The sequence below is a fragment of the Vicia villosa genome, unplaced genomic scaffold, assembly GCF_029867415.1.
Source record: "Vicia villosa cultivar HV-30 ecotype Madison, WI unplaced genomic scaffold, Vvil1.0 ctg.000585F_1_1, whole genome shotgun sequence".
Taxonomy (NCBI): domain Eukaryota; kingdom Viridiplantae; phylum Streptophyta; class Magnoliopsida; order Fabales; family Fabaceae; genus Vicia; species Vicia villosa.
Window position 1 is genome coordinate 67,948 of NW_026705267.1, and position 72,089 is coordinate 140,036.

General features: G+C 36.5%; 3 protein-coding genes and 1 non-coding gene across 5 annotated transcripts in view; 1 reads left to right on the plus strand and 3 right to left on the minus strand.

Annotated features, from left to right (window-relative positions):
- Positions 1-1,500, plus strand: part of LOC131629610 (pentatricopeptide repeat-containing protein At1g09190) — a 2,019-nt gene extending 519 nt beyond the window's left edge. Inside the window, exon 1 of the mRNA XM_058900398.1 lies at positions 1-1,500. This exon is cut by the window's left edge and continues 519 nt beyond it. Coding sequence (XP_058756381.1) covers positions 1-1,118 — 1,118 coding nt within the window. The 3' untranslated portion in view covers positions 1,119-1,500.
- Positions 1,436-2,414, minus strand: LOC131629611 (uncharacterized). Its single transcript, XM_058900399.1, has 4 exons — positions 2,289-2,414; positions 2,129-2,199; positions 1,822-2,047; positions 1,436-1,737 (listed from the first exon to the last, which is right to left on the minus strand). The coding sequence occupies exons 1-4, from the start codon at positions 2,365-2,367 to the stop codon at positions 1,622-1,624; spliced, it is 492 nt and encodes a 163-aa protein (XP_058756382.1). The 5' UTR covers positions 2,368-2,414; the 3' UTR covers positions 1,436-1,621.
- Positions 2,415-2,667: 253 nt separating this feature from the next.
- TRNAA-AGC (transfer RNA alanine (anticodon AGC)) lies at positions 2,668-2,740 on the minus strand. Its single transcript has one exon. It is a non-coding gene; the product is annotated as a tRNA-Ala (tRNA).
- Positions 2,741-36,504: 33,764 nt separating this feature from the next.
- Positions 36,505-50,168, minus strand: LOC131629588 (SART-1 family protein DOT2-like). 2 transcript variants are annotated; one of them, XM_058900368.1, is made up of 16 exons: positions 50,034-50,168; positions 49,608-49,952; positions 48,619-49,378; positions 47,403-47,496; positions 46,621-46,727; positions 44,883-45,006; positions 44,722-44,773; positions 43,227-43,340; positions 43,036-43,132; positions 42,861-42,927; positions 42,704-42,763; positions 41,425-42,040; positions 40,628-41,004; positions 39,473-39,693; positions 38,084-38,168; positions 36,505-37,059 (listed from the first exon to the last, which is right to left on the minus strand). In XM_058900368.1, the coding sequence occupies exons 3-16, from the start codon at positions 49,368-49,370 to the stop codon at positions 36,985-36,987; spliced, it is 2,841 nt and encodes a 946-aa protein (XP_058756351.1). In that variant the 5' UTR covers positions 49,371-49,378; positions 49,608-49,952; positions 50,034-50,168; the 3' UTR covers positions 36,505-36,984. The 2 variants fall into 2 exon arrangements, with proteins under 2 accessions (XP_058756351.1, XP_058756350.1); XM_058900367.1 differs by lacking the exons at positions 46,621-46,727; positions 47,403-47,496 and having other exon boundaries at positions 36,520-37,059.
- Between the last annotated feature and the right edge of the window lie 21,921 nt (positions 50,169-72,089).

The window sequence follows — 72,089 nt, forward strand, 5'->3', positions numbered from 1 at the left end:
TACTCAAAGCCACTTCCAATCTCCGCCACTTCAAACTTGGTCAGTCCCTTCACGCCCACGTCACTTCACTTGGATTTTATCCTCATAGTCCCGTCCAAATCGGGTTGCTTGAGCTTTACTCCACTTGTGGGAAAATGCAAGATGCTAACAAGGTGTTTGATGAAATGCCTCACAGAGATGTTGTTGTCTGGAACTTGATGATTCATGGGTTTTGCAAGTTGGGTAATTTGGAAATGGGTTTGAAGCTTTTTAAGGAGATGAACCAACGCAGTGTTGTGTCTTGGAACCTTATGATTTCTTGTTTAGCGCAGAGTAAGAAAGACGAGAAAGCTCTTGAACTTTTTAGTCAAATGTTGGAGTTGGGTTTTGAACCTGACGATGCAACGTTGGTCACGGTACTGCCCGTTTGTGCTCGCCTAGGAAATGCTGATGTTGGTGAGTGGATTCATTCATATGCAGATGAAAAGGGACTACTGAGAGAAGTTATTCATGTGGGAAATGCTCTTGTGGATTTCTATTGTAAATGTGGTAACTTAGAAGTTGCATGGAAAATTTTCAATGCGATGATGAATAAAAATGTTGTTTCTTGGAATGCAATGATATCTGGTTTGGGTTATAATGGAAAGGGTGAACTTGGTGTTGACTTGTTTGAAGAGATGGTGAAAGAAGGGGTAACCCCTTCTGATTCTACTTTTGTTGGTGTTTTGGCGTGTTGTGCTCATGCTGGTTTGGTCGATAAAGGAAGAGAACTTTTTGATTCTATGACTGCGGAGTTTAAGCTTACGCCAAAACTGGAGCACTATGGATGTGTTGTTGATTTACTTGGTCGTTATGGGCATGTCAGGGAAGCTTATGACTTGATTCGAATTATGCCCGTGACGCCAAATGCTGCCTTATGGGGTGCTTTGCTTAGCGCTTGTCGCAGTTATGGCGATAGGGAAGTTGCTGAAATTGCAGCTAAAGAGCTTGTTCATCTTGAACCAAAGAATTCTGGAAACTACGTGTTGTTGTCGAATGTTTATGCTGAAGAAGGGAAATGGGATGAAGTTGAGAAAGTCAGAGTGTTGATGCAGGGAGGTGGCATCAAGAAAGTTCCAGGGCAGAGTGCAACAGGATAGTGTCAAGAAATAATTTTCTTTTAGACAATTTAACTGAAAAGGTTGTTTCATGGAGATTGGAGGATGCCACCAATTTCATGATGTATGGGTATTTCAAGACAAATATCAGTCGAGCCAATTCTGACATTTTATGGTTTGGAATTGAAAAGGAGCTAGTGGTTTGATTATGTAAAACTAAAGTTTGGCTCGAGTGCTCACTATACACTGCATCATGCAGCAATACTTATCATGATACGCTAATTTTGTGCTCTTTAGATTAAGAAGAATCCATGTATCAAGTGTGTCCATGTAACATATTTATGTATTTGGTTGAAATATTTCATTAAAAATGGAAGTTTTGCTCAAATTGTGTTGTATGATAACATAATACATACTTTTAGAATACATTATGATAAATAGTCACTCATCATCTAAACTAATAGGAACATGTTGCTCTCGGGTTAAAAACGTAAAGAAATTCAACGAGTATCTATTTCTTACTACTATTACATAATGTCACACACTCACATTAAATAAACCAGCACCGCTGCAACGATGAAGAGATAGCATCTAATCAAAATAGGTACACCTGGAGCTGTGTTTATCTCTCCTCCAATGTAGTCGTCCAAATTGAAGTTCCCTATACACATGTTACATTTTGTTCAAGCAGAAAAAATCATGAAAAAATGGTAAGGGAAGTTAACTAAATTACAAGTATTCTAACCTCGTTGTCTAGAGTAACTGCAGCCGGCATTGAGTGCATATCTCATTTGTTGTAATGTTGCTTTGTTGTTGAATATGAAACTGGAGAGTATGTTGTCAATACAATCAAGCATTAGCTGTGCTTCTGCGAGACATGGTCCACTACAGAAAAAATCAGTAGCCTCTGGAGGCACCTTAATATTCCCAGATGGGATTAATCTATATGCAGAATCACAGCCAGCATAAATCTGTGATGGAAGGATTCAAAAACACAATACGTTAGAAAGAAGGAAATACCAGATTAATGGCATCAATTATCTGCCACTTACAAGCTTATTTTCAAAGCATGACAAAGCCTTTACTAAGTTTTGTCCTCCTTCAAGATCACCCTCTGCAGCCACTGTTCATTTTTAACATTTTGGACATTATATAAAATGAAACTATACATCAGAACTAGAGTGAATTTTATTGAAGACATAGAACAATCACCTATGTTACTGCAAAATATTGCAATGGAAATTAAATTAAGGATGAATAAATTTCCCTTTAGGATGAATGCAAATGCCATTATTGTGAAGACAGAACTGAGTGCATGGGAGGAGAACAAAAGATGAAATTTTAATATGGAGGAGATGTGAAGAGGTTGTTATTGAATATTCAACTATAATATTTGTTTCTTTTATGATGTAAGAATGGAAAGATTAAGAAAAGGAATGAGGTTTGTTAACCAAATAGTAGCAGTTTAGTCACCAACCGAGACGACTGTTATATCAGTCACTTTGAAAAAGAATACATTACATATTATATTCAGAAAGATGAATCTGCCAGTGCAAAAGGAATAACCCCGAAGCTGAAAAACTTGGAAAATTGGAGATGCGGGGTATCGATCCCCGTACCTCTCGCATGCTAAGCGAGCGCTCTACCATCTGAGCTACATCCCCAACTTGTCAACTTTCTCATTTTTAGTTTTCTATTTTATTGGGTATAGTGATATCATTTATTCTCTTAAAAATTATACTTTTAGTATTTTATCAAATGACATCTATATACATATTACTTCTTAAATGAAATGGCCTATTATTTCATTTAAATCACTAGAAGGATACAAGATAAATAATCTGACTCTTATATGTTAAAAAGTTTTACAATCTTAAATGAACAGTTCATCGACATACGATTTATTTGGTTCAAAATTGCATCAAATATATAAGGTAAGAGCTTCTATGATTGTGACTTTCATCAGTGATGGATTTGTGGCAGTGTGCTTGAGAAGTTAACTAAAGATAATAAAAAAAAATGTGTTATGTTGGGAATATGTATGTTAAATGTGGCCTTTAGGAAATGTGTAGATTGTGAAATGGTGTCTTAATGTCTAAAAGAGGCTTTGGAACAATTTCGTGGTGTGCATGGTTGAATATTTTAATTTAACAAAGAAATCTTGATTAGAGAAACGAGATTAACCAATATATCAATTTAAACATAGTCAAAAATATGACAGTTTTTATTATATTTTTTTTGGTAACATTGATCTCGTTGATCTCTCACTTTTAGATAGGTGGTTAACTTGATTTCATTCTAATGATCTCTCTATTAGTATATTAGATAGAATATTGATTTCTGAAGACTGGTTGGTAACTTGACTAGATATAAGGGTTTGGGTCCTTTCATGGGATGTGTCCGGTCATCGTTCATTGATTCTCTGGAATCGAGCTTACGACTTGGGCGCTAAACCATTTTGGTTCAATCATTGGCTTCTCAAGGAGAATTTTGCAAATCCAATAAAGGAAACATGGGCAACTCATGTGTTTTTGGATTAGATGAGATTTGTTTTAAATGAAAGATTTAACAGGCTAAAAGTGGTGATCAAATAGTGGATTACAGAGGTTTATGAAGAAGTAGCGGCAGTCAGGGTCGTCCCTGACAATTTGGAGGCCCCTTGCCAATTTTAAAAAGTGGTCCCAGTAAAAAGGAACGTAGAGAAATAATATCACATTTAAATACCTAAAACATAGGCATCAAGGATCAAATCATTGACCTTTACAAAATCAAGTTTTTATACCACTACACTAACTAGATTACTTTATATATTAAATTGAACAACTAATATTTATATATTTATTTAAAGCTTATAATTTATAAAAAATAATTTTGAGGCCCCTATTTTTTGGAGACCCTGAGTCGTGGGCCTGGTTGCCCAGACACAAGACAGACCTTGATGGTAGTCATTTATTGCATTTTTAGCATATTTTACATTATTTTTAAGAACTTTTACTTTTAGCTGTTTATGTTTTGTAATTTTTTATTCAGAATATGAAGAATTATGGAAAAGATCAATATATGGCGAAATTATCCTAACTAGACAAATTTGTAGTGTTTTTATTGCATAAGTTATGTTGACTAGAATGAAGAAGATTTGGACACAAGAATTTTTTTAAAAAATAAATAAAAATAAATAATAATAATAATAATAATAATAATAATAATAATAATAATAATAATAATAATAATAATAATAATAATAATGAACAAATTGGTAAAAATCCATGAAGGTGAAATTGTGAGGAACTCACTTGAAAAAATGAAATGCACCATATATAGTAGTGTGACGCGTTGTGTGAATATCTCAAAGGGCACATAATAAAACATCCACATTTTCTTGTTTCGATGTCACCACATTTCAACTTTCAAATATTTTTTAATACTCATCACTTCTTTTACATCTCATCGTAACAAATGCATGTCTTTCGATAACAATGCCAAAACCTAATTTGGAAACTTCTGTACGAGTCTATTGAAGTATGTATTCATGAAAAGTATGTTAAACGATAGGCTACGATCTAGAGGGGGTGAATATATCGCAAATAAAATTTTCTTATTAAAAATTATGTTTTGAAAAATGTTTAACTGTGGCGCGCTAAAACAATTTGGGATCGACAATCATTTATCCTGAACCATTATAAAAAAGACCAGATATGTGTTAACCGATAGAACGAATATTTAAGATGAGAAAAACAATCAATATATTTTTAACAACTATGTTTGAATAAAAAATCGCACAATAGTATCGATTTCCAATGAAATAAAAAAACAAAATTGACTTAAGCAATTTTTCGAATACTTGGTGTGCAATCTATTCAAATTAATTTTTTCTTCGATTTTGTTGATATGAGAAACCAATTACAATCACATAGATTGCGATCAACTCAACAAAAATATTTTAAGTATTAGACAAAGAAATTATAGATATGTTTCATATATATATATATATATATATATATATATATATATATATATATATATATATATATATATATATATAGAGAGAGAGAGAGAGAGAAAGAGAAGGATTAATTTTGGAAGTTCCCCAATCGGCCTCGCTACGGGTACGTTTGTCCCCAATTCTAAAGGAATTGAGATAATAAAAATTAACCTTTGCAAATGTAGTTTACAAGAGAAAAAATAACAACCCAATCCTCCAAATTATATGTTTGATGTTGATCCTATCTTCTTCTCTTCCTATGATCTTAAGCTCGATCAAGTAACTTGATACTTCCAATTTAATCCTCTGATTATCGAAACTCCTTTGATGGAACCCTTTTCTTTGAAGATTTCACTCGGTTAAATCCGAATTGTGATCATATCGTGACCAAAGATTACCAAAATGATCCTCCGCATACCATTACTCCTTTAATATAAACGTCTTTTTTCAAAGCTTTCACTCGGCTGAATTCCATTTGCTAAATCTTGTGAAAACCCCCCAAATCAATCCTTTATCTTTAAGGAAACCCTCATATGGATTTATATTGAAACCCCCAAATAATTATCAACCCAATTTGATTCACAACAATCTTAAATTAGACCTTATCAACCTAAATCTAGATGGCACCCAACAAAAATGATTATGTGTAATTGTTGTGTATATGCATATAGAGAGAGAGGTTGAAGATGATGAGCAATGATTTGTATATTTCTGGTTTCAATATTTAGAAAATGATGCATGAATGGTATTTATATGGTGTGTGTTAAGTGAGAAATAAAACAGAAAAAACAAATTAGAGACTTTTACACGTTTTTGAAAAATAACAGTATGTGTCGACCTGAGCAAGTTATGCTTCGACACATAATAGAAATTTTCTGCTATATGTCAACCTAAGTTGTATGTGTCAACACGTACAAAATAGAAACTTCTTATTTTTGAAAACTTACAGCATGTGTCTGCTATGTGTCGATCTGAAAATTGTATGTATCGACACATGCTTAGCAGAAACTTCTGGTTTTGAAAACATTCAACATGTATCGACCTGTGGCTCGAATGTGTCGACCTATAGAATTATTTTTACTTCTATGTGTTGACATGTAACACGTATGTGTCGACACATACTAAACAGTAACTAATTTTCCAAAAATGTTCCAGCATGTGTCAACCTGAACCATGCATGTGTCGAGCTGAAAATTGATTTTTCACATAAAAGCTTAATTTTTTACTTCTAAAACAACTCTAACATGATTTTAATTTCCCTAACGATAAGAGACACATCTAGACATGAGAATGGGAGAGGATCTCTCAACAGAATGAGATCATTCTCCAATAACTCGCGTCGATTTAGCTCTCTCCTGACTCTCTGAAGCATGTTGGGAATTCGACCATGCTTGTATCATTATTCGTCAGTCATTTTTCTATTATTAGACACGAAAAGTCATATATGATAATCAGATAAGCGAAAACAATGTATAAGCAAACACAACTAAGAAATGAAAGGCATATTATACACAGAGATCAGAAACCATACAAAACATCAACCTAATGTAGTTTTACAATAATCTATTAACCTATTATGGGAGTTGCATGCACAAAAAATCATTAAAAAACAAGGATATGAGAAACTAAAAGTGAGAGATGAATGTGTTTAGTTTGATTGGAAATGAACAAAATGTTGATGAATTGCTTGGTTTAAATGGATGGAAGTAGATATTAAGAGCAAAGTTGAAAAATCCTGAATTTAAACTAGCGAGCTCTATTATGTTCTTGAGAAAGGGTGAGATATTGTTTCAAATGTAATGTAATGGAAAGGGAAAGACTGTTTGCGCACAGCTAAATGAGAGTATCCGAATTTCAATCTCCGAGCTTATATTTTACTTGTATTTGTAGTGGTTCTGAGATTGAAATTGTTGTGATTAGGTCGAATCCAAATTTCAACCTCTAAACTTATTTTTTACGTGTATTTCACGTTATTTTAAGATTTATTTTGTTGTGTTTATGACGCGTCTGAATTTCAATTTTCAAATTCTAAGAGTATTTTCAAAAATTCACGGACAAGTAAGAAATGGATTGGGTGCAATGAACAATTCATTTTTCTTTACATGCACATATATTATTTACATTAAAGTATTAACATATTGTGTTTCTTAAAAAAACATGATAATAAGTTTGCTAAAATAAACTCTTATTCTTAGGCATGGCAACGAGACGGGGCAGGAGCAAATTTAAGCATATACAGCACCGTCCCCACCATTCATAACCCGCCCCGCCCCCATCCTCAAACCAGTTGAGAGTAATAGTTGGTCACATACCCCGCCCCAACAAGGAACGGGTTTCCCTACTTACACCTCACCCGCATAAATTATAAAAAAAAATTTAAATGAATATTTTTCCATAACAATAAAATACTAAATAATTGATCATTTTAAGTTCGTAGTACTTAATCATTTTAATTTAATTTGTATTTTAAAAAATAATAATTCTAATAAACTTGACATTTTAAGAGTAAGAAGTGTAAAATGAATAATAAAATTAATAAACATAAAGATAATAAATTAAATTTAATAGGCAGGTGCGGGGAGGAGGTGGGTGTGGAGCAAATACTTGCATCCCCACTTCCTCCTACGCACCCCTAATTAAAAATCGAATTTTTCCCGCACCTGCCCCCACCCCAATTAAAACAGGTTTATCCCGTTAAATTTAGGGCGAAGCAGCTGGGCTCGGGCGGGGCCAGATTTATTTATCATGCCTACTTATTCTTTTTCACTTCAATACAAATCCTCGAAGCCCGGCATTATAGTCAAATCACAACCATTAAAATAAATCAATTTGTTATAATAATTAAGAAAATTATTATTACTATTTAGAAATATCTATCTAAATTTTCAAACCTAAAATAGTAATAAAAAGTTATTAGTGATGTATAATTTATCAAAAATAGAATAGTAATACCAATTATTTCCTCAGTATAATAGTAATATTTTTACTAGTATATATACCCCTCTTTGGCTCACATAAAAACACACAAATTTACTTTGAAAGACAAGTATTACCATTTTACTTTCTTCTTCATTTTCTCTTAGTTTGATATTATAACTAGATTATTAACTAATATTATCATATTAGTTCACAAATACTAACGAAGTTAGATTTAAATATCTAGTTTTTCTCAACACGTTATCAACACGATCGTTTCTATCAGAAGTTTTTACTACACTAGATATATATACTCTATACTTACCTCTTTAATCTTATAATTATTATTATTATTATTATTATTATTATTATTGTTGTTATTATTATTTGTCCCGGTTATAAAAAACTGTCAACCAGTCAAGTGATTTATAACTAGAGTGCTTATTATTGTTATTAATAATTTACTCTTTGTTATAGAAAACTGACAACTTGTCAAGTGCTCTATAATAAGTGGCTATTTTTATTATAAACTTTGTGTGGAGGTTTAAAACCTCATATGCAGTTACTAACTTTTATATTTTAGTGAAGGTTTAAAACCTCATATGTAGTTGCTAACTTTTATATTTAGTGGAGGTTTAAAATCCCATATGTAGTTACTAACTATTATATGTAGTGTAGGTTTAAAACCCCATATGGAGTTACTAACTTTTATATTTAGTGAAGGTATAAAACCTCATACGCATATACTAATTTTTACCATATGTGTTTATTTGTCTTATATGTTATATCTTATAATTATCTCTAACACTTATAACGGCTAGATGATATGTAACACATTTAAAATTTGGCTAGATATTTTTTTGATCTCACTTAAGCTTTTTCTTTTTCCTTTTCCCCAACAGTAATACAACGACCATTTTTCAAAATTACCTTTATAAATACTTCAACTTCTTTCATAATTTTCACATTATTCTCAACATTTTTATCCATCTTCAAATGGCTAAATTCTTTCTTTTATTCATCACTCTACTTGTCATTATTTTGTTCTTTATCGGTATTATCAAGCATGAAGAATTAGGTAAAGATTTTGTAGTATTAATGATATTGGTTATTTTACCATTACTAGTCTTAGCTTGGTTTACTAGTAAAGGTTTGTGGATAAAATATGGTTATGGTTTTTGTAATCGTTGTTATTGAATAAATTGATTTTTTTTTTTTTGGTTTATGCGTTAAATAGTGGTTATGCTCATCTGAATTTTAGAAATAATCATGTCAAATCTTAAGCATCAATTCAAAATTCTAAGCATAATTGGGGAGAACTTCATAATCTGGAACAACAATTTAATAGAGTACCTTACATGTGAGGGACTTAACAAAATCCTTGAAGGAGAACATTTTGGAAAATCGACAGACGACACAGATGAAATGGCAAAGAGAAAGTCAAAAGTGAACAGAATAATCAAGCACCGTCTTAATGATGGATTGCAAACAGAATACTCAAATCCTAAAGATCCCAAGATTTTGTGGGACAAAATTAAAGCAAAATTTGGACATCAGAAGAAAGTCATGTTACCCTCATTAATGGATCAGTGGAACAAGTTAAGGTTCCAAGATTACAAAAGTGTCATTGCATATAACTCTGTTATGCACCAAATTATAACACAGTTAGAATTTTGTGGCACAATTATAACTGAAAAAGTAAAGTTGGAAAAAACTTTTTCAACTTTCCATGCATTTGTTTACGGTGATTTCCGGTAAACAACCGCTAGTCTTCCAAACTATAATAAATATGATTTGGTTACTCGCAGGATCGACTAGATTGATCCTAGGACATAGTCAAGAAGATTGTTATTGATGGTCATTCGAACCATATCTATGATTCATCTTGTCAATAAGAATTACTTCGAACGAAACAAACAAAATTAGCAATCACTTCGTTATACACGTGAGTATAACTTCAGCGAAAGGTAAGTCAAGATAAAATATGAGACGAAACTATAAAAGTACAAAAAATCTTAAAGTGCAGAAATGTTAAATACTTCAAAGATAAATGACATGAAAATAATGAGTACAAAAACGTAAATGGCAAGAAGTAAACGAAATGCAATAATATTGAAAGATACTTGAAAATAAAGGGAAAATACACATGTATTAAAATGGTGGTGTCATACGTACATTTCTCAGCGAACTCTTTCTCTTTAACACTTGATACTTGAGTAATATGTGAGTGATTTGTACAAAATGAACACACGGAATCCTAATATTAAGACCCCTATTTATACTAGTTTCGACCTTAACGGTCCTACGCTAATCTAATGCCACGTTTCTCATAAGAACCTCAGGAACGCCATCTGTCTTTAGACAGTTACGAAACCGTCTTCGAATTTCAAATCCTCCCGCCTAAGTCCTTCTTCGACGCGTGGCAGTGTATTTAACATTAAAACACTACAAAAGCACGCTAAGTGTCAATACTTAACATATTTCACGAAATCTGTCTAAGTCTTCGAAGACATATACTCCTACTAGCTTCAGCATTCACTATCTTCGTTATAACTTAGAAATCTTCATTTTCGAAGCATGGCCATCAGGAGCCATTTTTATCTTCAAAGATGGTCATCAGTAACCATCCTTCCTTCGAGTTTTTATCCTTCGAAGGACCATGTTTGCAAAACGAAATCTTCAGCTAACAAATTGCCCCCAATAAATGCCTGTTTTGAAAAACAAGAGAAATAGGCGTTTCTTGTCGTCATAAGATTTTGTCCCTTACTTATCTTTGAAAGTTCCAAGATTGCTGAATGACGTCATAATCATTGATGACCCTGTTTCCAAAAACGTCTTGTCATTTTCAAAGATGTCTTCTCATAACTTACATTCCCACGTTTTTGACCTTACTTCTTGATCATTATTCCTACATACTAGGAGTAAAGCTAATTTATTCGACTGCCGTTGGATTAAATCAATGCCTGCCGCGTGTCCTTTGGTTTTTACCCAAAAGATTTAAAAGAGTTTCCGTTAAACCTTTAAATACTTGACCTTGCACTTTTATACTCCTTTCACTCCTATTTCTTCATTCTCCTTCAAAAGAACAACTTCAATCCCTTCAAAACCTATTTTCTTAATCAAACTTCTCCATGGCTTCACCTTCAAATGTTCTTCATCCTATTCTAAAGCTCCAAAATCCAACGCAGTTAGGAGAACAAGAACACATACCAAACCCTAATACTGCAGAGGCGCGTGCTATCTACGCTTCTCAGGTAATCATCCCCTTTGAACTTTCTGGAAAACCTCTTGCTTTTATGGGTCCGTTACCAGGCGAAAACAATCCATCTATGAACAAATTCTTTCCTGCTTATTATAAAACTAGACCCTTAGTTAGTAAGATTAAGATAGATGAAGATGGACATTCATCTCTAGGAGAACCTGATAATGCTGAAGAAGCTTCAACTGCAACACCTTTGGTCTTGACGAAAATTAGGTTAAACTATATGACCAACTTTGTGAAAGTGTTTAGGTCAATCCCGTTAGCCAAAGATCCTGAACTATACTATGCCTGGTTAACGAAAGTAGAAGGAAAGAAGGAATCCTTCTGGAAAACATTAGGAATATATGATTTAATTCAATTATCCAAAACGGGCTTAGAGTATAACTAACCCATGTTAGTAGCAGCGGTTCACTTCTGGGATGCTTCCCACAACACCTTCCACCTTCCATGTGGAATGGTTACCCCCACTCTCTTCGATATAGCTGCTATTACAGGACTTTGACCAACTGGGGAAACCTTTGACCCAAATGATATGGATACTGATACTATTAATTTCAATGAGGCAACAGTCACTTACACTGCATTCATTCAGAAGTACCATAACACAACGCAAGCAAAGGTCTCCGATGAGGAGCATATTGCTTTCCTAGCACTATGGCTCTCACGATGTGTTTTCTGCTCAAGGTCCATACAGGTTGCAAGGAGATATCTTTGTATGGCTAATCAGCTACATGCTGGAAAGAAACTCAACCTGAACCAGTTAATCCTAGGATTTCTTTATGAGAACCTTAGCGAAGCCGCGAACCTTACTAAAAACTACAGAAATGGAACTTTGCTTTTTGCTGGTCCTTTCTAGCTATTGCAGTTGTGGCTTAACGCTACTTTTGAAACTCATCTTCCCTTTCGAGGCATCGTCAATGAAGAAGATAATAAGATCAGAAATCGAACTGTAGAAGGAACCAGGTTGGCTTACGTAACTCCGAAAGAAGAGACTGGGAAACTCCGTGAACACTTTCTAGCATATATAATGATGTTCGCCCAGCGTAATCAATTCGATCCTTCCATGGCTCCGTTCGTACACAGAACAGTCGGTCCTGAGTGGTTCACTCGAAGGTTCCCATCGATATCTCAGGATCAACAAACTGAGTCTATGGAAATTTGGGAAGCCTTTCTTACTCCAAGGCTGTTTTATCACCGTCTTCGACCATCCAAAGGCCAATGTGTTCTTGTATGCTACCAACCAAATCTAGTCTCGAGACAGTTTGGGTTGGTTCAAATAAAACCCAAATGTTTGTACGATAAAAGGAACAATATGTGTTTCCATACCTTGCATTTATCTGAAGAAGAGTGTGAATCAAAAATCAACAAATATGTTGGCGTTGCCAATCTCTCTCCTATTTCCTTCGAACCTGCTTTTTATTCTACACCAGATTTTCACCAATGGTGGACGGGTTATTATACCACACAAGTCTTTGATGCCGATAGTCTTACTCAAGAACTAACTACAGCTTTTGCTGATGTGCAGGAGAATTTTCACAAAGGTACTTCGACTCATATTAAAGAAATCCAAGCCTTTCAAAAATTCTTTGAAACTATCTACAGGCCTGATGATCTTAGTCGGACCGTTCGTGAAGCTGCAGTCATTTTACGCGAAAAGTTTTCCGCTAAACTGGATAAGTTGAAATTGCCCCCGTCTGCTCGACCGGAACTACGTTATGAAGTGGCTTTCAAACTTAATCCTCCAAGATTCCCTCCAATGCCAAGTGCTGATTTTGGTGTGGCCCTAAGCCCTCCTTTTCCAGACTGGTTTGTGTGTGGAAACGCTTTCAAAATTCTTCAAGAAAGTACTAAAAAACGCGCCGAACGAGTGGTTCCGACTAAGCATACCCTGGATACTTTCAAAGGGCATCTTCATATAGATCTTGTACATGTTCGTGTCTTGACTCCAATACCTGAAGGTTTGGGCTCAGGCAATCTTTCGACTAACTTTTTCTTTTCTTTGCTGATATACTGATCCCAGTTTCAACTACAGCCGTCGCTCGAAAGAGAAAGATCAAAGAAGCTTCTGCACAGAAGGATTCTGAAGCGTCTAAGAGTAACAAGTCGAATGAGAGTGATTCTGTCACCACTGATAAGAGGCCCACGGTACATACCCACTTTATATTCTAATCTTGTACAATCTATGAGTGGCACTTACTTTGCTCAATTCATATTTTCCAGAGCTCGAAACCCCCGGCAGGTTCGAAGCGGAAAGTCTTTTCAACGGTTGTCTCAGATGATGAAGACAAATCTCCTCCCCGTACTAGGCAAGGACATAGAAAGAGACAAAAAGCTGTTACCCCTTTGGGAAAAGAGAAAGGGTCAGGTTCCTCTAAAGTCGTTTCCTCTTGCGACAAGGCGTCTTCTGAAGAATCACCTTTAAAAACTGCCAGCAATGCTTTTGTTGTCGAAAGCCACAATTCGAGTCAAGACAACATTCCACCCAAGGTATTTGGGTTTCAACCCGAAATCATCTTATAAATTTTAACTAGACAATCACATTAACATCTTACCTTGTTATTGCAGGATGGTACTGGCATTGCTACTTCGGATCTTAAGGCTTCTAACCTTACCATTAATGTCGACAAACTCCAAGGTAATCATAACCTCTTCATTTTCATCAATAAACTCCTCAAAACTTCGTCACTATGATTAATTCTGGTTTGTTTAACGCAGATGTTTCTCAAAACAAATATCATGTTCTCTCACCAGTTCTTGAAGATGCTAGGCCTCTTGCCACCATCTTTCCTAATGCGCCAGTCGAAGAAAGCCATTCCACTGATGAATCCCCACCTACCCACCAAGGTAAAAACGTGGGAGAAGATCATCCATGCTCAGGTAGTGATAATGCGAATCAGCGACCAAATGGTAGTGAAGATACTGTGTCTGAACAAGATGCCATGGAGGAAATTTCTAAACCGGATAAAAACAATCCTCAAGAAACTTCAACCTTTGACACAAAAGTTGCTCCTGGGGCAACTTCGACGCCTATCTCTGCGCAACTTACTCCTTCAGAACTGGAACAACTTAAGCAAACTGACCCCCTCAGTTTCCTGAAGGCCATGATGAATGTGAACACTACTTCGTCTTCTGAACTTGATGTCTCTCCAGTTGTTCCTGTAGAATCTGGTGACAAGGAGGACATCCCTGGTCTCCTTCGTCAGATAAAAGAAAAATTCTTTGAGACCAACCTTGCGGATGTTCTTAGTCAGAATCCTACTAAGAGTCATAGCTTGAATCAACTTTTGAAGAAAATGGACTTGTTTCAAGTCTCAAAAGAAGTTTCAGAGGTAATTGTCTTGCTAGGTTCTCTAGTCGAACAACTCCAGGCCAATATTCTTCGAAAACAAAATGTCGACGATCAGTTAAGCGAAAAAATGGACTCTCGCAACTCCCCATGGAACTCTGCTATGGATGCAACCAAACAAGGTGAGGCCCTCAAGCTTAAACATTCAGAGAATCAGAAAGTATATGACGACTGTGAGAAGAATATCAACTCCTGGAAACAAGAGATAAAAGTACTCGAAGAGAAAATAAAGGAAGCTGAAACTCGTCAGGCAACCATTCAAAAGGTCAACCAACAAGATTTGCTCAAAGTGGCGCAACTGGGGATTAAACATTTCGAAACTGCCCAAAAGTTAGTGCCAAAGATTGAAGGACTGAAGAAACAACGGGCATTACTCGAGCTTCGTATGTCTTCATGGGAAACTCAATATTCGAAGATCAAAAATAGTCTCCCTGAGGACTTTAACTAGTTACCTCAAACTCTGTATTTTGTTATAATGATGCACCTTCGTTTTGTAACCAGACCCTTCATGGAAATATATATGTATGCTTGACTTTTATTTTTCACTTTGTCCATGTTTCCAATATTCGCAAGCACTATTTTTCAGCAAATCTTTCAGATTCTGCCAAAATATTTTTTCAGATTTTCCACAGTGATTTCAATTAATGCAACACATATGATCTGACTATCCTTCGCAACATCCTTACTCTTAGACTTGACGTTTCTACTCCCTTAGCCGTAATCATCATTAAATGGTGACGTCACTTTCTTTAAAACGTTTCTTTGAGACGTGCGTGCATCAGTTCTCATGATTACTTCTCAACTTCCCAAGGCGGGAAACGGCGGAAGCCATAACTTCTCTTTTTGGAATACCAAACGCAGTCCAATCAATCATTAAAATTTAAACCGCCCCTTACTGCCCCAGGTCTATATAAGGGCTTACCATCACATTTATCTCTTCATTCTTGTTTTATCAACTTCTGTCTACAATTTCATTTTTCTTGCATTTCCTTAAACACAAACAACAGAAAAAGTATCCTTTTTTCCTCTAAGCTCTCTTTTCTAAAATGGCTGTACCTCTTTCTTATAACAACATCAGAGCTTGTATCAAAAAGGAGTTCAAAATTTCTGAGGAAGAACTTGAGGACAACTTCATCAGCCTCAATACTCTCTTTGCTAACCAAGAGCTGGATTTCTACTATGGCGAAATCCTGGAGGGTTCTGTTTACCCTAACATGCTAGAAGATTTCTGGATGTTTGCGTCTCTACGCATTGATCCCGAAGGTAGAACCACGATAGTCTCTGAGGTTCGACATGCTCATCTTAGCATCACTCCTACCACCATTGCTAACTTGATGAGATGTAACAATTCTGGGGAGACTTTTGATGATAACTGCTTCAACATGACCACTCATCTTTTGTTGAGGACTCTCATGGACAATGATCCTTTCAGTGCCAAGGTTATAAGGATTTGGCATCAAATGCTTGTGGGTAACTTCCATCCTCGGAAGCATGACGAAAATAGCATCATGGTCGAGGACTTAGAGTTCATTCTTTGTGGCCTTCGAGGGAAGAAAATCAACTTTCCCTTGATGATTTTCAAAGGGCTCGTTGAAGCCGTTTCTATGGCTGCTGCCCGTCAAGGGAATGTGACGTGTCTTCCATATGGGAGACTCCTCTCTTACATATTCCTCAAAAAGGGTATAGTGAGGAGGATGCGCACCTCTGGATCTATAGATATGTTCGAGGCAGAAATCTTGCCTGTGTTGTCCTTAGAAGGACTAGATCAAAGGATCAATTAGCAAGTGTTTGCCCTAGGTTTTCATGTTTTCTTTTTTGTAATCTCAAATGTTCTTGGGTCACGTTCTTAGATCTCTTTTGTAATGCATGCACTTTTGCCTTTTAAATGACAAATATTTCGGTGTTTCTCTGTCTCTTTACTTTACCTATCATATCTTTTGATTATAAAGCCATTTTGGTAATGGTTTGACCATTTTGGCTTTCGTAGTACCTTGAATATCTACGTTTTTGCAATCTTTACTTCGTACATGCTTGGTTTATATCTCTTCAGATATTTCCTGTTTACTCTTAAGATCCTACAATCTTCTGCTGACTCTTCAATTTCGTAAGCATTATTCGAAAATACCTTCAAGATTCGAAAGGGTCCTTCCCAGTGTGGGGACCATTTACCAAGTGCCTGATTCTTTCGATCTATAGGTAAAATAACTTTCCAAACTAGGTCATTATTAATAAACGTTTTACCTTTCACCTTTTTGTTGTATGCTCTGGATACTCTTTCCTTTTGTCTTTTTATCATCTCCAACGCTCGAAGTCTGTCTTCGTCCAGATCTACTTACTCATTCATCATTAACTCCCAGTATACGTTGGGGGGAATATCTTCCTGTCTTTGTATCCTTACTGACTGCAGATATATCTCGATTGGGAGTACTGCGTCATGACCAAACGTCAGTTGGAAAGGCGTTGTATTTGTAGCTTCTTTTGGAGATGTTCGACAAGCCCAAAGTGCTTGGTCCAAAGTTTTATGCCAATTCTTGGGTTTCTTCCCCACATGTTTTTTGATAAGGCCAATTATTATCTTGTTTGCTGCTTCAACTTGTCCATTTGCTTGAGCATAGTAAGGTGTAGAAGTAAATAATTTGAAACCTATTTCTTTGGCGAAGTCTTGCATTTTCCGCCTAGTAAAGACCGATCCTTGATCAGTAGTTATACTTTCTGGGATTCCAAATCTATATATAATATGTTTCTGAATAAACTCAATCACGGCCTCTTGATCCACATTCGCCAGTGGTATTGCTTCGACCCATTTTGTGAAGTAGTCTATTCCTACTAATATGTATCTTTGACCTTTAGACGACTTGGGGTGAATTTCTCCAATCAAATCTAGTGCCCATCCCCTAAAAGGCAAAGGTTTCACTATTGTACTTAATTCGTTTGCTGGGGCGCGTTGGATACCTGCATGTTCTTGACATTCTTGACACCCTTTCGCAAACTCTATGCAGTCTTTTAACATGGAAGGCCAATACATTCCATAACGAAACAGAAGCCATTTCATTTTGTGTCCTGCTTGATGTGCACCACATGCTCCACTGTGTACATTCGAAAGAGCTAAATATGCTTCTGCTTCACCCAAGCATTTCAACAATACACCTTCAGGAGTTTTCTTAAACAATTCGTTTCCCATCAGGAAATATGACAGGGCTCTATACTTTACCTTCCTGTCTGTATCTATCGAATGATGTTTTAGATAGTTTATTATTGGACTCCTCCAATCTGTATCTGCCAATGAGTCTATGTTTAGTATTTCGAACTCTTCTTTGTTGGCGTAACCTAATTGTGAATTCCCCAGATCACTTGGGGAAAGTTTGGTAGACATTGCTCTCCCTCTTACTTCAATCAATTCTTCTAACTTCTCTTTTGATACCTTGTATCCTGAAGCTAGCTGTGCCAAGTCATTTGCTTCTTGGTTGTTGGTCCTTGAGACGTGTTTTAATTCCACATATTCGAATTTCTTGAGCAACCTATTCGCTATGACAAAGTACATGATCAAATTTTCTTTGATGCATTTGTATTCCTTTGTCAGTTGTTTAATGACCAATTCAGAGTCTCCTTTAATTTCGACTCTGGTTGCCCCCAATTCTAACAAAGCTTCAAGTCCAGCGATTAATGCTTCGTATTCAGCTTCGTTGTTGGAGCATAAAGGGCCTTCGATTTTATACTTAAGCTTTGTTGGAATTCCATCAGGAGAAATTATTAGTATTCCAACTCCGGTTCCCTCTCTATGAGTCGAACCATCGAAATATAACTTCCAAGGCTTTAGATCCACATACTGTTGATGACTCTCAACTACTGCATGGTCGATAATGAAATCTGACACAATTTGACCTTTCATCGCCTTGAGAGGCTGAAATATCAGTGAATATTCAGTAAGGGCTAAAGCCCATTTACCAATTCGACTATGCAATATTGGCTTAGATAACATATGTTTAATAACATCATAATGAGACGAAACATAAACATCAACTGGCTTTATATAATACTTAAGTTTGATACAAGAGAAATACAAGCAAAGGCAGAGTTTTTCTATCGCGGTATATCTAGTCTCTGCATCATTGAGTACTCTACTTAAGTAATAAATGGCTCTTTCGATGCCATTTTCATCTTCTTGTGCCAACATGCTGCCTATTGTTTTATCTGAAGCTGAAATGTATAGGCGCATGTGTTTCTTCCCATTTGGGGAAGATAGAATTGGTGGATGAATCAAGTATTGCTTGATTTTATCAAAAGCTTCTTGATGTTCAGCACGCCATTCAAATTTTCCCTGCTTAAGCCGTAGTAGAGGTGAGAAAGCTTGCGTGCGTCCACTCAAATTAGAGATAAATCTTCTTAAGAAGTTTATCTTTCCCAATAAAGATTGCAGTTCTTTCTTCGTGGATGGAGACTTGGTTTCCATTATAGCTTTCGTCTTATTTTGGTTGATTTCTATCCCTTTCTTGTGGACTACGAAACCCAAGAAATCACCTGCCTGCACAAAGAAAGCACATTTGAGGGGATTCATCTTCAGGCCATGTTTCCTCATTCTTTCGAATGATTGGCCCAGATGATCGAGATGACTGATATCTGAGGTAGACTTTACTACAATGTCATCTATATATACTTGCATGAATGTTTCTATAAAGTCATGGAATATAGAATTCATTGCTCTTTGATAGGTTGCCCCGGCATTTTTTAAACCAAAAGGCATTACGACCCATTCGTAAGTACCTATTGCCCCTGGGCAACAAAGTGCCGTTTTGGATACATCATCTTCTGCAATAAAGATCTGATTATATCCAGAATATCCATCCAACATGCTCAAATACTTGAAGCCTGCGGCTGAGTCTACTAGCATTTCTGCCACAGGCATGGGATATTCATCTTTAGGAGTGGCTGCATTGAGATCACGAAAATCTATGCATACTCTTAATGAACCATTCTTTTTAATTACAGGTACTATATTAGCAATCCATTCAACATACCTTGTAGTTTGGATGAACTTGCAACGTAGAAGCCTTTCGACCTCTGCTTTAATCTTTGAATGAATATCTGGCGCGAACCTCCTGGGAGTCTGCTTTATAGGTTTCTTCCCTTATTTTATTGGTAATTTTAGTTCGACCAAGTCTCTTCCTAGCCCAGGCATCTCATCGTAATCCCAAGCAAAACAATCTTTGTTTTCTTTTAACATTTTGATGACCGTCGCTTTTAGTGCTGGTTTTAGTTTCGCGTTGATGTACGTTATCCTCTTTTGACCTTCGTCTCCAAGATTTACTTCTTCGAGTGGATCTTGGGCTAACATCTTTATATTTGATGCCATTGGGTCCTTTTCGAATCCCAGAGGCTCTTCATCGTAAATTGCGTCTAACCTCTGACTCGACTCCTCTCCTATGATCTCTTCGACTTGAACCGGATCTCCAAGGGATTTAGAACTCGTATGTATCTCTGGATCTGTCACTTCTTTTTTGGTTAGAACTGTGTTAATCATTACATTTGATAATTCGGCTTCGAGAGCCGCCTTTCTTTTGTTCTCGGATACGTAAGCCGAAATCTTTTCGAAGAAGGAGGACTCAGACATTATTAATGTCATCGTCCCAGCCTGTTGGCCGTATTGGTGGATAATTCTCCAATGGTGGTGTATCTGTTGGGCCATCCATGATCTCTCTATCCCACTGGAATCCATTTGGGTGTAGAGTTAAATAGTACAACGCATTCTTATTTGGGGTATACATCTCCTCTGCAGCATGACAAGGACCTATGTTTGCCAAGTTTCTATCGAAGTTAGTTTTATTAACTTGGTTAACTTCAGCCATATAGTAACTCTGATCCCCTTCGATACTCTCTACTATACCATCTTCTCTCCAAATGGTTACCCTCTGATGCATTGTTGAAGGCACAGCTGCAACTCCATGGATCCACTCTCTCCCAAGCAAAAGGTTGTAGTTTGCTTTTGCTGGTATAACCATAAACATAGTTGGCCTCGTGACTGATCCCACGGTTAAATTCACCTGAACAACTCCTAGTGTTTGTCCTATCTTGCCTTCGTAGTTAGATAAAACCATGTTGTGTGGCCTTATATCAGTATCGAACATACCAATTCTTTTCAGCATGTATTGGGGCATTAGGTTCACTGCTGCCCCCCATCGACTAGGACTTTATTACTGCCAACATTTTCAATTTTAGCCCTTATATAGAGTGGTTTCAAGTGATTTCGCATACCTTCATCGGGCCTCTCGAAGAAAGCGTTTTGTTCTTCAACTGCACCATTATTCAGCACATAGTAACACACAGGTCTGTGTTTCGCCATTTCTTCGATATCAGCCTCTTCGCAGTCTTCAACTTCAGTTTCCTGATTAAACTCATGAGGGAGCACAGACACAACGTTGCAGTTGAGGTTTATAGATGACACCCCATCAGAATCGAAATCATTTGTCATTCTATCTTCTTCTTTCCAAGAACTGGAATGCATCTTTTCTTCTTCATCCAAGATCTTTTCAGCTTTGAATAGTCTGCGTTCCACCGGAGGTTTGCTTGACTTTGCCCCCTGATGTGGGACTTGGTTGCTACTAGACTCTCCAGCTTCTCTTGGCCTATATTCCCTTTGAGTTTTTTTCATTCTCTAGTGCCTTCTCCACTGGGATCGGGACATAGGATTTTTTCCTTTGTAATTCTCCAATCGATACATCTCTCGATTTGGTTTTTGGAATTGCTTCCTATATGCCATTGCAGTCCTTCCTCCTTGGTCCCAACTTCGCCATTTGTTGGTTCTTGCACCAGCTTGCACCCATCTGTCCCTGGGTACATCCGCATGAACTTTGAATGTTACCCTTCGAGCTCTAGGATGTGGGCTATCGGGTCTTTTCGTTGGGGTCCATATGTCGAAACCGTATAGGTTAGGACGCAATCCCTGAGTTTCTCGACCCATGTAGCAGTACACACGTTCGAATGATCGTGTCAGCATTTCATCATAGACTGCCCCACATCTGGGACAAAGTGCAACTTCAGTGTTTTCCCTGTGACATTTGACCAAAAATACCACTAAGCTTTCCTCCATCTTTGGGTACACTTGTAGCAGAGGGTTTGGTTCTCTCCCAGGGTGTTCCCATCTTTCGCGTCGAGCCCTTTCGAAGTTAGCTTCGACCCTTCGATTCAGCATGATCGAACATCTTGGACACATCCATTGTTTTCCGCCATTCCTTTCATGGCAATTCCAGAGGTAGCCCTCGAGGCTTTCTCCTCTTGGAGGAATTTCAATGCCCCCTTTTTGCCTTGTCAACCATGTCTCCAATTCGCCAAATTCAGACACTGGACGTCTGGCCCTGACCATGTTAACAACTGCTGGAGGAACTTCAGAGATCTGGATTTTCTGGAGCTTCACCCTGAGGTCTTCAGTGGCCTTGCTGTTCTCTCCCCTCGAACCTTCAGTTATCTCTGTCTTGGAAGATTCTTCAACATCAGTATTGAAGATTGCATCATCATTTAGGCTTTCAGTAGCCTGCTCTCCATTGAACACCGTTTTAGTTTCCGTAACTTCGACTTCAGATGCCTCTACCATGTTGATATCCAATGGCTCACAGAGGCTAGCGTCAGCAATGTTCAGAGGATTTGTGTCGACCCTCATGTGGCTCCTGGTCTTGTCAGCAAATTTCAACCTCCCATCTTTGATAGCATTTTGAATTAAATCCCTGAAAAGAAAATATTGTGAGGTTTTATGGCCCAAAAAACCATGATATTTACAAAAACCTCTCTTCTTTCGTTGTTCTAACGGAGGAATTTTGGAATTTGGAGGCAGTATCATTTGGCCATCTTTTACTAGTAAATCAAATATTTCATCACACTTGGTGACGTCGAATGTGTAAGTTTTCTTAGGGAATCTATCGTTCTTATCGCTTTCTACTGGGTTTTTTCCATTCGCAGGGTTGAGTAGTTTCCAGGCATAAGGTGGCGCTTCCTTCAGTTCAGCCAAATCTATTTCGACTTCTTCAGGGTTGTATGAGTCGTTAAAAGACTCATCATCGGCGTCCTCCGCTTCGACGTACGCTACCCTTTCCTTTTTATAGTTTTTATTTTCCTTAGCCTTTTCTGCCTTCAAGCGTTCGACTTGTCGAACCCTATCTGCCAACTAGGCCATATCCCTAAGGTATTGAGTATCTAGTTTCTTCCTAATTGAATAATCTAGACCACCCGCCGCCATTTCGACTAGTTCATGCTCTGGGACTATTGTGAAACACCTTGATTTCAACAGTCGGGACCTATTTAAGTAATCATCAATTGGTTCTGTAAACTTCCTCTTAATACTGGCCAATTCTTTCAGACTTATCTTGGTTTGACCCATGTAGAATTGTTCATGGAACAACCTTTCTAAGTGTGCCCAAGCATCTATTGAATTTGGTGGCAAAGTTGTGAACCAAATGAAAGCATTCTTTGTTAGCGAACTAGGGAAATATTTGATCCTTAAATCCTCGTTCCCTGCTAAGTCTCCTGCCTCTGTCAAGTATCTGGCGATATGTTCCACAGTTGACTCGCTAGTTTCGCCTGAAAACTTTGTGAACTTGGGTACTTTAGTGCCTCTAGGCAACTCTGTTTGCATGATATAATCTGATATGGGGGATGTATAATTTGGACGTCGAAGTCCAGTACTAAGGCCGTTATTGGCCATAACCCTGTCTATCATGGCAGTTAGGTTATTTTCTGTAGCCAGATTTTCTCTTCTGACTCTCTGGACGATTTCATCTGGATGTTTGTTCCTACCCACAATCCTTAATCTGGGTCGATCTTCTTCCGTTTCCTGTCGAACGGGGACAGTTCTTTGATTCGAAGCCTCTAAGTTTATTACTTGAGTCCCTTCGATCGTTTCTGTTCTCTGTGGGGCACCTACATTCTTAATGGCTGTCCTAGACGGGGGAACCTCATCTTGTATACGTTCAAAAATGGGCCTCTCTTCTTGATTCAAAGGCTGCTTGTCTTTTCGTCTAGGTGGTGGAACTCCCATGAAATCTTCCATTCGATTCATTTGAGATGATATCTTTTGGAAAATCTCCACGTTTTCCCGATTCGTACTAGTGATATTTGTTGCTAGTGGATTCAAAATTGAAGCCAATTCTTTGGCCAAGACCCCTAACATATCATGGTTGCTTGCATCCATTTCTTGCCGGAATGCTGCTTGATTATTTGTGGTAAAATTGGGTATTTGGGCAGAAAAGCCAGTATTGTGTGCACTTCGACCCACTGAACCAACATTTGGCGAAAACGTCGCATTGTTAGTTGTAGCATATGTAGGTCCTGCCCCTCGTACGCCTGTTCCAAATGGGTATGGCATTCCGTATGGGTAATTTGGCCTCCATTCGAAAGCAGAGTTCGACCCCTGGTTAAATAAGTTATTTGCAGCATTTGTCGAGGAAAGTGGCATCTCCTCCGCGCTTGTGGATGAAGGTGCGGTGGTCGACACTGAAACTGGAATAGTCCCTGATGGTCCTGTATTATTCTCAGACATAGCCTGGGAATTATCTGCAGGTCTCGATCCATTTGGACCCGGTATATCCCGTGCTCCTTGAGTAGAAGTCGAATTTGCCGCTCCTGATCCTAATCCTTGTGGGGGATCTTGATCTCCCTCTGCACTGGTCGTAACGGCCATTTTCTTGTTGTACCTTCGTTTGGGAATCGGTTATGCACTGTTCGTTAACTTACCGTTCCTAAGGTTCATACAAGGTCTAGACAAAAATAAAACAATTGATTAAAAACAATCTGCTTGACACTGTCCCACTGGGCGTGCCAATTTTTTTACGGTGATTTCTGGTAAACAACCGCTAGTCTTCCAAACTATAATAAATATGATTTGGTTACTCGCAGGATCGACTAGATTGATCCTAGGACATAGTCAAGAAGATTGTTATTGATGGTCATTCGAACCATATCTATGATTCATCTTGTCAATAAGAATTACTTCGAACGAAACAAACAAAATTAGCAATCACTTCGTTATACACGTGAGTATAACTTCAGCGAAAGGTAAGTCAAGATAAAATATGAGACGAAACTGTAAAAGTACAAAAAATCTTAAAGTGCAGAAATGTTAAATACTTCAAAGATAAATGACATGAAAATAATGAGTACAAAAACGTAAATGGTAAGAAGTAAACGAAATGCAATAATATTGAAAGATACTTGAAAATAAAGGGAAAATACACATGTATTAAAATGGTGGTGTCATACGTACATTTCTCAGCGAACTCTTTCTCTTTAACACTTGATACTTGAGTAATATGTGAGTGATTTGTACAAAATGAACACACGGAATCCTAATATTAAGACCCCTATTTATACTAGTTTCGACCTTAACGGTCCTACGCTAATCTAATGTCACGTTTCTCATAAGAACCTCAGGAACGCCATCTGTCTTTAGACAGTTACAAAACCGTCTTCGAATTTCAAATCCTCCCGCCTAAGTCCTTCTTCGACGCGTGGCAGTGTATTTAACATTAAAACACTACAAAAGCACGCTAAGTGTCAATACTTAACATATTTCACGAAATCTGTCTAAGTCTTCGAAGACATATACTCCTACTAGCTTCAGCATTCACTATCTTCGTTATAACTTAGAAATCTTCATTTTCGAAGCATGGCCATCAGGAGCCATTTTTATCTTCAAAGATGGTCATCAGTAACCATCCTTCCTTCGAGTTTTTATCCTTCGAAGGACTATGTTTGCAAAACGAAATCTTCAGCTAACAGCATCCCAGTTATTATTGCAACAACAATATAGAATGAGGAAATTTGTTGAGTATTCTGATTTAGTTGCAGCCCTTCTAGTGTTAGAAAAAATAACAAATTTCTTATAAAAAAACCACCAGTCACGGCCCACGGGAACAATAACATATTCTGTTATTAATGCCACAACCTTTAATCGTGGAGTGGTGGATTTCATCGTCTTAAGAGACGTGGTGCTCATGTTCGTTTTGATGGTAATAATGGTTATGCTCATTTTGATGGTCACAGTCGAGGAGGATATCATGGCTGAAACCTTTTTCATGGTTAAAACCATTTTTCTTGGTAGAGGACGTGGATCAGGTCATATGAATATTTATATATCTCTCATATATGACCAAAGTAATTGGAATCGCCAAGGAAGGGGTAAGTATATCCAAGAAGGTCCCTCGAGGAATTATGAAGATGTATGTTACAGGTGCAAAAATAAAGATCATTGGTCTAAGGTGTGTAGAACACCAGAACATTTGTGTAAAAGACAAATGGAATTTGTAGAGGAAAAAGGAAAATAAGTGAATTTTAATGAGATTGAACCCATAAATGATAATACCTATTTTGAGACTGTTGATTTTGTTGGAGGTGAGACAGATTAAATAACTATTTAAAAATATGTATTTGAATAATGTATGGTGTGATTATATTACTTTTATATTGTCACTTTTGATCTATTTCAAAGTGTGTACGTTATGTAATATTTTATTTATATATAATGATGAACATGTCTTATTGATTTAAACTCTATTTAATCTTATCTCTATTTTGAAGAAGGCCAAACATGGAAAATATCAAAGACATATGCATTCCGGACAGTGGAACTACCCAAACGATCCTCAGAAGTAAAAAAATAATTTATTGAAATAAAACCTACTAATGGTATAATAAATACAATCTCAGGTCCTGTAGATTTGATTAGGGATGGCAGACAGACCCAAATCTGTGGGGCTCACTCACACCCAAACCCGAGTCAACGGATGAAAACCCGAGTTGACTGGGTTTGAATTCGGGTTCGGGTGTCACCCGATATTTTAGGTGCGGGTTTGGGTAGTGTAAAACCTGCACACGAAACCCGAAACCACACCCGCTTAGACCTGAAATTACATAAGTGCATATATATATATATATATATATATATATATATATATATATATATATATAAGTTTTCAACTCACTATGATTTGTTTTTTTCTTTTTAAAAGTCAACACATTTGGCACAGTAGTTGAGCTCTCTTTTTTATAAAATATGTTTCAAAGATGGACTGATTATAGAGCGGAATGAAGAGTACGTTGAAAGTATTCCTCTTAATATACCTTATGATTACATGAAAGAGAAATGCTAGCAACACTCTCTTTTCAACACTCTCTCTAACACGCATTTTCTTATTGGTTCAAACATGTGTGGGTCTTACCACTTTATGTGGGATCCATTTCTAAAGTGAGGGACTCACACATGTTCTAACTAATAAGAAAGAGAGTGTTGGAGAGAGTGTTGAAAAGAGAGTGTTGCTAGCACTCCTCTTACATGAAATGTTTGTTGTGATCATGTCTACAATAAAGCCTGCACTTAATATCACATTCAAAGCCTCAATTCAATATGATGTCAACGTTTTCATATGTTCTTTGAATAATCACTAATCTTATGAACAAATAAATACATTATCATCATTTAACTTTATGTTAATTGGTGTGTGGCTTAAGAAAAATTGAAATTTCATCTACAAGTGTTCAAATAAAATAACTTTTGTCACTACTCACAGTGTTAACTAATTAGAATTATAGTTTCTTGAGTTGCACCTACATACTTTTCTAGTTTTAACTTTGTAATACTAATATTATATATTTCATATTAGAAGTTTATGCTGATCCAACAATTTTTGGAACACACGCACTTTAGGAGACAATGTCATGTTTCTTGTTTCCATCACAAAAGAAGGGGAAATTAATCTTCCATTAGTATGGCAACCAAGAGTCCAATTAAAATATCAGAAGCTGGGTGTTATTTTGCTGCGGGTTTAGGTTTGGATGGAAAAACCCGAATCCAACGGGTGTAGACGTGGGTGTTATTTTGCCACTCGAATAACCTTAGGGTTTGGGTTCGGATTCGGGTGGTGATTTTGGATGCAGGTTTGGATAGTGTGAAACCCGCATCCGACCCTATCCTTTGTCATCCCTAGATTTGATAGAAGGAACAGGTAATGCTATGTTCATATTACCAAATGGAACAGGATTTATCAATAATAATGTGTTATACTCTCCAAAATCAAAGAGAAATTTGTTGAGTTTTATTAACATATATCGTCAAGGATATGATACTTAAACTGTAACTGAAGGTAATATGAAATACATTAATATTACTTCCAATGTTTTGGGAAAGAAGAAAACTTTAGAAAAACTACCAAAATTGTCTTCTGAATTACATTATACATATATACAAGAAATTGAATGCAATTTAGTAGTAAAAAAAAATCCTAAAATTGTGACTTTATGGCATGACAGTTTAGGTCACCCTGGTTCAACAATGATGCGTAAAATAGTTGAAAGTACACATGGTCACCCATTGAAAAGTTTAAAACTTACAAAAGAATATAGACCATGTGAAGCTTGTTCTCTTGGAAAACTAATAATAAAGCATTTGTCAGACAAGATTCAGACAGAATCACCTGCATTTCTTGAAAGAATTCAAGAAGATATATGTGGACCTATCCATCCACCATCAGGACCATTCAGGTATTTTATGGTATTGATTGATGCATCTAGTAGATGGTCATATGTATGTTTACTGTCAAGTCGTGATATGGAATTTGCAATATTTCATGCACAAATAATTAAACTTAGATCTCAATTTACTGCTTATACTATAAAGAAAAATTAAACTTGACAATGCTAGTGAATTTACATCTGAATCATTTAATAATTATTTCATGTCAATTGGAATTACTGTTGAACATCATATTCCTCATGTACATACACAAAATGGTTTAGTTGAGTCATTAATCAAATGTCTTTAATATATTGTTAAACCATTAATAATGAGAAATAAACTACCTGTTATAGTTTGGGGTCATGCAATTTTACATGTTGCAGCACTCATCTGTCTAAGGCCAAGTGTTGATCATAAACATACCCCTTATCAACTTGTAATTGGTAAGGACCAAATATTTCTCATTTAGAGGTATTTGGTTATGCAGTATATGTCCTAATATCACCACCACAAAGAGCAAATATGGGACCTCAAAGGAGGTTGAGAATATATGTTGGGTATGAATCACCATTTATTATTAGATATCTTGAACCTCTAACAGGTGATGTTTTTCAGGAAAAAATTGTTTATTTTCATTTTGACGAAACAAAATTTCCAACGCTAGGGAGAGAATAAAAAAATAGAAAATGAGATAACATGGTATGTACCCTCCATTTATTATATTTGGACTCATATAATAAATCATGGGAAGAAAATGTAAATAAAATAGTGCACTTACAAGATTTAGCTAATCAATTGTCAGATTCGTTTACTGATTTGAAAAGAGTGACAAAGTCACATGTACGAGCTATAAATGTCTCAGCTTGGATTGATATTTCAAATTTAAATGATGTAGCATGTACATCTAAGGCACACTTGAAGCTTGGCCGACCTATGAGATGCAAAGACAAAAATCCCCCAAAAAAGAAAGAGAATAGAAAAGGTGGAGTTGATTTAAAGTGATCTTGAAAAGACACTGGATAATAATAATAAATCCACGATTGAAAAGTGTGCTCTCGAAGAAGCACAAGATGATGACAATGAGATCACTGATAATGAAACTGAAAACAAAAATGATCTTGAGATATCAATTAATTATGTTGATATGGGAACTTTGTGGAATCGAAAAAGTATGAATGCAGATGAAATATTTTCATTCTCCATTGCATGTGAAATTATAAATGAAAATAATAATCTCGAACCAAGAACTATGAATGAATGGCAAAATAGACATGATTGGAAAATTGGAAGGATGCAATAGATAGTGAGTTAAATTCTCTTAAAATTGAAAAGTATTTGGTCCTATTATGGCTATACCGAAAGATATGAAATCGGTCGGGTATAAATGGGTTTTTGTAAGAAAACAAAATGAGAAAAATAAGATTTTCAAATACAAAGCTCGTCTTGTTGCACAAAGTTTTTACCAAAGATCAGGAATTGATTATGAGGTAACATATTATCCTATTATGGATGTCATTACTTTTCATTATTTAATTGGTTTATCAGTTTTTAACAATCTTTATATGTACCTTATGGATGTTGTTACTGTTTATTTATATAGATCACTTGATACTGATATATACATGAAAATCCCAGAAGGATTTAAATTACCCAAGACTTCCAAACCGAGAGAAATGTATGCAATTAAGTTGCAAAGATCATTGTATGGGTTAAAACAATCATGGCGCACGTGGTATAATAGACTAAGTGAATATTTTTTTAAAGAAGACTATGATGATAATCCTATTTATCTTGTGTTTTTATAAGAAAAACAATATCTGGATTTGTAATAATTGTTGTTTATGTTGATGATTTAAATATCATTTGGACTAATAAATAAATCAGATAAGCGATAAATTATTTAAAGAAAAAATTTGAAATGAAAGATTTGGGAAAAACTAGATTCTTCCTTGGTTTACAAATTGAGTATAGGGATGTCAATGGGGCGGGGTGGGGCCGGGGGATACAATCCCATCATAATCCCCGCCATCGAATCTATTCCCCATCTCCACTTCGGGTCCCCGCTACGGGGGGATGTTGTCCCCCATCCCCGTCCCCGCGGATCCCCGCGGGTCCCCACGGATCCCCATGCCAAGATCCATAGACATGATTATTATTTTTTTAAACCAAATTAACAGTAAAAAATTCAAAAAGTAACCACGAGAAATTTATAAATTATTCCTTTATGATAAATATATTGTTTTAACAATATTTCATCTATAATATTGAGTGTCATGACCACCAAAATTTCAAACTTAAAATAAATTTGAAATAATCATTTAGATCTCACTCTTTTACTAACAATGCATATATATTTTAAATTTGTGTATAAGATTAATTATATGAAATGGCAAATAGACTTACATAATAATTTAAAATTATATATATATATATATATATATATATATATATATATATATATATATATATATATATATATATATATATATATATATAATAAATTAAGGACATTTGGCTATTTTATGCGGGGCGGGGACTCCACAGGGCGGGGGATATTTACGCCACCCCCGTCCCCGAAGTCCTTCGGGGAGACTTTGTTCCCCATCCCCGTCTCCGCGGGGGGAAAATTCCCCGTCTTTGGGGCCCCAAACGGGGAATCCCCATGGGGATCCCCGCTAACAGAGGCAAGTTGACATCCCTAATTGAGTATACTAAAAATGGTATATTGGTACATCAATCAAATTATACATAGAGGGAATTGAAAATTTTCAACATGGACAAGGAAAACCCTTTGAGTAGTCCAATAATGGGTAGAACACTTAATATTGAAAAGGATCCTTTTAGGCTTAAGGAAAGTAATGAAGAGGATCTTGGCTCTGAAGTGTCGTACCTTGGTGCCTAGGGGTGGACATCGGTTCGGGTTCGGACCCAAAACACAAATCCGGCCCAACCCTTGGATGATATATATAGGCCCAATTTCGACCCTATTAAAAATCGTTTTTTGGTTCGGGTTGAAACGGTTCGGGTAGCTGAACCGGTTTATTTCAGATTCTAATTACTGTTGGGCCAATACAAAATTCAGCCCAAATAATAAATTCAATAGATTTTTTTTACTTTTTTTTTAAAAAAAATTCTGATTAACAAAGTAGTAACTGGGCCACTCAAATTTCAAATTTCAATTACAAACTGAATTTTATTTTAATTTTAATATGGCAAAAAGAATTAATTTTTTATAAAAAAATTACTGATTGGAGTAAAAAAGGTAGTAATTTTTTGCAAAAATGGTTTAATTTTAGCTATTCATCCTTCTAAGAATCATTTAGTCATTTTTGTTCATAACTAATATTGTTGTCCAGCATCCAACCTAGTGTCATTGTTGGAATATGATACCCAGGGAATTAAATTTATTACAAATTCACAAGTGAAGTAAAATGACAAGCCAATATAAAATAAAATAGCAACATTAATTATAATTGTTGTCCATCAAACTATCAAACTTCCAGCACCTAGTTCAACATAATATTGGATGGCATCCTGATCACCTGGAAATTATAGAGCAAGCATCAAGACCAAGAAAGATAAAAATATTTCAAACATAATGACAAGATTTTATTCAAATTAAGACCTAAAGCATAATTTCAAATAGAATATTGACAAGATTTTATCTCCATGAGAGAGCATTTCCAACATTTTCAGAAAAAGAAGAAATTATCTAGTGACTTTCCAACATAACACAACATTTTCAAGCAAAATGCCTAAAATTCTTACGTAGCAATAGTTGAAGATAAAGAAGCAGGAATAAGAGCAGCACTAATAACTCACCTTCACTAGTAGATTCTTGGAGAAAACAACCACAACAGCATAAATAAGACAGACAATTGGGTGATGTTAAAACAAAAACATATCAGTAACATAATCTTCAAACAATGGAACTATGGTTTTCAATATTTGATTATAAATTAATTCAATAAATCAATGGTCAAAATTATAAATTAACCATGAACTGGGTTGCCCACATTGCCTTGATTAATCTCTTTACTACTTGGCTTCACATTCAACTACAATTTCAGCAATCATAAAACAACTATTAATCCACAAAATTTTCAAAGCAAACATAAAGATCAATGGTAAAGTAAACAAAGTAAAAAGAATCAGAATTAGAAGTGTGCACATCAGACCATTTTCTTTCATTGTCTTCTTCAAAATTGTGCAGCTTCAAAATTATTTCAAAATGGGGCTGGTTGTGATGTGCGTCAAACTCCTTGCATATGCCGTTAGCACACTCTTAAGCACACTCATATGCCGTAAGCACACTCTTAAGTAATGTTGCAGTTTATGTCCAAGAAGGAGAACAAAGTGAGTTGCTAAATAAGATGATTAAATAATTCTATTTTAGAATCTTCATATTCATGTGTACATATTTAAATATTAACACATGAGAAAAGTCATTTTCATGAGCGTCACCAGAGTATCTATACCTTACTCATGCATATTATGCCCAATATCTATTAACTATCATATTAAGGCCAAAAATTGTCCATTCATTATGCACAAGTGGCCAACATAAAAAACATACAAAATAATACATACATAACAGAAGAATACACACAAAACAGAATAATACACCATCTAATAAATCATGACAGAAGAATATATACAAGCCAGAAACAGAAATTCATATCTCAAATACACACAAATCTTTGAGATTAAGCATACACAACTCAAATACACACAAAACAGAGCAAAACTTAAATACACACAAAACAGAAGAAAACTTACAATTACTTTGCACATTTCCAGTTATGATTTCTCCAAATCTTTGCATATCTCCAACTCCGTGTATAACTCGATAAACTTGCAAAAAATAGAAGAGATATAAGAAGAAAACATTCACCAAAATAGAAAAATAACCAAAATCTGAACTTAAGCAAATATAAGAGACAAAATGAAGAGAAACTACCTCTTAAAATTGTGAAGTTAATCTCAGCTGATCATAACTCCTTAGCTACATCACAAACCACATTTTAACATGTAAATCAATGAACAAAATTAGGTGATAAGTAAGTATTTAGGAAGCGGCCGAATCGTGAAGAAGAAAACATACAACTGAGTGGGGGAGAAAGCACGATACTTATCCTAGAAGCGGATTATGGATAACGATGAGAACGATGGTGGTAGCTCGAAGCTTCGAGCGGCGTTGAATGGGATGATGATGAGGAATTGAAGATGGTGGTGGCGGTTGTAACCCTAGACTCGAATGAGAGAAAGTGAAGGGAAGATTGAAAATGGCAAGTTATAGTAACCCTAATATGAGCTAAGAAATTTCTGGGCCAATTGCATTTAAGCCCAGCCCAGTTCTAAAACAAACATATAATACAAATCGGTCGGGTTTGGATTCCGACGGGTGTAATATCTAACACCGAAACCGACCATTCATGTCCATTCACACCCAATTCAATCTTCCACTTATACCCGTAACCCGAACAAAACCGACCCGTAGCACCAAACTCCCTTCGGTTCGGTCGGATAACAACGGATGGTTACCGTTTTTTCACCCCTATTGGTGCCATTGGGGCACTCATGTACCTTGCCAACTATACAAGACCAGATATAGCTTTTGCAATAAATTTACTAGCAAGATTCAGTACATGTCCTACAAAGAGACATTGGAAAGGAATAAAATAGGTATTTTGATATCTCGGAGGTACATTTGATCTTGGTTTGTTTTATTCTAACAATATAAAACCAATTTTGCTTGGTTATGCAGATGCGAGATATTTGTCAGATCCACATAATTCTAAATCACAAACTGGATATATATTTACATATGGTAACACAACAATATCATGGGGATCGCAAAAGCAAACACTTGTAGCAACTTCTTCAAATCATGCTGAAGTAATTGCTCTTCATGAAGCAAGCAAAGAGTGTAGATGGTTACGATCAATAAATCGACATATCTAAGGAGTGTCTGGTTTACCAATTGATAATAATCCAACTACTTTGTATGATTACAATGTTGCATGTGTTACCCAGATGAGAGAATGTTACATAAAAAGTGACAAACCAAGCATACCCCTCCAAAGTTCTTCTCATTCACACAAGAACTCGAAAGAAACAAAGAGGTTGATTTTCAATATATTTGTTCCAATGATAATGCGGTAGATCTCTTCACAAAGGCACTTTCGACATTAACTTTTAAGAAGTGTGTACAAAATATTGGAATGTGTCACCTTCGAGATCTTTAAAGAAGAACTAATTGTGTTCTGTTGAGGGTGAGCATAATGTTGTACTCTTTTTTCCTTATTAAAGTTTTTATCCCAATGAATTTTTCCTAATAAGGTTTTTAATGAGGCAACTTATGTTCTCATAAGATTCTCCTCAAAAAGGCTTCAATAAAGCACCGTGATAGATATTTCAAAGGGGGAGTGTTATAATAATTAAGAAAATTATTATTATTATTATTATTTAGAAATACCTATCTAAATTGTCAAACTTAAAATAGTAATGACAAATCATTTGTAATGTATAATTTATCAAAGATAGAATAGCAATATCAATTATTTCCTTAGTATAATAGTAATATTTATACTAGTATGAATATCTTCCTTTGGTTCATATAAATATACACAAATTTACTTTGAAAGACATAGTAGTGTTTTAAAACACAAGCCGGACAGGTCGGTTGAACTGGTGCGACGGGGAACTAGTGACATTACTGATTTGATCAAGGCAGTAGACCGGATCTGCAAAGAAACTGTTATGTACCCGTATGACCAGTCGATTTTCAGGCAAACTGACTAAGTGGTCCAATCACTATGAACCAAACCGAACTATCTCATCTACCTTATCCACTCGGTCATTATCGTTTTTGTTATAAATCATAGAGCTAAATTATATATATATAAACAGTATTTTATAAATGTATAATATGTATAAAGAAATATTAGTACAACATTTTGTTTTCTTGTAATTATTAATTTAATATGTTTTCTTGTAATTATTAATTTAATATATGTTTATAGTTTAGTTATATTTAGTTTATACATAGTTTAATGTGTTTAAATTTTTTTTTTAATATGTTTAAATTTTGTGTGCACATAATTTTTTTTATTTTTTTTATAGGGGTCGGGTCAACAATAATGCGGATTAACTAGTAACCTTCCGGTCCAACCAGTAATTCATTAACCTAGTACATTTAGGGGTGTACGTGGGTTGGGTTGGACTGGGTTTGGCCTAACCCGTTATCCAACCCGTTCAAACTTTAATGGGTTGGGTTCGTTATCCAACCCGCAATTTCATTATCAAAACTAACCCGAACCGACTCGTGCATTTATGGGTTGGGTTGGGTTCGTGGGTTGTGCTTTAAATAAAATAATAATAACTTTTTTCAATTTTAAAATATTGTAACACAATTCGATACATTTATACTCATTTCTAACACACAAAATGGATGAAGCACATCATATAATATCTAATTCAACATGACATAACACTAGATAATAGTATAAAATTTCATAAGACACATTATTTTTATAAAATACGTAAGTTGATAATGATACAAAAGAAAATAAGAAACAAAATTTAGTCTTAGAATTACGTAAACTCATTTATTTAGTAATATTATTGGTGGGGAATAAAACGTTTTTAAAAAAATTATGGTTAATACTAAGATAATAATTTATATTTTTATTTAAAATAATAATAAAAAATAAGAAATTACTAATGTGACATCAATGGGTTGGGTCAACGGGTTCACGGGTTGCAAAACTCAAACCCGATACCCGAACCAAAACTATATGGGTTGTTGTTGGTTGGGTTGGGTATACCCATAAATGAACGGATTCGGATAATTTATGTGTTGGTTCGGTTTGGGTTAGCGGGTTCGTGGGTCGACCCGCACCCATGAACACTCCTAAGTACATTGACCGGATCAATTATCAATCCGAATTTTAAAACACTGGACATACGTGTTATCATTTTACTTTCTTCTTCATTTCATCTTAGTTTGATATTATAACTAGATTAGTAACACAAATATTAACAAAGTTAGATTCAAGTATCTAATTTTTCTCAACACAATTCAATTTTTCAATATTTAAAAAACACTCTTTTATATTTGAAATTTAACCATCTAAACAAAGCGGATAGAGTGAGATGCTAACAATCAATACTCGTTGATTTGGCAAAAATATATATATATACTCCCTATCCCAAAAATATATAACCACTCTATCCTAAATTACCTGTCCCAGAAAAATATACTCCCATCTATCTTAAATTAAAAAAACATTTTACACATTTATAAATTAAGAAACATAATTATTGTGTTTTCATCCAAAAAAAACGTAATTATTGTTGCATGAGAAAGAGAAATTATGTCTTTCATTTATTATAGATGAGAGAGAAATTTAAAGATGAGAGAGAAATTTAAAGAATTAAAAGAAGAAATAATAATAATAAATGATAGAGGATATATTAGAAAAAATGTCATTAATGTCACTTAAAATTATGAAGTGACTTAGAGTGAAGAGGCTAAAAGATGGAGACTGTGAATGATAAAGGGTGTGTGTTCTTATTGGGTCCTGGACTAATGAAATAACTTGTTAAAAAGTTGAATTCTATTTAGACTAGGTCAATAATCCCTGAAATCCTAAAATCTACTAGAAAGAGTTTTGTACACTTGATTCTTCCATTCCCACATATTTTCAAAATTCTCATACAAGCCTTTTTGTTTACTCTTTCATCTCTCAGTTTTATGGATTCTTCACCCTCATTTCTTCAATGTACAGAATACAAAATAATGTGAGTTCTATGGATTCTTCACCCTCATGTCATTAAAATTTCAAATCAAATTGCAACCATATAAGGATTTTAGCTTGAAATGCTTTTCATTACAAGACCAAGGAATCAAGATTTCGTCTTTTTTGGGGTATCTGAGCTTGATTGTTCAGCTTTCCTCTTGATTCCCAAAAAGTGCTCAACCTGAAACGATAAAAAAAACATGTTCTTAATGGGAATATGAAGAAGAAAAAAACTCAAACCCAAACTCATAAAGCAAAGTATGAGTATATTAAATAGCATAACAGCGAGGTGAACATTTTAATCAACATCTCGTTATGAAAAATTCTTCTTTGCAGTGTGTTAAAATAAAACAATTCCACGTAAATAATGTCAATGTTGACTAAAAATGGGCATGTTAATTATTTTTTCTAAAATAAAAGGCATTTAAGCTACTTAATATCTTGAGATATCAATACATTCAAAAATTGAAAATACTGGAAAGTGGAAACAGATGCAGCCATAATATGAAGTCCAGTTCTCGGGCTTGTGAAGTCTAATAAAGCTCCCAATTCAGGCTTTAAAAATCCTAAACCAGACAATGCAAGGCTGTCCTATTGGTGGCCTACAAACTTATCTAACAGACATTACAGGTTTAACCATAACTGCTGATGCAACTGAACCTCTTACACAAGAGAAATTTGAGAACCAGCAAATGAAACTGAATCCAAAATTACCAATCTCCACTTCCTTTGCCTTTTAAAATTATAACCGTCCTTTTAATCTATACATAATAGAAAGACAACTTAATAGTGTTTTATATTTAGAAAGGGGGATGAGTAAAACATTGAGCACTAATTGTCATGAGATAAAATCACAAGAACAACAAAATCCTACGGATTGATTTTCCTAACTTGAATCAAAAGTGGAGATTAACATTTCAGACATCACAATCCAAGGAATCCCAAAACATTCCATGAAAGAGTGCTCTCCAATCCAATTCAGATGATATGGTTGTTACAAACCATCGGTTTTTAAACAACACTTAATCTTGAAGAAATATCAAGGGTCAGTTTGCTTGTAGTTTTAGATTTTTTTTAATTATGTTTTAATTTTATGATCATTTATGTTAATTAAGTTTCTCAAATAAAAGCTTAAACCATCCAAAAAAAAAAGTAGTTTTAGTACTTTTCTCCATAGTTGAAGAAACTTTGAAAAATAAAGTTACCTTCCGATCACCGAGCATAGGTGTCAAGCCTCCAGGAAGATCCTTCTCAACTGTAGCAAAACCACTTTTTGGGTCACTAGTTTGTCTGCCAATAAAAGAACACATACATCAGCAACATACATCTGCACAACTTAAAGGTTACAGTAATGCAGAAAAGTCATGTTATTGTTCAGTTAGGTAGCAATGAGGGTAGGGAATTTATTCAGCTACGTGGGTGGTTATGTATTTTTAGTTAAGCACAAGACAACTGTGTCACAATTAGGGCATTCCTAATGTATGATTAAAGTTGAAGTAAGTGGGCAGGAAGGATGTATATTTGGAAGTTTAGAATTTAGACAGTTCATGCTCTGTAGGAATCACATAAATCTTGGTCAGCATCTTTGCTTTTTAATTCTAGTGTTCTGTAATAGCATTCTTACTGTAGATTCTTACTTGATATACAACTTTTGTATTTGATCCTAATCAACAAATAATAATCACCAAACTCAATTGGATAGAATATGGCCAGTAAGCCATCATAAAAGTATGCTCAATATTGCAATGGATAAGTGAATAAATGAGACAAGATAGAACGTTTGGACGGTATCGGAGAAAAGTATTGTCCCATCCCATTGTAATTAATTTGTCTATGAACATAGAAGACTCGTAGAAGCACCCATGAGGAGGTAAAAGGAGACATAGAAAAGAAATCATGACAGAAATTCAAAGGTAAAAGGTAAATGATCTATCTTTAAACTCAATACATGATAAAGCATTATGACATTGTATGGTCCATGTAGTTGACCCGACCTAGAGGAAAAAGGCTCGGTGGTGGTGGCTGTTCTCCTTGTTGTAGTATTAAGATTTGAACACAACATACCACTTATAGACATTAATGTTTGGATATGCGAACTGATTTAATGAGTCCTAATACAGAAACAAATTCCAAACTACATTTTTCATAAACCAACCCCTACGTATGGGAAGAAGTGCAGAGCGTAAGTAGGGGAAAATAAGATACGAAAAGATATGAACTAATAACCTCATCATCAACAAAGGTAAAAACAAGGAATTACTCAGCACAACTAAATCATCAAGTTATATCTAGTGTATAGTTGCTTCTTACTGTAGACAATAGATCAAGATATGGATCATTATATGGTGTCATAACTGATAACTCATATGTAATACATATTGAAAATTAAGATCCATTAGTCCAAAATGTTATCATCAAGGATAGGAAAAAAAAGTCTTTGATGTAAAAAGAATGTCCCCCATTATAGCACAAACTTTTATCAGAAAATCACAATCAAGTATTAATCTTAGTATCTCATTCATATCAAATATAAGCATTTATTTTATTTCTATCAAAACTTCAAGAGTAAAAAGTTTGTGAAGTTAAAAACATACCCAGGTTTAACATGACCGCTGAGAACAAGATAGGGTGTCTTCATACGAGCTTGAGCTTCCCTCATTCTCTCCACAGACAACGATGGTGTATCTGAACTCTTCATTTGCTTCAATTTCAATTCTTCATGAAATTGCTTCATACGCTTTTCCTGCTTCATTTTGCCAGGTCCTTTGCCATGGAACTTATGAGAAATTATTCGAAAGGCTTCCTTAGGAGTCAACTGGAAGCAACAAAAGAACAAGGGAATCAAGTTTAAGTAACATTGAACTCTAATGTGAAAACTGCAAATTGGAAATGAAAGATATCTCAACATTGATTAAAAATAAATTTGAGAGGAGAAACAATTTCAAGATACAGTGTACAATGAAATATTATAATCATTAAACACCCAAATCCATGAACACATTATATACAAAAGCATGCAAACCAAATCTTTAGACTAAAGGTTACTCCTACATTCCAAACCACAACAGATATCACTTTTTTGGCAATTAGAAGAAAACAAGATATGATCTATAAAGGCTATACAAAAATACTGAATATCTTCACACTCAAGTTACTTCGCATACAAACAAGATTTATTGAGGAAAGTGGAAGCACTGCACTGGGGACATTTTAGTGCTTTAAAGCCCTTGCCACGACAGCCGGAAGGGTCTAGGTTACAGTTTGACGAATATATTGTATGTGGCCTTATCTTGCATTTGCGAAAAGATAATTCAAGATTTGAACCACAACCACCGAGCCACACAACAACTTGATCTGTTGCGCTGCGGCAAAGAGGAAGTAATCACACAACTTATAACTTCTTCTATACATAGACTAATAATACTGTTTCATTTTTTGTGAGTTTTGCTTCGTCTCAGACCCTTTCCCACCCTCTCTTTTTACTGTGCGTGCATGCCTGCTAAGTAAATTTTCAAAACAAAAAAAAAAAAAACAGACAGACTCAAAGGTAATTACCCCCATTCAGTTGAGTTTAGATGCTCCATAAGCCTGTACCCTTTATTAAGTCGTATAATAAACATCCTCGTAAACTACCATTACGCAAAAATGCCAATGTAGCAATCAAAAATAATATAATATGAATCTAGTGCTACAGTAAAATCTAAATATGACCCCAAAAAAAATGATGTAATCGAACAAGGAGGACTTACTATTCTCCCAAACTCATCTGTCCTCTCAATGTGAATCTCTTTTTTATTCTGTACTTCCTTTCCTTCATCCTCTACAATCCCAACCAATTTGCTTTTCTTCTTATCCATGTTTCTGCCACCCCATTCAATGCTTTCCTTAAGTGTTCCTCGATCTTTAAGCAGTTTCAATGCACCTGACAGTCCTTTCCCTACAGCAACTTCATGTATACTTTCATCGGGAACTATCACTTCCTTGTCTTCTGAGTTGGGTTGCTCGTCTTTCTCAGTTTCTTTAACTTCAGTCCACCCACCAGACTCGTCTTTCTTTTCCTCAACAGGAACATTTGCCTCTTCATCATCATGCATGAAAACATCTTCACCTTCTGGCTTACGTGCTTCTGTAAAATAGAAAAGCAACACATCATATCCATTTATCAGCTTCCTCTTTATATACTCTCTATACCAACAGTTCTAACAAGCTGACAAAACAATCTACGATATCCAACTAAAATAGCACAGAAAGATCATTACACAACCTTCAAAAATGTTGTGCCATTGAAATACATGAGGAAAGTACAGATTAAACAGAACATTGCGAAAAGAAACAACCGATTTCAACAATGAAATAACTACATAGCATAAGCCAATCCTAACTTGTTATAAAAAACATTTTACCTAGTAGCTTACAAAAAAAGTGTTGTTAAAAAAAGATGATTCTCTTTTACATTTAATCTGAACAGTCACACTTCATAACATCAAAGATAGTATGAACTTCTTTATATTGAAAAGAAAAAAAACATAATCATATAAAACCTTACCTTCGTCAATGTGAAGACCCCAGACAAATTCTTCCATCTCTGTAAAGACCACCTTATTTTCTCTCGACTCTACCGCTGTAGAATTTTGATCATCAACAGTCTCATTACTAGGATTCGAAGCAGCAAGTAAAGCAATAGCTTGAGGGCCAGATGCTCCTTTCTCCTCCTGTTTCTTAAGAGCCAGTCGCCTTGCTTTCTCTAAGGATTTACGGAGATCCTCGTCATCATCTGCAAAAGCTGGGGTTTCATCTTCCCCTGTTTTATTGTACAGAGATTGTTCTGGACGAAGTAATTTGGAGGCTTCGTCTGCTTTAGCATAAGCAGACTGGTAAGCATTACTTCTCATTTCAGCTGCCAATCTTTCTTGTTCATCTTTGATGGCTTGCCTCTTTGCATCTTTCCGAGAACCAAGGTCGCCAACACCCAATCCTGAAGAGATAGCTTCAGCTTCAAGGGCATTAATGTCCAGCTTATCTTTCTTCCGTAAGGACTTTTTCTTCTTAGGCTTCTTAAATTGAAGCATTTCTTCATGAGAATAGTAGTCTGATGATACCTTTCCAGATGAAGTAAGGTCTTCAAAGTTATTAGTGGAAACACCAGTTAACCTTTTTCGGAGCTGTAAATAGGAAAAGAAGATACCCCTCAGCCAAACAATAAAAGAGTAAAACACATACTGTATGACATATACATGTAGCTAATTCAATAAATTTCTAAGGAACAATTACAGGAGGAAAGTAGTATGAAAACAATCAGATATAGGTAGTAATAGAAAATGCAGTTGCTCTTTCCATTTTCAGTTGTAACTAATTCTATTGAATTGGAAAATTAGTTACAAAAGTTGCTAACTGGTTGTATTTATAAGAACCAGTTTAACCTGCTGTAGCAGGTTATACATCTGACAGGTGTCAATTAGAACTAGATACAAAGCCTAGACTAAGCTAGCTACAACTTATCTCTATTAGATAGTCATACAGTAATATTCAGACCACAGAAAGCGCATACAAAAGCAATGTCATAAACAATATTCTGATAGCAGAAAGCCTATGCAAGTTATGCAACAATAACAATAAAAGGCTGAGAGATCTATTAAATGGACCAAATGATATCATACTGTTCTATTAACAATCATGGAAAAAGCTCACAACCATGGAAGTTTCATAAACATAAAATTTTTGAAGCTCCATCTTTACTTTCTTGAAAAATATTCCATAATATATATATATATATATATATATATATATATATATATATATATATATATATTAAAATAGCAACTGACCTCTTCAAGTTTCTTTTCAGCTTCACCTGAGAACCTTCCTCTTTCATCCAAAGTTAAACCCTGAATAAAAAACTCAGATGAGTATAAGCATTCACAATAACTACCTTGCTCAACAATTTATGCTTTGGAATGTAAGAAGAAACAATGAGCAGCAAACCTCTTCGGCAACTGGATCATCATATTTTGGAAGTATTTTCTTTTCTGCAAAGGGATCATCATTGAACCTGAAATTGATAGCCATGCGTCATCAGATTAAAGATTTGATTCTACAACATTTCAGTTTCTATTTACATTGTTTCAATCACAACGGACGATAGTAATGATCATCTTACTTATCGTCATATATGCCAGTTTTCTTTTTTGCAGCTTTATAAGCATCATCTCGGCGTTTTTGTTCCCCGATTTCCACATTCTCAAGCATATCAATGTCTGGAGTGTGAGAAAACAAATTATTTTACACAATGATGCACAACAACTCACAGAATTCAAACAAGAACAATATAAGAACACCGAGAAGTAGTACCTTCATTAAGATCACCATCAGCAAGTATGGGCTGATCTCTGATTGTCAGAACTACAGTACCACCTTCTGCTACTTTGTCAAGGCCGTGAAGAACTTTCACTCCCGCCAGGTGATCTGTATGATATTCAGCATACAAGTATATATTACCAATCATATTAACAACAATGGAACAGATTCTTAACATCCAAAGACATATCAATAAGACATAACTAAAATGTCACTATACAATGGGCAGCTGTAGAAGTTTAATGCTTTGAGCTGTAATGTTGGTTCCATATGCATTGGCAAAATATAGTAGATTGTGCATTTAAAATCAGAGTTTTGAAAATCAGACAGACCATTTGACCTGCTGAGCCAGAAAATGGTGTGTTCATTATGTTAAACCAAAAAAAAAAAAAACTGGTTGCTGAACCGGTGATAATGAACAAGTCAAACAGGTCCAGAGCCAGTAAAATCAATAAAACGCCTATAGTTACAAACTTCTATATGTGAATTTTTATTAGCAATCCTTTTGCTATTGGTTTCAACATTTCAGGACACATAATGCAGTTAATTTATGTGGATCTAAAATTTATTCTGTTTTTATCCAAAAATAATAAACAGTTATCTGACTTTTTTACATTTATATGAAATTATTACTTAATGTATATTTACATATCATCTGTTCAACCGTGATTCACCATGCTTGAGCCATTAAACCGCGAACCAGAAGCTCCACATTCTTAATGACCGTCCAATTTTTAAATCATCAGTTTAAATCATCCCTACTATAACTCAAGTTCTACACTTCTACGGCTCCTCCCTATACCCACTCATATAATAGTTTAATATTATGTGAGTTGTTAGAATTTGTTAGTTTCCTGTTGCTATTACAGTTAACTACTGCTTTACCATTTTGTAAGTGATCCTGTCTGGTACTCACTCACTATAAATATGAGGAGTCACAACTTTACCTATTGCGTAGAGTAACATCTTCTTCACTCAGCTTTCTGATTTTTTAAGTGTTTACATTTCCCTCATTTTTTGCTGTTTCTCTCTCCTCAATTGGTGATCTTGTACCTCCCATGGAACAACTAATCAGAGATATAAAGGTTAAAACAGGCAGCAAACTAATCTAGTTATGGTTAAGATGTTACAGTGTGGGTAGTTCGAAACCTGTTACAGATTGTCACTCCCTTAGCAGAGACTAGGGACTCCCTAGTCTCCGCTATCAATGAATAGCTATTCAATATTAGAGTACATAGAAGTGTGAACAGTTTTTTGTTCTGCATTGCCTACTCTTGTTTCTGTTGTTTAGATCAGTTTATTAATGAGTTAGGACAGCCATCTCCTTCTTTTTTTGCATGTAAAAGCTTTAGTTTGTTAGGACAGTTGTCCCACTTCTGTGAACTAACGCTTAATAATTGTATACATAGTAGAAGGCACAAGCATTGAGACTTCAGAAATTACACAATACAGAACTTTGCAGGATAAAGAAACAGGGAAAAAGATGTACCAGTGTGATGGGTGGTATCCTCATCGTCACTTCCCTCTACTGCGATGTTGTCCTATAAAATTTTAAATTACAAAAACTTGATTACATTCCTAAACATAAAAAAAAAAAAAAAACTTACACAAACATCACAAAATATTAAAGGCAGGAGATGAGGAAAAAACCTGCTCCTCAAAATGCTTAGAGAGCTGCGACACTTTTTTCTTTTCAAGCTTGCGGCTTTTATTAACCCATGATGAGATCTCGGAAGCTGCTGCAGATTGTTTATTTGTTCTTGTTTCTTTCATCCTATCCAAAATAACAAATTAAGAGGATAATGTCACAACAGAATGGATTTAATAACCGTAAAAATGCAATGTTTCAGAATATTGGTGATCAAAATAAACAAACAAGTTGATAATAGAAACTTCAAAAACAGTCTAAATTTGAAGAGATAATTCTCAGAATTTGGGTTGGACCTAACTCATCCCTACAAAACCGGCTTGTAATGTGAGGATTGTCTCCACCTATAAACACAACACAGGCCATATCCCTAAGCAATGCGGAACTAAATCCACCCCTTCAAAGCCAACACAATTAAGGTGTTGGGGGCTGCAATGAAGGTAAGCCAAAGTGCCGCAATTAAGGCGACTAGGGGCGAACCGCAAGTAAGGCGGAAAGTCCAACACACCCCCTCACGCTTGGGCCTTAATGAGCCCGAAGCGTGGACGATGCGAGAAGCACAACAATAGATCTAAGATAGGCTCTGATACCATCTCAGAATTTCGGTTGGACCTAACTCATCCCTACAAAACCGGTTTGTAAGGTGAGGATTGTCTCCACTTATAAACACAACACAGGCCATATCTCTTAAGCCATGTGGGACTAAACCCACCCCTTCAAAGCCAACACAAAATTAAGGTATTGGGGGCTGCAATGAAGGCAAGCCAAATTGCCGCAATTAAGGCGACTAGGGGCGAACCGCAATTAAGGCAACTAGGGGCGAACCGCAAGTAAGGCGGAAAGTCCAACAAATATATTAAGCTTGTGATGGGTGTATTTTCTTTGGAGGCCATGTATGCTTGCACTTCTTTAAAGAGAAAAGAACAATATAGTTAAAATATGTGTTTTTTATCTTTAAAGAAAACATGCTTCTCAAAAAATTAGAAAGAAGCCAATTTAAGTGCTTCTCTCAGAAGCAAGAAAGAGTAAAATATTAATGAAAATTATTTTAAAAAAATAATACATGGGTTAGCATGGTTACTCGTGGCTGATTGGCATTTCATAGATCTGCCTTATTTTCACATTTATCATTACTCCGTCAATGTTTTTATTCATTCATTGGAGAGTTTTAATAGTTCTCCTCTTTCCTGGTCTTTGGTTGTACTCAGGAATGGCTTTTATTCTATTGGGGTTACAAGGGATTTTTTTTGTCCAACAAGATTACCTTGTGATTAGATGGATTTGCATCCTTACAGGTTTAGAAATCTTCCGGGAACAATGAGTTAGAAATTAGAATAGGTCCATCATATAAACAATTTTGAAGCCTAATTTTAGCAAATAATAGTGACATTGATTAATTATGGTATAAAAATGATTACTTCTTGATTACGCAGTACAATTCAAACATATGTGTGAATGTGATGCCAAAGAGACCCTGGCTAAGCATAAAATCAAGGTTTCACTTCCATCTACTCATCTTCTATCCTTTTTTTTATTTATTTAACAATCAACCAGATTCCATTTCTGCAGCAACCTTGATAAAAAAAAAAGTCATCTCATAAAAAACCTAGCTGAATTATTTGTTCCTTGAATTGGCCCTAAAACCCATCAAAGCAAAACCCTACTCTTGCAGGAGCCATTCACAGCATCCACCCAACCATTATTAACTTGAACCTTAGAAGTACGCAATGGCTTTTAAACACTATTTGCCCACATATACTCAGTGAGCCATCATTCCAATTATTTTTTATCACTAATCCACCCATGAAAATCTTAAACACACAATAAATCATAAGTTCTTTGGCAACCTACAATAAATCATAAGTTCTTTGGCAACCATTATTAACTTGAACCTTAGAAGTACGCAATGGCTTTTAAACTCTATTTGCCCACATATACTCAGTGAGCCATCATCCCAATTATTTTTTTATCACTAATCCACCCATGAAAATCTTAAACACACAATAAATCATAAGTTCTTTGGCAATCTACTCATCTTCTATCCTTTTTTTAACTTATTTAACAATCAACCAGATTCCATTTCTGCAGCAACCTTGATAAAAAAAAGTCATCTCATAAAAAACCTAGCTAAATTATTTGTTCCTTGAATTGGCCCTAAAACCCATCAAAGCAAAACCCTACTCTTGCAGGAGCCATTCACAGCATCCACCCAACCATTATTAACTTGAACCTTAGAAGTACGCAATGGCTTTTAAACTCTATTTGCCCACATATACTCAGTGAGCCATCATTCCAATTATTTTTTTATCACTAATCCACCCATGAAAATCTTAAACACACAATAAATCATAAGTTCTTTGGCAACCTACAAGGTATCAAAATTCACAACATGCTAATACAGTACATATAATTCAAATACTACAAGATATGCAATAAGGAATAAAATGCTAAATGTTGTGACCAAGTGCCCCATAGATTATGTTCTGGATGGCTTACAGGAAAATAAAATAGGTGTGTTTGACAGTGTCATCTCCCGGAAAACAACCAACCCCAAACACACTAGCACAATAGTGAAAAGTGGGATGACTGATATTTTGAAGTTGCTTAATACTATTTAGTATTTAGTTTATAATGTTATTACAGTTTGTGCTTTATTTAATTTGCGGTCTTACTATTTACTAATATTAGTTTAATATATTTCATGTTATGTTTGTTGCTCTATGTGATCAATGATTGATAACTTCCGGCCCCAAAAATGCTTGGTGGTATAGCGGATATCGATACGTCAACAAGATAAGAAATTTATACCGAGCAAATATAAAAGCTAAAATATAGAAGAATACAAAAAGTTAAAGACAAGCAAATATAGAAGATTACAAAAAGTTAAAGACATACTCCTAACTGATAATCAAAATTATTGTTACTAATATTCAAACTCAAAAAAAGAAATAAGCTTTGAACTCATTTAAGCAATTAAAAAATATATACAAGTGATTCCTTAAATGGAATCACTATTTCCAAGTTCTTACTCGTCGCCAAGTCCCCTCCCTTCACTACTAGACCTCATTTGTGCTGCATCCTCCACCTACTCTTTTGCCTATATTTTCTGTATCTCTATAGAGACAGTGTGGTCTCTAACTCTGTTTTGCAGCAAAGTGATTGCTTCTGGAGGGGGGCTAGAAATTCGCAGAAAAGACTGACAGTAAGCCACACAAGGTAAAAAGGGGAGATGAAGCCTTTTAGGAAGAGACGAGATGAGATGACACGAGAGTCCTATTGTGTTGTCATTCAGAATTTTGGGGTGAAATGACAAAAAAATAGAGGGGCCGATTATAAGATGAGGTAAAATGGCTAGTTTAGGGTGAAATAACCAAAAAGTCCAAACCATTGACAATTTTACAAGAGCTTCACTATAGCTGAAGCTATTGGTGGGGCTACTTCTGTAACGCAATGGAGTTTCACGTACCACCTAGGGGCTTCAACACTACAATGCCGCCTCTATAGACTAACCCTAACATTACATAAACTAACCTAGTCCAAACTCTACAAAAGAGCCATTAAAATTCTAGGCACTCATTATTCGCCAATTAATATATAATTATGAGTTTATGACCTGAAGCATAAAGTAATGAGTCGTGTATTTCAAGTTTACATAGCAGTATCTACAATTTAATACTTCATCAAAGAACAAAAGTAAAAGTGATATGAAGTGAAGTAACAAAAAAAAAAAAGACTTACTTCAAGATACGTTCTTCAAGTTCTTTTTGTGACAAGTGTGTTGATGTTTCACCATCTTTATCATCTTGATTGAGTTTTGAAGCCTTTGCATGCTTGCCAACCTCCTCGTCTCTTTTTTCATGGTAGTCTACTTTATCATCAAGATTACCCGATTCATAATCTTCCTCGTGAGCCTTTCTACTTCCTCTATCCCTTGACCTATCTTTATCTCGATCAGTCTCCCTCTCCTCTCTAATTTTATCTTTCCCCTTATCCCGATCCCCATCTCTATAACTTTCTCTATCTCTATGTTTCTCTCGCTCCCTTTCCTTTGCCTTATCCCTATCCCTAGTTTTCTCTTTTCCTCTTTCCTTCTCGCGCGTTCGATCACTATCTTTCTCCAACTCTCTTTCTTTCTCCCGGTCTCTATCCTTACCCCGATCCTTCTTATCTCTATCCCTCTCACGCTCTTTTTCCCTATATTTCTCTCTATCATAATCTTTCTCCCTTACTTTACCGTCTTTACCCCTGTCCTTTTCCCGCTCATCCCTGTTACGTTCCCTTCCAGCACCCCTATCCTTCTCTACATCCTCAGAAGCCCTCTTGAGCTGATCCCTGTCTTTACTCCGGTGTTCCTTATCACTCTTCTTCCTATCCTTGCTCCTATGCCTGCTAGACTTATCTACCCCATCATCATCATAATGCTCCCTCACAGGAGAATCATCTTTGTCATTCCTATCATCATACCGTGATTCGGACCATTCCACATCCATCACAAAACCTACAAACAAAAGAATACAATTAAACTGTAAGAAACAAAACCCTAAGTTGTCTATTCCTATTCTTTAGGATGCAAATTGGGGAATCTCGAATACTATGTCACTTTGCCTTACACAGCGGCGGCTATGGCGGCCACAAATCACAGTGGAATCGCATTCTCGCGTGCACTAGAGTGTCGCGCCAGAATACGGGAGTTAAAATCGAAAAAGGAAGAAAAAAAATAAGGAAACCTGGAATTTCTCAGATTCTGGCTGCAGATGGCCAACTCCGCCGGCGTTTAGATCAGTGCAACTCCAACTTGTATCGGATGCAAGGGTAGAACGGCAGAGCGATTGACTGAACTGCGGAGTTCTGTTGTTTTAGGGTTTTGGTTGTTAAAATTGATATGCTACGGTTCAAGGCTTGGACGGAGGTTAATCAAAAGTGAAAATTTTATTCCTTTCTAGAGCACCACCACGCAAAAGCAAATTGCTCACGAGTGAGAGAGAAAGGTCGTCGCCGGAGATTGTCGCAGAGACCGTTTTCGTGAGGGATTGTCGCAGGAGATTGTCGCAGAGAGCCGACAAATCGTTGTTCTGCGAGAGAAATCGCGAGTGAGAGAGAAGAAATTGCGAGTGAGAGAGAGAAATCGCGAGCGAGAGAGAGAGAAAACTCACCGGAGATCGCCGGAAATCGCCGGATTCGTGAAGGTTGAGAGAGGCGACGGCAACGTTTTCACAGAGAAAGAGACGTTAGTTTCTGATACATGAGATTAGGGTTATGTCTGAAATTGGAATTTTGAAATAATTATGAGGGTAAATTTGTCAATTCAGTCATAAATCCCCTAAAACCCTCCAATATGGGGGAACTCTAAAATTGGGTCAAATGAGGACTTTGGAGGGTTTCAAAAAATCCCCAAAACCTTTCTCTCTTTTTTTTTAACTCCCAAACAAGGGTTTATCATCCCACAAACCTCCCCTTCCCCTCCCTTCCCCTCCAAAACCCATCTCCCAAACATAGCCTAAATGTCCTTCAAAACTAGAAGCATATTTTCGTTAGGCACCATAACTGAAATTTATGTTTGAATTAACTGAAAATATAATTACAGTATGGAACCGCAATAATATTTCTAGTTTGTGGGACACCTAAAAGGCGCGTTGTCTCTTCCCCTTCCATTACAGTTTCAAAATGAAAAACATAACACAACAACTGTCAATACTCTCTCAATTTCATTTTCACCAAATGCACCGCAAATACACCGCATTTGCAACCGAAGTCATTCTAAAGCATCAAGCATTAGTGAATCAAGCATCCAACAACAATCAAACAACAAAAAACAATAACAATCAATCAAGTAAGTTGATTTTGAAATTTTTAGAATTTATGTAAAATCCACTGGAGCTACGAGTATGGTTACATGTTATGGTTCTTCCGAATGTCTCGTCCATACACGATACTATTTGTTCCAAGGAACTGTTAGCTGAAGATTTCGTTTTGCAAATATATGGTTCTTCGAAGAATAAAAATTCGAAGAAGAGATGGTTACTGATGACCATCGTTTGAAGATAAGAAAATGGCTCCTGATGGCCATGCTTCGAGAGTGAAGATTTCTAAGTCACAGCGGAGATGATGAACACTGAAGCTCATAGGAGTGCATGTCTTCGAAGACTTTGGCAAATTTCATGAAATATGTTAAAGTATTACTAATTAGCGTGTTTTCGTAGTGTTTTAATGTTAAATACACTGCCACGCGTCGAAGAAGGACTTAGGCGGGAAGATTTGAAATTCGAAGACGGTTTCGTAACTGTCTAACAACAGATGGCATCCTTGGAGTTCTTATGAGAAACGTGGCATTAGATTAGCGTAGGGCCGTTAAGGTCGAAATTAGTATAAATAGGAGTCTTAATGTTAGGATTCTGTGTGTTCATTTTGTACAAGTCACTCACATATTACTCAAGTATCAAGTGTTAAAGAGAAAGAGTTCGCTGAGAAATGTACGTATGACACCACCATTTTAATACATGTGTATTCCCTTTTCGTTTTCAGATATCTTTTCAGTATTATTGCATTTCATTTACTTCTTGCCATTTACATTCTTGTACTGTTATTTTCATGTCATTTACTTTTGAAGTATTTAATATTTCTGCAATTTTAGATTCTTTGCACTTTAAACAGCTTTCGTTTCATGTCTTCTTTTTACTTACCCTTTTGTTGAAGTTATACTTGCATATAACAAAGTCACTATCAAGTTTACTTGTTTTATTCGAAGAAACTCTTATTGACAAAGATAAATCATAAATATGGTTCGAACGACCATTAATAACAATCTTTTTGACTATGTGTCCTAGGATCAATCTAGTCGATCCTGCGAGTAACCAAATCATATTTACTTATAGTTTGGAAGACTAGCGGTTGTTTACCGGAAATCACCGTAAACAAATTGGCACGCCCAGTGGGACTGTGTCAACCAGATTGTTTTTAATCAATTGTTTTATTTTTGTCTAGAAAATATCAAGACCTTGTATGAACCTTAGGAACGGTAAGTTAACGAACAGTGCACAACCGATTCCCAAACGAAGGTACAACAAGAAAATGGTCGTCACGACCAGTGCAGGGGGAGATCAAGATCCCCCACAAGGTTCAGGATCAGGCGCAGCAAATTCGACTTCCACTCAAGGAGCACGGGATATACCAGGTCCAAATGGGTCAAGACCTGCAGATAATTCCCAGGCCATCCCTGAGAATAATACAGGACCATTAGGGACTGTTCCAATTTCAGTGTCGACCACTGCACCTTCATCCACAAGCGCAGAGGATATACCGTTTTCCTCGACGAATGCTGCAAATAACTTGTTTAGTCAAGGCACAAACTCTGCTTTCGAATGGAGGCCAAATAACCCATACGGAATGCCATACCCATATGGAACAGGCGTACGAGGGGCTGGGCCTACATATGCTACAACTAATAATGCGACGTTTTCGCCAAATGTTGGTTCAGTGGGTCGAAGTGCACACAACACTAGTTTTTCTACCCAGATACCCATGTTTACCACAAATAACCAAGCAGCATTCCGGCAAGAAATGGATGCAAGCAACCATGATATGTTAGGGGCTTTGGCCAAAGAGTTGGCTTCAATTTTGAACCCACTAGCGACGAATATTGCTAGTACAAATCGGGAAAACGTGGAGACTTTCCAAAAGATATCATCTCAAATGAATCGAATGGCAGATTTCATGGGAGTGCCACCACCTAGAAGAAAAGACAAACAGTCTTCGAATCAAGAAGTGAGGCCTGTTTTAAAGCGTATACAAGATGTGGATCCCCCATCTAGGACAGCCACTAGGGATGTAGGCCCCTCACGAAGAACATAAACGATCGAAGGAACTCAAGTGATTAATTTAGAGGCTTCGAATCAAAGAACCGTTCCCATTCGACAGGAAACGGAAGAAGAAGAGCGATCCAGATTAAGGATTGTGGGTAGGAACGAACATCCAGATGAGATTGTCCAGAGAGTCAGAAGGGAAAATCTGGCTATGGAAAATAACCTAACTGCCATGATAGAAAGGGTTATGGCCAATAATGGCCTTAGTACTGGACTTCGACGTCCAAACTATACGTCCCCCATATCAGATTACATTATGCAGACAGAATTTCCTAGGGGCACTAAGGTACCTAAGTTTACAAAGTTTTCAGGCGAAACTAGCGAGTCAACTGTGGAACATATTGCCAGATATTTGACAGAAGCAGGGGATTTAGCAGGGAACGAGGATTTACGGATCAAATACTTCCCTAGTTCGCTAACAAAGAATGCGTTCATTTGGTTCACCATTTTGCCACCAAACTCGATAGATGCATGGGCATACTTGGAAAGGTTATTCCATGAACAATTCTATATGGGTCAAACCAATATAAGTTTGAAGGAATTGGCTAGTATTAAGAGGAAGTTTACAGAACCAATTGATGATTACTTGAATAGGTCCCGTCTGTTGAAATCTAGATGTTTCACAACTGTCCCAGAACATGAATTAGTCGAAATGGCTGTGGGGGGTTTAGATTATTCAATTAGAAAGAAATTAGATACTCAGTATCTTAGGGATATGGCCCAGTTAGCAGATAGGGTTCGACAAGTCGAACGCTTGAAGGCAGAAAAGGTTAGGGCAAATAAAAACTATAAGAAGGAAAGGGTAGCGTATGTCGAAGCAGAGGATGAAGGATAGAAAAACACTTAGAAAGGGGGGGTTTGAATAAGTGTAGTCGAAAAACTTGAACGATAAAAACAATATGCACAGTTATTTTTATCCTAGTTCGTTGTTAACTAAACTACTCCAGTCCACCCCCACGGAGTGATTTACCTCACCCGAGGATTTAATCCCTTAATCGCAACAGATTACAATGGTTTTCCACTTAGTCCGCGACTAAGTCTTCTAGAGTATCCTGATCACAACCTGATCACTCCAGGAACAAATGCTTAGACACAAGCTAAGACTTTCTTAGAGTATCCTGACCACCACGTGATCACTCTAATTACAACTGCTTAGACACAAGCTAAGACTTCCTAGAGTATCCTGATCAACACTTGATCACTCTAGTTACTTACAAATTAATGTAATCAAATAAGAGTTTTACAATGCTTCTTAAAAGCTATAATCACAACAGTGATATTTCTCTTAACGTTGAAGCTTAATCTCACTAATATATTACAACAGCAATGTAGTGAGCTTTGATGAAGATGAAGTTTCTGAGCTTTGAATTTGAACAGCGTTTCAGCAAGTTAATATTCACAGAATTTGGTTCAGAGTTTTTAACCTTGCTTCTCATCAGAACTTCATATTTATAGGTGTTTGAGAAGATGACCGTTGGGTGCATTTAATGCTTTGCGTGTTCCGTACAGCATTGCATTTAATGTTTCACGCTTTTGTCAACTACCTCGAGCCTTGTTCACGCTGTGTCTACTGACGTTGCCTTTAATAGCTTCCAACGTTCCTTTTGTCAGTCAGCGTAGCCTGCCACTTGTACTTTCTTCTGATCTGATGTTTGTGAATAAAATATTTGAATATCATCAGAGTCAAACAGCTTGGTGCCTAGCATCTTCTTGTCTTCTGACCTTGAAGTGCTTCTGAGCGTGATACCATGAGAACTTCAGTGCTTCTGCTTCTGATCTCAAGTTCTTCTGATGCTTTCATAGACCCATGTTCTGATTCTGCCTTGACCATCTTCTGATGTCTTGCCAGACCATGTTCTGATGTTGCATGCTGAACCTTCTGAGACAAAGCTTCTGAGCGCTAATTTGTGCATACTCTTTATATATTTCCTGAAAGGGAAATTGCAATGTATTAGAGTACCACATTATCTCACACAAAATTCATATCCTTGTTATCATCAAAACTAAGAATATTGATCAGAACAAATCTTGTTCTAACAATCTCCCCCTTTTTGATGATGACAAAAACATATATAAATGATATGAATTTGCGATCAGAAAGAGCAGACGGCTAAAGACAAATTACACAACTATAGCATAAGCATGTGAATATGTCTCCCCCTAAGATTAACAATCTCCCCCTGAGATGAATAATCTCCCCCTGAAATAAATACTCGAAGAACTTTAATAATAAAAGACTTCCCTGATTATTTCGGTAGAGACGATCACATAAGCTTCTGTCTTCTGATAATTCATAGCTTCTGACTTCTGCTTCCATTGGACAGCTTCAGAACTTGAATTTCTTTAGATCCATAGAACACTCACAGCTTCTGATTCCTGCTTCCATTTAGGACAGCTTCAGAACTTGAATTTCTTTGATCTTCAGAACATTCACAGCTTCTGATTCCTGCTTCCATTTAGGACAGCTTCAGAACTTGAATTTCTTTGATCTTCAGAACATTCACAGCTTCTGATTCATGCTTCCATTTAGGACAGCTTCAGAACTTGAGTTTTCTGGATCTTTAGAACATTCACAGCTTCTGATTTCTGCTTCCCTCGGATAGCTTCAGAGCTTTGAATTTCTTCTTACATCACTTCATGCTAGATTGTATCAGAACATTGTTGAATGTACCAGAGCATCATCAGAGCATCTCTACATCCTGAAATGTTACAGAACAAAACTAAACGACAAAAGTCAGCATGAATGAATCAGAACATAAAATATGTATCAGAACACATAATATGTATCAGAGCCATATAAGCCATATAGAATATATCAGATCCAATAGACGATGTATCAGAGCAAATAGACAATGATTTGGATCATATTCTATTATCAGAATTTCTGATCATTCTTCCTTCTTGCTTCTGATTCTGAAGCTTCCTAGCACTCAGCTTGCTTCAAGAATCCAAGAGCTATTTCTGATCATTCTTCCTTCTTGCTTCTGATTCTGAAGCTTCCTAGCACTCAGCTTGCTTCAAGAATCCAAGAGCTTGATTCATTTTGTTGCTTCTTATGTTGATCTTGAATCTTTGATTCCTGCAACAACACAACTTAAAAACATAGAACTTTGCAAGTTCTGTTAGTAAATGTGGAGCCTTTTTACTCGGTAACTGATAATATTAATCAGATCATTTATCATATATTTTCTCCCCCTTTTTGTCATAACATCAAAAAGCATAAAAGATTCAGATGTAAAGCAAGAGACAAAATGAAAGAAACATAAATAACTTTTCATTGATTTAAACAAGCAGGATTACAAAAGATGTATGCAGAAAACAGATGCAATCAAGGAAGGAAAATTACAAGGACTTAAAGCCTAAGACTCTATCCTACGCAAAGACTGCGCAAACAACTCAAGAACCCTCTGGTCTTCAGTTTGTTCAGCCATGAAAGCTTGAAAACTCTTCATGCCTGTCTAGACTAGAACCTCCACTATAGGAGAGATCCAAGAGACCAAAGAGGAAGTGAGGGACAGTTCATAGACAGAGAGCTAATGTTGCAAACGGGCTCCAGTGACTCAAGAAGGTCTTCTTCCTTTGGATAAATGTTGATAACAGCATTGAAGAAGAGATCTGTCTTGAAAGAGACTTGGAGAGCCATCCCAAGATATGCTTCACATCCTGTAACTGATTAACCCTTCCATCCGTTCTCATTGAATTGAAAGGATTCATGATGAACGCTAGGTTGAAGATGAATGAACTAGGATTTATGCCAAAGAAAAACTTTGTTGGACAAGAGAGAAAAAGAAAGAGAAAGAGAGCCAAGACTTATTGAAAAAATGCAACGAAATGAAGGAATAAATAGAGAGAAAAAGAAGAGGGAAACGTTCGAGGAATATAAAAAAGAAAAGAAGGACAATAAAAGAAATGATGAATGGCATTTAATGTAACATGACGTGAGGAGAGATAATAATGACAAAAGACGAGATTTGCACAGTTACCTAAGTAGACGTCCCCTCAACTGCACGGACGCTTGTCCAGAAATAGTGAACACGTGTTTACCATCTGGATAGCCAGTTACAGCTGTTTTGCTTTTAAAGAGATTCTGAATCAACTTAGACAATGAAACGTTAGTAATAACTGAATCACAATTTCTAATTGATTTTAATTAGAACTTCTTAAAAAAAAATCAATTTCATTTCAGAAGATACTCATACATAAGATCTTCTCATCTTCTCATTCTGGGCATAAATCCATACTGATATTCTTCAGAATGAACTTAAACCTATCTTCAGCAAGGGGTTTTGTAAAGATATCAGCCCATTGATGGTCTGTATCCACAAAGTTTAAAGATATAACACCCTTCTGAACATAGTCCCTTATGAAATGATGTTTAATCTCAATATGTTTAGCTTTTGAATGTAAAATAGGATTCTTAGATAAACATATAGCAGAAGTATTATCACAGAAAATAGGAATGTTACTCTCATATATCTGATAATCTTCCAGCTGACTTCTCATCCAGAGCATTTGTGTGCTACAACCAGCAGCAGCAACATATTCTGCTTCTGTTGTTGAGAGGGCAATAGTAGCTTGCTTCTTGCTGTACCATGAGATCAGATGACTTCCAAGAAATTGACAACTTCCAGAAGTGCTCTTTCTTTCTATTCTATCTCCAGCATAGTCAGCATCACAGAATCCTACTAAGTTGTAATCTTTAGATTTTCTGTAAACTAAACCAACATTAGTAGTACCTTTCAGATACCTTCGAATTCTCTTAACCGCTGTTAAATGAGATTCTCTTGGATCTGATTGGAATCGAGCACACAAACAAACACTAAAGAGAATGTCAGGTCTAGAAGCAGTTAGATATAGAAGAGATCCAATCATACCTCTGTACAACTTCTGATCTACCTTCTTACTTACCTCATCCTTACCCAGTACACATGTTGGATGCATAGGAGTTTTGGCTTCTTTGCTTTCAGAAAGATTAAACTTCTTCAGAAGTTCTTTCACATACTTCGTTTGATGAACATAGGTTCCATCGGAAGTTTGGTTGATTTGAATCCCAAGGAAATACTTGAGTTCTCCCATCATGCTCATTTCAAATTCAGTCTGCATAGACTCAGCAAACTCCTTTCCAAGTGTAGCATTAGATGTTCCAAAGATAATATCATCAACATATATTTGACAAATTAAAATATCCTTTTTAAATGTTTTACAAAAGAGAGCAGTGTCCACTTTTCCTCTAGTGAAATCATTTTCCAGAAGGAAAGAACTCAAACGTTCATACCAAGCTCTGGGATCTTGTTTCAATCCGTATAATGATTTCTTTAATTTGAAAACATGATTTGGAGACATGGAGTCTTCAAAACCAGGAGGTTGGTGAACATAAACTTCTTCATCTATATAACCATTTAAGAAGGCACTCTTGACATCCATCTGATAAAGAGTGATGTTGTGTTGAGTGGCAAAAGAAATTAATAGACGAATAGATTCTAACCTGGCCACTGGTGCAAAGGTTTCTGTATAATCAATCCCTTCTTGCTGACTATAACCCTGAGCAACCAGTGTGGCTTTGTTTCTTACCACTTCACCTTTCTCACTTAGCTTGTTTCTGAAAACCCACTTAGTACCGATGATGTTAAATCCTTTTGGTCTAGGAACCAAGTCCCATACATCATTCCTTGTAAACTGATTTAGTTCTTCTCGCATGGCAATTTTCCAGTCTGGATCTTCTAGAGCTTGATCAACAGAAGTTGGCTCGATCAAAGAAACAAGACCTAATTGTCATTCTGCATTGTTCTTAAGGAATGCCCTTGTTCTGATGGGATCATCTTTCTTTCCAAGGATCACATCTTCTGAATGAGCTGAGGCAAGTCTAGGTGATCTTCTGATAGTTGGTTCTTCAGAAATCCTAAGATTCTCTAAAGATGCAGCAACTTGATCTTCTGATCCATTGCTTCTGAGACTGCCAGCTTCTGCAGCTTTGCTTCTTGATTCTTCAACTTCTGATATATCAATATCAAAATCTGCAAAATTCTCAAACTGCTTTGGTTTTTCAAGACCAAGCTTATCATCAAACCTGATATTGATTGATTCTTCTACAATCAATGTTTCAGTATTGTATACTCTGTAGCCTTTAGAGCGTTCAGAATATCCAAGAAGGAAACACTTTTGTGCTTTAGAATCAAACTTACCAAGATGATCTTTAGTATTCAGAATAAAACATACACATCCAAAAGGATGAAAATATGAAATGTTGGGCTTTCTGTTCTTCCACAATTCATAAGGAGTCTTATTTAGAATAGGTCTGATAGAGATTCTATTCTGAATATAGCATGCAGTGTTAATTGCTTCTGCCCAAAAATGCTTAGCCATATTGGTTTCATTGATCATGGTTCTGGCCATTTCTTGTAGAGTCCTATTCTTTCGCTCTACAACTCCATTTTGCTGTGGAGTTCTAGGACAAGAGAAATCATGGGCAATACCATTTTCTTTGAAGAACTCCTCAAAGAATTTGTTCTCAAATTCACCACCATGATCACTTCTAACCTTTAGGATTTTGCACTCCTTCTCAGATTGGATCTGAGTGCAGAATTCAAAGAACACTGAATGAGACTCATCCTTGTGTTTCAAGAACTTTACCCACGTCCAGCGACTATAATCATCAACGATGACTAATCCATATTTCTTCCCTCTGACAGATGCTGTTTTGACTGGGCCAAACAGATCAATGTGCAAGAGTTCTAACGGCCTTGAGGTAGAAACAACATTCTTAGACTTGAATGCAGGTCTGGAGAACTTGCCCTTCTGACATGCTTCACAAAGAGCATCTGATTTGTATTTCAGATTTGGGAGTCCTCTGACCAGATTTAGTTTGTTAATCTGAGAAATCTTTCTCAAACTAGCATCTCCTAATCTTCTGTGCCAGACCCATTGCTCCTCAGAAACAGACATAAGACAAGTCACCTTCTGCTTCTCAAGATCAGAAAGATCAATCTTATAAATGTTGTTCTTCCTCTTGCCTGTAAATAGGATTGAGCCATTCTTCTGACTTACAGCCTTGCAAGACTTTTGATTGAAGATTATATCATAACCATTGTCACTTAATTGACTTATGGACAATAAGTTATGCGTTAATCCTTCTACAAGAAGTACATTAGTTATGGAAGGAGAGTTACCAAGACTTATGGTTCCAGAGCCAATGATTTTGCCCTTCAGATCTCCTCCAAACTTGACTTCTCCACCTGGTTTAAGCACCAGGTCTTGGAATGTAGACCTTCTTCCCGTCATGTGTCGCGAGCACCCAGAGTCCAGGTACCATGACATTTTGCTTCCTGTCCTCTTTGCCGCCAAGGATATCTGCAACAGAAATTATCTTCTCCTTAGGTACCCACAATTTCTTGGGTCCTTTCTTGTTAGTTCTCCTCAAGTTCTGATTGAACTTGGGTTTAGCAAAATATTTAACAGGAGGAACATTATGATACTTCTTATTCTTAGTTCCATGATATTTCTTAGGTTGTGTCACATGCTTCTTGGTGTGTGTTATGTGAAAACTTTGTGCATGTGATGTGTGCTTAATATCATGGGAGTGGCCAAATTTAAATTGGTTATACAGAGGCTTGTATGATATTTTCATATCATCCACAGATTCAAGCTTGTATGGGATTTCACCCTCATAACCAATGCCAACTCTCTTGTTCCCAGACACAGCATATATCATAGAAGCTAGCTGACTTCTGAAGGATAGAAAAACACTTAGAAAGGGGGGGGTTTGAATAAGTGTGACTTTAAAAACTTGAATGATAAGAATAAATTGCACAGTTATTTTTATCCTGGTCCGTTGTTAACTAAACTACTCCAGTCCACCCCCGCAGAGATGATTTACCTCAACTGAGGATTTAATCCACTAATCGCACGGATTACAATGGTTTTCCACTTAGTCAGCAACTAAGTCTTCTAGAGTCTTCTGATCACACACTGATCACTCCAGGAACAACTGCTTAGATACCCTCTAAGACTTTTCTAGAGTCTACTGATCCACACGATCACTCTAGTTACAACTGCTTAGTTCACTCCTAAGACTTTTCTAGAGTATTCTGATCCACACGATCACTCTAGTTCCTTACAACTTAATGTAATCAATTCTAAGAGTTTACATATGCTTCTTAAAAGCGATAATCACAAACTGTGATATTTCTCTTAATCGTTTAAGCTTAATCTCACTAAAATATTACAGCAGCAATGTAGTGAGCTTTGATGAAGATGAAGATTCTGAGTTTTGATTTGAACAGAGTTTCAGCAAGTTGATATGAGCGTTTTAATCGTTGTTAATCGTTGTTATTGCTTCTCATCAGAACTTCATTTTTATAGGCGTTGGAGAAGATGACCGTTGAATGCATTTAATGCTTTGCGTGTTCCGTACAGCATCGCATTTAATGTTATACGCTTTTGTCAACTACCTCGAGCCTTGTTCACGCTGTGTCTACTGACGTAGCCTTTAGTAGCTTTTAACGTTCCTTTTGTCAGTCAGCGTAGCTTGCCACTTGTACTTCCTTCTGATTCTGATGTTTGTGAATACAACGTTTGAATATCATCAGAGTCAAACAGCTTGGTGCAAAGCATCTTCTGATCTTCTGACCTTGAAGTGCTTCTGAGCGTGATACCATCAGAACTTCAGTGCTTCTGATCTCTTGTTCTTCTGATGCTTCCATAGACCCATGTTCTGATTCTGCTTCGACCATCTTCTGATGTCTTGCCAGACCATGTTCTGATGTTGCATGCTGAACCCTTGAGACAAAGCTTCTGAGCGCTGAATTATGCGTACTCTTTATATATTTCCTGAAAAGGAAATTGCATTGGATTAGAGTACCATATTATCTTAAGCAAAATTCATATTATTGTTATCATCAAAACTAAGATAATTGATCAGAACAAATCTTGTTCTAACAATCTCCCCCTTTTTGATGATGACAAAAAACATATATAAATGATATGAATTTGCAATCAGAAAGAACGGATGGCAAAAGACAAATTACACAGCTATAGCATAAGCATATGAATATGTCTCCCCCTGAGATTAACAATCTCCCCCTGAAATAAATACTCGAAGAACTTTAATAAAAGACTTCCCTGATTATTTCGGTAGAGACGATCATATAAGCTTTTGTCTTCAGAGAATTCATAGCTTCTGACTTCTGCTTCCATTGGACAGCTTCAGAACTAAAATTTCTTTGGATTCCTAGAACACTCACAGCTTCTGATTCCTGCTTCCATCTAGGACAGCTTCAGAACTTGAATTTCTTTGATCTTCTGAACATTCACAGCTTCTGACTTCTGCTTCCATCTAGGACAGCTTCAGAACTTGAATTTCTTTGATCTTCTGAACATTCACAGCTTCTGATTTCTGCTTCCCTCGGATAGCTTCAGAACTTGAGTTTTCTGGATCTTTGGAACATTCGCAGCTTCTGATTTCTGCTTCCCTCGGATAGCTTCAGAACTTGAGTTTTCTGGATCTTTGGAACATTCGCAGCTTCTGATTTCTGCTTCCCTCGGATAGCTTCAGAGCTTTGAATTTCTACCAACATCACTTCATGCTAGGTTTGTATCAGAACATTGTTGAATGTACCAGAGCATTATCTGAGCATCTCTACATCCTGAAATGTTACAGAACAAAAAACTAAACGACAAAAGTCAGCATGAACGAGTCAGAACATAAAATGTATATTAGAACACATTATATGTATCAGAGCCATATAGGCTAAAATAATGTATCAGAGCAAATAGAATTTTGTTAGATCAAATAAACAAATATGGATCAAATTCTATTGTCAGTGCTTCTGATTCCTGAAGCTTGATAGCATTCAGCTTGCTTCAGTTTCCATGAGTTTATTCTTTTTTACAGAATAACACTTCTTATGGTTTTGCTTCTTGTGTTTGCTTTGAAGATTCTCTTCACTCCTTTATACCTGCAAAACACTTAAACCATATAGAACTAGCAAGTTCTTGTTAGTAAATGTGTGGGAGCTTTTACCCAGCAACTGATAGATTAATCAAATCATTTATCATTTATCTTCTCCCCCTTTTTTGTCATATCATCAAAAAGCAAAAAAGATTCAAAGACAAACAAAAACGAAACACACGAAGGAAGAAGATGATTTCATTGAAGTTCAAAACAGCAGGTACAGAAGTACATGAAGAGAAGAAAGATCAGATGCACAAAGACAGATGCAATGAAAAGAAAGAACCAACACAGACTCAATCTAAGATGGCCCTAGTCTTGACAAGATCTTGGTCAGCATCTCTTGAACCATATTGTTGTGTCCTTCTTGCCTCACCATGAAAGCGCTATACTCAGCATTGAGTGAGCTTTGCTCATCCTGTCTCTTCTGAATTTCTTCCAGAGTCCTTGCAAGACGAGAAGATTCATCAGAAGAAGCCTCACCACTTTCAACCACAGGAATCACAACTTGATCTGTAGCTTCCATGGATAGGTCATTTGCAGGAATTTCCTCAACAGGATCTGATTCAGCAACCTGATCTTCAGCATCAGCTTCTTGCATAGAAGCATCTCCATATTCTGCAGCAGGAATTTCCGAGTCTCCATTCTCAAGAGCTTGAAGGATGGTAGCTAGATTCCTGGGAGCAGAAGGTCCTTCAACTTCTGGTGGGTCAACAACTTCTGGAATGACCAAGCTTGGGTCTTTCTTAGAAGGGTTTTCCCGCAGATAGTCAAAGAGAGTCTTGAAGTCTCCAAGCAGAACAGGATACTTAGGAATAAAGATAACAATATCCCTGCATGGATTTGCTTCCATTTCAGCAGCCAGCCTTAAGTGTTCCATCTCATCCACAAAGGGCTTCTCCTCAGCGGCAACACAGTTTCTGAGAGGATGGTAGTATATACCATTATCTTCCTCCAGAAGGTAACCAGGGTAACCAGGAGCAGCAGCCACTTGTCTTTTCTGTACTCCCATTGCTTCTGTTTGAAAATCCTTGCGAAATCTTCTCCAGAGATTTCTTGTAGAAACATCATCCAGACCATTTAGAAATGCATCCTTCAGAAGGTCTAGACTGCTAATCACCTTGTGTCTGAAAAGTTCCAGGTAGGTATAGGGTTCAGGTTCAGGCGGATTGAAGGTGAATTTGTAGTCAGGATAGAGAAGACAGTAAGGTTTGGATTTTCTGGTAGGTAAGGGATGGGATGTAAAAGGTGGAGGTGCGGTGGATGAGGAAGAAGGGATATCTGAGAGAATGATAGATGAGGGTGGAATATCAGAAATGATAGATTGAGACGAGGATGGAGTGTTTGTAAAGGGAATTGGTGAGAAAGATTTATCAGAAGGAGTTGGGGGAAGAATACTTAAAGGTGTGGGGTTTAGAATGGGAGAGGAGAAGGATGATGGAGAAGAATTTGGTAAGGTGAAGTTTACTTTTGGTTCAGAAGGAGGTGATTTGGGAGAAGGTTTAGGGACAGAAGGAGGTGGAGTAAAAACTTTTCTGGAGATTTGTACAGAAGAAGAAGAAGAAGAGGATCTGGTTCTGCGAAAGGAATCTCTGATTCTCTTATCTCTTCGTTCTTTAGAGTCCACCTTGTCAGGATCATAGGTGACCCTTAACTTCTTGGCTCTCTCAGCCTCATCTTCTTGTGCCTTTCTTTTTAGCCTTGCCTATCGTTCCTTCTTATCCTTCTTCAGAATATCATCTTTGGACGGAAGTACTCTGCCACGGATCCAAGCAGGATCAACGTCTGATTGCTTCCTAACACAATCTTCCAAGTAAAGTTTGACAACATGATCAAGTTCTTTATGAAACAAGGAGATGAATCCTTCAACAGCAATTCTTCTTGACAGAATGTCAGGAAAGCTTATGCACACAAAAGGTACATTCTTAATGAGTTCCAGTCTGAACAAATCAACACCATTGAAGATGGGACCTTGAATTACTCCAAGAAAGTGCGATGCATTGAGATTTCTGATGGAGTCCACTACTTTGCTTTCAATTAGAATGTCTGAAATCATTCTTCCGAATGGAATGGTTGTTCTTGGGATATGAGGGTACTTCGTCCTTTCATCTTCTCTTGACTCAAAGATAGAGGTTTTCAGATTCTCAAACAGAATATAAGAGATGTTGATCTTTATCTTTTTGCCAATGCAGAAAAGAGTGTACTTGTGAGTCGGACTGATGTAGGAGGAGGAGAGTATCCTTTTTCTATGGTGAAGAGAACCCAGAATAATCTCAGCCCATACTTTATAAAAAGGCCTTAAGATGCCCGTGTTATGAGAATCAATTCCAAAAACCGTAGAGATTTGTTTTTCAACTGGAGTCCAGTCAACTGTATTTGGTTGAAGACCAGACCAACCTTCTTCATCATCAAGATTGTACAGCTTCCTGATGAGCTTTTCAGTGATAACTACTTCATGCCCTAGTACGAATGAAATGATGGCGGTTGGAGTAACTGTTGCATGTACCCAGAAATCCTTCACCAGTTCAGGATAAATTGGACCAACCAATCTATCAAGATATTTAGACCATCCCTGCTCAAAGATTCTTGCATCACACTGAAAGCCATTAGCTTTAAGATTGTTGATATCCACAGCAGATTCACATAGAACTTCCAGTTCTTTCGTGGGTATTAAGCATGTTTTCAAAGGAGCATATTCATACTTTCGTAGAAGGATTTGTGAAGAAGTAAGTCTTTCTTTTGAGGAAGAAGAACAAGAGAATGAGTTCATGATGATAATGCTTTGAGATCAAATCAAAAGCTAGGGTTTGAGAAAGAAAGAAACAGATGCAGCGAAGAAAAATGTACGACAAAATAGAGAAACTGAGAAAAGAATGAAGTTGAAGCGGGCTATTTAAAGATTTGAAAATAATTTAAATCATTTTGCATTAAATGAGAAATGACATTAGGAGAGATAGCATGGTAAATGAAATGATTAAATACAGTTACCTAGGTAGGCGTCTTTTCAACTGCACGCTTCGTACAAACCGCACAGACACGTGTTCACCATCAGATAATGGGTGACAGCTGTAAAATAAGAATAGGCTTTACGCCTTTTGATTCTGATCACTGCTTCTGATGGTCATTCTTAAGAAATGATCTGGTTCTGATAGGATCATCTTTCTTCCCAAGAATCATATCTTCTGGAATCACTTCTTTTGAAGTGTGCTGATATACATCTGAATGATCTTCTGGTCCATTACTTCTGATATACACAGCTTCTGGAGATTCGCTTCTTTGTTCTGCAGCTTCTGATAAGACAAAATTGTATCTGCAGGAACTCTTAAGCTGCTTTGTTTCATCAGAAACAAGTTTATCATCAAACCAGATATTTATTGATTCGACCGCAATCAATGATTCAATATTGTACATTCTGTAGCATTTAGAGCATTCAGAAAAATCAAGAACGAGACAATATTGCTTTAGAACAATCACAACAGATGGTTCCAAGACTAATAAATTTTCTTTTCTGATCTCATACGAACATAGTTTCCTCAACCTATTCAAGTACCAGATCTTGGAGGACAGTCCTTCTTCCCTTCAAGTGTTGAGACCAACTTGAGTCCAGAAAACATGTCATGTTGACTTTTATCTTCTTTGTCGCCAAGAGAATCTGCAAAAGAAATAGTCTTTTTCTTTGGTACCCACATCCTCTTGGGTCCTTTCTTGTTAGATTTTCTCAAGTTCTGATTGAACTTGGGTTTAACATTGTAAGCAATAGAAGGAACAGCATGATAATTCTTAATGTGAGTTTCATGATATTTCCTAGGTTGTGTCACGTGCTTTTTAGTGTGTGTAATGTGAAAACTTTGAGCATGTGAAGTGTGCCTAATATCATGGGAGTGGCCATACTTGAACTGATCATACAATGGCTTGTATGTGAGTTTCATTTCATCAACAGGTTCAAGTTTGTATGGGGTTTCACCCTCAAAACCAATGCCAACTATTTTGTTTCCAGACACAGCATATATCATAGAAGCTAGCTGACTTCTGCCAATACTTCTAGATAGGAACTTCCTGAAACTTAAATCATATTCTTTCAGAATATGGTTTAGACTGGGAGTGGATTTTTCTGAATCAGACGGAGATCCAACATCATTGGATAATTTTAAAAGTTTTTCTTTTAATTCAGAATTTTCCAACTCAAGCTTCTTTGTTTCAAATTCAAATAGCTTTTTCAGCTTTTTGTATTTGAGACTCATCTGAGACTTGAGTTCCAGAAGTTCAGTTAGACCGGAAACTAACTCATCTCTAGTAAGTTCAGAAAATACCTCTTCAGAATCTGATTCTGATGTAGATTCTGATTCATCATCTTCTGTCGCCATCAGCGCACAGTTAGCTTGCTCATCTTCAGAGTCTGAATCATCTTCTGACTCATCCCACGTTGCCATAAGACCTTTCTTCTTATGAAACTTCTTCTTGGGATTTTCCTTCTGAAGTTTTGGACATTCATTCCTGAAGTGTCCAGGCTCATTGCATTCATAGCACATGACCTTCTTCTTTTCAAATTTTCTGTCATCAGAAGATTCTCCACGTTCAAACTTCTTTGAACTTCTGAAGCCTCTGAACTTCCTTTGCTTGGTCTTCCAGAGTTGATTTAGTCTTCTGGAGATCAAGGACAGTTCATCTTCTTCTTCAGATTCTGATTCTTCAGGATCTTCTTCTCTAGCCTGAAAAGCGTTAGTGCATTTCTTGATATTTGATTTTAATGCAATAGACTTACCTTTCTTTTGAGGCTCATTTGCGTCCAGCTCTATTTAATGACTCCTCAAGGCACTGATAAGCTCTTCCAGAGAAACTTCATTCAGATTCTTTGCAATCTTGAATGCAGTCACCATAGGACCCCATCTTCTGGGTAAGCTTCTGATGATCTTCTTTACGTGATCAGCCTTGGTGTATCCCTTGTCAAGAACTCTCAATCCAGCAGTAAGAGTTTGAAATCTTGAAAACATCTTTTCAATGTCTTCATCATCCTCCATCTTGAAGGCTTCATACTTCTGGATTAAGGCTAGAGCTTTAGTCTCCTTGACTTGAGCATTTCCTTCATGAGTCATTTTCAAGGACTCATATATGTCATAGGCCGTTTCCCTGTTAGATATCTTCTCATACTCAGCATGAGAGATAGCATTCAGCAAAACAGTTCTGCATTTATGATGATTCCTGAAAAGCTTCTTCTGATCATCATTCATTTCTTGCCTTGACAGCTTTACGCCTCTGGCATTTACTGGATGTTTGTAACCATCCATCAGAAGATCCCATAGATCACCATCTAGACCAAGAAAGTAACTTTCCAGTTTATCTTTCCAGTATTCAAAGTTTTCACCATCAAATACCGGCGGTCTAGTATAACCATTGTTACCGTTGTATTGCTCAGCAGAGCCAGATGTAGATGCAGGTGTAGGTGTAGACTTTTCACTTTCATCAACCATCTTTTACTGAAGCGTTTTTCTCTTCCTGAATCTTTTCTAAACACTGTTAAGTGCTTGCACCTTAGAACCGGCGCTCTGATACCAATTGAAGGATAGAAAAACACTTAGAAAGGGGGGGGGTTTGAATAAGTGTGACTTTAAAAACTTGAATGATAAGAATAAATTGCACAGTTATTTTTATCCTGGTCCGTTGTTAACTAAACTACTCCAGTCCACCCCCGCAGAGATGATTTACCTCAACTGAGGATTTAATCCACTAATCGCACGGATTACAATGGTTTTCCACTTAGTCAGCAACTAAGTCTTCTAGAGTCTTCTGATCACACACTGATCACTCCAGGAACAACTGCTTAGATACCCTCTAAGACTTTTCTAGAGTCTACTGATCCACACGATCACTCTAGTTACAACTGCTTAGTTCACTCCTAAGACTTTTCTAGAGTATTCTGATCCACACGATCACTCTAGTTCCTTACAACTTAATGTAATCAATTCTAAGAGTTTACATATGCTTCATAAAAGCGATAATCACAAACTGTGATATTTCTCTTAATCGTTTAAGCTTAATCTCACTAAAATATTACAGCAGCAATGTAGTGAGCTTTGATGAAGATGAAGATTCTGAGTTTTGATTTGAACAGAGTTTCAGCAAGTTGATATGAGCGTTTTAATCGTTGTTAATCGTTGTTATTGCTTCTCATCAGAACTTCATTTTTATAGGCGTTGGAGAAGATGACCGTTGAATGCATTTAATGCTTTGCGTGTTCCGTACAGCATCGCATTTAATGTTATACGCTTTTGTCAACTACCTCGAGTCTTGTTCACGCTGTGTCTACTGACGTAGCCTTTAGTAGCTTTTAACGTTCCTTTTGTCAGTCAGCGTAGCTTGCCACTTGTACTTCCTTCTGATTCTGATGTTTGTGAATACAACGTTTGAATATCATCAGAGTCAAACAGCTTGGTGCAAAGCATCTTCTGATCTTCTGACCTTGAAGTGCTTCTGAGCGTGATACCATCAGAACTTCAGTGCTTCTGATCTCTTGTTCTTCTGATGCTTCCATAGACCCATGTTCTGATTCTGCTTCGACCATCTTCTGATGTCTTGCCAGACCATGTTCTGATGTTGCATGCTGAACCCTTGAGACAAAGCTTCTGAGCGCTGAATTATGCGTACTCTTTATATATTTCCTGAAAAGGAAATTGCATTGGATTAGAGTACCATATTATCTTAAGCAAAATTCATATTATTGTTATCATCAAAACTAAGATAATTGATCAGAACAAATCTTGTTCTAACAACTTCTGCCAATACTTCTAGATAAGAACTTCCTGAAACTTAAATCATATTCTTTCAGAATATGCTTCAGACTGGGAGTGGATTTTTCTGAATCAGAAGGAGATCCAACATTATTGGATAATTTTAAAACTTTTTCTTTTAATTCAGAATTTTCCAACTCAAGCTTCTTAGCTTCAAATTCAAATTGCTTTTTCAGCTTTTTGTATTTGATACTGAGATGAGCTTTTAATTCAAGAAGCTCTGTTAGACTGGAAGCTAACTCTTCTCTAGATAGTTCAGAAAATACCTCTTCAGAATCTGATTCTGATGTAGATTCTGATCCATCATCTTCTGTCGCCATCAGCGCAAAGTTTGCCTGCTCTCCTTCAGAGTCTGATCCTGATTCAGATTCAGAATCATCCCATGTTGCCATAAGACCTTTCTTCTTATGAAACTTCTTCTTGGGATTCTCCTTCTGAAGTTTCGGACACTCATTCTTGTAATGTCCAGGCTCATTGCACTCATAGCAGACAGCCTTCTTCTTGTCAGATCTTCTGTCACCAGAAGATTCTCCTCGTTCAAATTTCTTTGAACTTCTGAAGCCTCTGAACTTCCTTTGCTTGCTCTTCCAGAGTTGGTTTACCCTTCTGGAGATCATGAACAGTTCATCTTCTTCTTCAGATTCTGATTCTTCAGGATCTTCTTCTCTAGCCTGAAAAGCGTTAGTGCATTTTTTAACATTAGATTTTAATGCAATAGACTTACCTTTCTTCTGAGGCTCATTAGCGTCAAGTTCAATCTCATGATTCCTTAGGGCACTGATCAGCTCTTCCAAAGAAACTTCATTCAGATTCTTCGCAATCTTGAATGCAGTCACCATTGGGCCCCATCTTCTGGGCAAACTTCTGATGATCTTCTTTACATGATCAGCCTTGGTGTAGCCTTTGTCGAGAACTCTCAATCCAGCAGTCAGAGTTTGAAATCTTGAAAACATCTTTTCAATGTCTTCATCATCCTCCATCTTGAAGGCTTCATACATCTGGATTAGTGCAAGAGCTTTGGTCTCCTTGACTTGAGCATTTCCTTCATGAGTCATCTTCAAGGACTCATATATGTCATGGGCCGTTTCCCTGTTAGATATCTTCTCATACTCGGCATGAGAGATAGCATTCAGCAAAACAGTCCTGCATTTGTGATGATTCTTGAAATCTTTCTTTTGATCATCATTCATTTCGCTTCTCGTGAGCCTTACACCAGTAGCTTTAACAGGATGTTTGTAACCATCCAACAGAAGATCCCATAGATCAGCATCCAGACCAAGAAAGTAACTTTCTAATTTATCTTTCCAATACTCAAAGTTTTCACCATCGAATATTGGTGGTCTGGTGTAACCATTGTTACCATTACCATTGTAGTATTGCTCAGCTGAGCCAGATGTAGATGCAGCTGGATTTGTTGGAACTTCACCAGCCATCTTTTACTGAAGCGTTTTTCTCTTCCTGAATCTTTTCTAAACACGGTTAAGTGCTTGCACCTTAGAACCGGCGCTCTGATGCCAATTGAAGGATAGAAAAACACTTAGAAAGGGGGGGGGGTTGAATAAGTGTAGTCTAAAAACTTGAACGATAAAAACAATATGCACAGTTATTTTTATCCTAGTTCGTTGTTAACTAAACTACTCCAGTCCACCCCCACGGAGTGATTTACCTCACCTGAGGATTTAATCCACTAATCGCAACAGATTACAATGGTTTTCCACTTAGTCCGCGACTAAGTCTTCTAGAGTATCCTGATCACAACCTGATCACTCCAGGAACAAATGCTTAGACACAAGCTAAGACTTTCTTAGAGTATCCTGACCACCACGTGATCACTCTAATTACAACTGCTTAGACACAAGCTAAGACTTCCTAGAGTATCCTGATCAACACTTGATCACTCTAGTTACTTACAAATTAATGTAATCAAATAAGAGTTTTACAATGCTTCTTAAAAGCTATAATCACAACAGTGATATTTCTCTTAACGTTGAAGCTTAATCTCACTAATATATTACAAAAGCAATGTAGTGAGCTTTGATGAAGATGAAGTTTCTGAGCTTTGAATTTGAACAGCGTTTCAGCAAGTTAATATTCACAGAATTTGGTTCAGAGTTGTTAACCTTGCTTCTCATCAGAACTTCATATTTATAGGCGTTTAAGAAGATGACCGTTGGGTGCATTTAATGCTTTGCGTGTTCCGTACAACATTGCATTTAATGTTTCACGCTTTTGTCAACTACCTCGAGCCTTGTTCACGCTGTGTCTACTGACGTTGCCTTTAATAGCTTCCAACGTTCCTTTTGTCAGTCAGCGTAGCCTGCCACTTGTACTTTCTTCTGATCTGATGTTTGTGAATAAAATATTTGAATATCATCAGAGTCAAACAGCTTGGTGCCTAGCATCTTCTTGTCTTCTGACCTTGAAGTGCTTCTGAGCGTGATACCATGAGAACTTCAGTGCTTCTGCTTCTGATCTCAAGTTCTTCTGATGCTTTCATAGACCCATGTTCTGATTCTGCCTTGACCATCTTCTGATGTCTTGCCAGACCATGTTCTGATGTTGCATGCTGAACCTTCTGAGACAAAGCTTCTGAGCGCTAATTTGTGCATACTCTTTATA

Coding starts and splice junctions, on each gene's coding strand:
- LOC131629611 (XM_058900399.1), bottom strand. CDS start 2,367: ATGGCATTTGCATTCATCCTAAAGGGAAATTTATTCATCCTTAATTTA. Junction 2,200..2,288: donor AATATTTTGCAGTAACATAG/GTGATTGTTCTA, acceptor AAAAATGAACAG/TGGCTGCAGAGGGTGATCTT. Junction 1,738..1,821: donor CAGTTACTCTAGACAACGAG/GTTAGAATACTT, acceptor ACATGTGTATAG/GGAACTTCAATTTGGACGAC.
- LOC131629588 (XM_058900368.1), bottom strand. CDS start 49,370: ATGGATGTGGAATGGTCCGAATCACGGTATGATGATAGGAATGACAAA. Junction 47,497..48,618: donor CTTGAAGAACGTATCTTGAA/GTAAGTCTTTTT, acceptor AAACTAAATACT/AAATAGTATTAAGCAACTTC. Junction 45,007..46,620: donor AGTATATGTGGGCAAATAGT/GTTTAAAAGCCA, acceptor TATTTTGGATAG/GATGAAAGAAACAAGAACAA.